The sequence below is a fragment of the Oncorhynchus kisutch genome, linkage group LG14 (genome assembly GCF_002021735.2).
Source record: "Oncorhynchus kisutch isolate 150728-3 linkage group LG14, Okis_V2, whole genome shotgun sequence".
NCBI classification, from domain to species: Eukaryota; Metazoa; Chordata; class Actinopteri; order Salmoniformes; family Salmonidae; genus Oncorhynchus; species Oncorhynchus kisutch.
In genome coordinates, this window is record NC_034187.2 from 46581137 (window position 1) to 46653225 (window position 72089).

General features: G+C 42.3%; 1 pseudogene; it reads left to right on the forward strand.

Moving 5' to 3' along the window:
• Positions 1-24520: 24520 nt before the first annotated feature.
• On the forward strand, positions 24521-45270 carry LOC109904490 (isovaleryl-CoA dehydrogenase, mitochondrial-like; annotated as a pseudogene).
• The last annotated feature ends 26819 nt before the right edge of the window (positions 45271-72089 follow it).

The following is a 72089-nucleotide window of genomic DNA, read 5'->3' on the forward strand; positions in this document are numbered from 1 at the left end:
TTTGGTCCCTACCTAGATAGTAAACCAACGTGAGTCAGTGAGTGAGTGTGTGAGTGTGTGTCAATCTGTGAATGCTGCCATGTCCTTATAACATCCACAACCCTCTTGTCAAATTCCTACCGTCCTTCTCAGAAATTACAACTTTTTGCAGTTCCGGTAAAGAAAATCTGAGGTTATCCTGTGAGGCCTATAAAACAAAAACACCCTTGCAGCCCGCTGCTCACTTTTCACCGCTTCTTGGCTGTAGGCAAAGCAACAGACGCACCAGAGCAGGATTGGGACGAGGGGCAGCAGCAGAGAGAGCCTGGTTAAACCTGACTGAACATTGCACTCACCATTGTTTCACTGAGCGCAGTGCTCATTCTGGTTTAAGCAGGCTACATGAGAGCAGAAAAATGGAACTCCTGAAGGACAGGGAGTTTGATTTTGGAGCTAAAAGCAAGCGGAGTGGAGATCGAATGACAGCCTTCCCCACAGAGGGAGTAATGAACAACTGAGCAGTGCCGCCATGTTTTTGTTTCTTGAACGTTCACCAAAAGGGATGGATGGATGAAAGAGAGGGAGAGTAAACAGAACATCTCCCGATGCCGCAATGATTGGAAGTTTGGGAACTACCCCACTTAGTATGTTTGACTTTCGTGGGTATGTAATATAACTTGTACAATCACGTGTAATATTGTTACAACACCACTAATAGTGTTTCAGGGGGGTTGTGTGTGTGGATTGAGTGCGATATACTGCAATATACCGAATGGTATGTTTTGATGGCGCTGAGAATCCAGTTTCTGGGGGGTCACGTGATGGGCATATCATTGCTCACACCTCTCCATGCAATTCAAAAACGCTATATTAGCAAGCATACAGCACTCAAATGAAAAAAAAGTACTTACTTAATGGTCTGGACTGTTTTGACTGATTATTGCACACCTAGCTATAATCCACCATTACTGAAAGTGTAGCAGTTCTTTACAAGCCAGTGTTCAAAGACAGGAGTTTGGTTGGCCATGAACCAGACACTAAGTATCGTTACACGAAAACACAGGGGAAAATCTGAGTTGTCCAATGAGAAGCACCCTCTGTGGAATCGAGAAGAGACAGGTCTCATTCTGATGGCAGTGGAAAACAAGCACATGGAGACAACACTGCCATTCAGAGAAGAGACAATGCTTCATTCATCCTCAGGTATGACACTGCCCTCCCACTGTGTATGTTCCTACAGGTCTAGGCTGGGGCTTCTAACCTGCCCAAGGCCCAGGCAGAAGTTCTTTACACACCTCTCTTCAGGTGCTGGTGTTACGACACGGGGAACTGAGAAAATTTGGGCTTTCGCAGCTGCAGCCTGTTGCTGCTTGACAAAAAAATCCCCCTCTCGATTCAAAGGAGAAGACATATCTCGGGTTAAACTGCTGTCTTGTTTCTGATGAGTAACTGATATCACTGTCGCTTTTCATTGACTCCGACTAATAAAATAAAGTAGGTGTGAATTTACAGGTTTGTATTGTTTTGTGTATTGGATTTAAATTCAGAAAACAATTGACAATAGACAAACCATAGCTCTACCTGTCATTCCGTTAATGTTATTGGGACCGCCCAAACATTCATATGAATGCCATAATACATGCAGACACAAAGGGAGAGGATTTGTTTTCGATAACGCAGCTGTAAATGTGTCATCAGCTGTTTGTATTCACTATGTTGCCCAGGGGGATGTGTGTATGTTCATGCTCATCTAAACTGGGTTGTTACGCAGTGCGTATACCAATCTGGTGGTTTCTCACAGCTTCTAAGTAAACAGTGGTGGTTGAACTACCAAACAGTGGATGAGTTCCAGATACAGATACACTGTGTACATTGACTTTGCTGGTCAGCTGCGCAGGTCTGAGGCACAAAGTATCAGATCTAAGAGAAGAAGTATGTAAGTGTCTAAAGACCAAATAAAGTTATGTAACCTGTGCAGATTTGCACAGAAAATGTAGATCTGGAATGCTACTCTGTGTGTGGGGGCATGTCACAGGTACAGTATGTGGGACACTGGTAGCACAGAGGCCCATTCTCTAGTAAAATTAATTCAGGGCTGACGTTCAATTCGATCACCCCTTTTCAGCTATGCACCTTTCAAAGGCAATGTTCCCGCATTCGCAGAGACTACATTCACAATAAACACTGCATATATCCCCTCAATTGGAAATTACCTTTCAATGTCAAGCGCGCTGTAATGCTAGTCTTCCGAGGTCCGGATTGAATCTAGGCCCTAATGAAAGATACCAGCAGTTGTCTTTTTAGGGGTATAGCTTACTGTTACGTCTTTGTTCAAATGGTGTTATCTTTTTGCTGTTGTTGTAATTCAAGCCTGAGCAAAATACGGCAGGCTGGATCCAGACCGCCAGTTAATTAAATGTGGCCCGCAGTAGATTTTATAAAACTATTTAATGGAGGTAATCTATCAACAAGTTACTGAATGTGCCGTGCAGTTCATAGAGCCTCCGTTTCATAAATAACATCTGATGTTTGCTATGTGCAGTTGGTACGAACAGAGAGGTTTCTGTTTAATTCCTACCAATTTGACTCTAGCTTTTGAACGGTTAGAGGTATTAGCTATTACGACCCCATTCCTGAAAGCTTCTGTTTGCCTCTACGACGCTCACAAGCCACGCAGGACACGTTAGAAGGGACTGTGACAAAACCGCAATATTGAAAGCAATGGAGATCTACTTTTCTGCACACAATTATTACCTGACGAGCTTCCCTGTGATTTCCTGCACTTCTACAATATACCTTTCTGATCAAATATTTTTATTTATTTAAACCTGTCCCACAATCAAGTTATTGAACATATTTCCTTATGAGCCTTATGAATTATTTTGGATGAAAAAAAACGACACCAGGCTACACTTGAACATCTAAAACCAGATAGAAAGTACAGTTAAATCGGAAGTTTATGGCTGCATCCCTTGTTCTCAATTTCCGCCTGAAGACATACCCTAATCTAACTGCCTGTAGCTCAGCCCCAGAGGCAAGGATATGCATATTCTTGGTATCATTTGAATGGAAACATTCTGAAGTTTCTGGAAATGTTAATTGAATGTAGGAGAATATAACACAGTAGATCTGGTGGAAGAAAAGAGAAAGAAAGAGCATACGTTTTCTGTTTTTTATTGTTGTAGCACAATCTTTCACATGTACTATAATAGGTTGCTGGAGATAATTTTGATGGATAACACAAGAGGGCAACTTTTCAGACTGATAACGTAAGGAATGGGTGAGCTACATGACATTTAGCATAAAGTCACCCAGGTGTCCCACACAAGTTGCCCAAATGTACCCAAGTGGCCGAATTGGTGAAATTACCTATAACTATATACAACAGTGCAAATAACTATATACAACATATCAAAAAGCAATTCTAACACACACACACAAAAAAATATGTTTAAAAAAATATTAGAAAATAAATATTTAAAAAAACATTACACCCTTTGGAATTCCTCCACACAATATTTTGCTGCCTGTGCCATGTCCCATAGCAGTCTCTTTCTGATGTAAAGCAGAGGCAAACTGAACAAGTGGTGCAGTACATAAGACACAGAACACAACAACGCCTCCATGCTGTGCCCTTTTGGCCCTGAGGCACAGTCATGCCTGCAGTAATGAACTGTGGCATATGAACACCACTGGAGGCAGGAGTAGAGGGGACCGAGGTAGAGCGGGAAGCTTTGCACCGGGGGCTCCCAGTCGGAGTCACTATTACTGTGAAACAATACAAATATTTTTGGGATGTTTTCTATGAGCCTTTTATCATCACATAAAATAAACAGATATGTATTGTATAGAGCAGAGGGAACAGTAACTAAGGTGAAGTGCTGTTCCATTCAACTTGGCCATTGTTGTGGGCCTGCCCTCCCCTGAACAGCACCCAATGGCTATTTCATATGGAAATGGAGAGGAGTAGCAGGCGCAGTATATATATGTACATATGTATGTATGTATATATATATATGTGTGTATATATATATATATGCATGCATACATACATACCTACATACCTACATATATATATATATATATATATATATATATATATATATACTGCTCAAAAAAATAAAGGGAACACTTAAACAACACAATGTAACTCCAAGTCAATCACACTTCTGTGAAATCAAACTGTCCACTTAGGAAGCAACACTGATTGACAATAAATTTCACATGCTGTTGTGCAAATGGAATAGACAACAACTGGAAATTATAGGCAATTAGCAAGACACCCCCAATAAAGGAGTGGTTCTCCAGGTGGTGACCACAGACCACTTCTCAGTTCCTATGCTTCCTGGCTGATGTTTTGGTCACTTTTGAATGCTGGCGGTGCTTTCACTCTACTGGTAGCATGAGACGGAGTCTACAACCCATACAAGTGGCTCAGGTAGTGCAGCTCATCCAGGATGGTACATAAATGCGAGCTGTGGCAAGAAGGTTTGCTGGGTCTGTCAGCGTAGTGTCCAGAGCATGGAGGCGCTACCAGGAGACAGGCCAGTACATCAGGAGACGTGGAGGAGGCCGTAGGAAGGCAACAACCCAGCAGCAGGACCGCTACCTCCCCCTTTGTGCAAGGAGGAGCAGGACGAGCACTGCCAGAGCCCTGCAAAATGACATCCAGCAGGCCACAATGTGCATGTGTCTGCTCAAACGGTCAGAAACAGACTCCATGAGGGTGGTATGAGGGCCCGACGTCCGCAAGTGGGGGTTGTGCTTACAGCCCAACACCGTGCAGGACGTTTAGCATTTACCAGAGAACACCAAGATTAAAGATCTTTAAAGCAGGTTCACACTGAGCACATGTGACAGACGTGACAGAGTCTGGAGACGCCGTGGAGAACGTTCTGCTACCTGCAACATCCTCCAGCATGACCGGTTTGGCGGTGGGTCAGTCATGGTGTGGGGTGCCATTTCTTTGGGGGGGCGCACAGCCCTCCATGTGCTCGCCAGAGGTAGCCTGACTGCCATGGTACCGAGATGAGATCCTCAGACCACTTGTGAGACCATATGCTGGTGCGGTTGGCCCTGGGTTCCTCCTAATGCAAGACAATGCTAGACCTCATGTGGCTGGAGTGTGTCAGCAGTTCCTGCAAGAGGAAGGTTTTGATGCTATGGACTGGCCCGCCCATTCCCCAGACCTGAATCCAATTGAGCACATCTGGGACATCATGTCTCACTCCATCCACCAACGCCACGTTGCACCACAGACTGTCCAGGAGTTGGCGGATGCTTTAGTCCAGGTCTGGGAGGAGATCCCTCAGGAGACCATCCGCCACCTCATCAGGAGCATGCCCAGGCATTGTAGGGAGGTCATACAGGCACGTGGAGGCCACACACACTACTGAGCCTCATTTTGACTTGTTTTAAGGACATTACATCAAAGTTGGATCAGCCTGTAGTGTGGTTTTCCACTTTAATTTTGAGTGTGACTCCAAAACCATACCTCCATGGGTTGATAAATTAGATTTCCATTGATCATTTTTGTGTGATTTTGTTGTCAGCACATTCAACTATCTAAAGAAAAAAGTATTTCATAAGAATATTTCATTCATTCAGATCTATGATGTGTTATTTTAGTGTTCCCTTTATTATTTTGAGCAGTGTATATATACACATATACACACACACACCCAAACAAACCAACACACACACACACACACACACACACAAACACACACACACACACACACACACACACACACACACACACACAAACAAACCACACATTTCATTGCAAATTGCAAAATATATATACTGTATATATTTTTGCAAATATATATATAAAACGGCTTCAGCACTTACCCGTCCAGAAGTACATCCTGTCCTTGCAGAAACAGCTCCTCAGTTCCTGTTTGAATCATAACACTCAAAGATTCCTCAATCAAAAAATCTGTCTCACTTTCATTTTTTCACTTTCACTTTTCCAAATGCCTGAAGGTACCACATTCATCTGTACAAACAATAGTATGCAAGTATAAACACCATGGGGCCACGCAACTTGTCATACCGCTCAGGAAGGAGACGTGGTCTGTCTCCTAGAGATGAACGTACTTTGGTACGAAAAGTGCAAATCAATCCCAGAACAACAGCAAAGGACATTGTGAAGATGCTGGAGGAAACCGGTACAAAAGTATCTCTATCCACAGTAAAAACGAGTCCTATATCGACATAACCTGAAAGGATGCTCAGCGTGGAAGAAGCCACTGCTCAAAAACCGCCATAAAAAAGCCAGACTACGGTTTGCACATGGGGACAAAGATCATACTCTTTGGAGAAATGTCCTCTGATCCGATGAAACACCATTTTAAAGATACACTTGTTGTAAATCCAGCCAAAGTGTCCGATTTCAAAAAGACAAAAGCAAACCAAACTATTATGTTAGGTGAGTACCAATTAACACAATTCACAAAAAGCCGAAATATAGAAAGAATGTATCACTAACCTTTGATGATATTCATCAGATGACACTCATAGGACTTCATGTTACACAATACATGTACGTTTTGTTCGGTAAAGTTCATATTTATATCCAGAAATCTGAGTTTACATTGGTGCGTTGTCTCAAACAAACATCCGTTGAAAGTGCAGAGAGCCACATAAAATGACAGAAATACTCATCATAAACATTTTTTTAACTAGGCAAGTCAGTTAAGAACAAATTCTTATTTTCAATGATGGCCTAGGAACAGTGGGTTTACTGCCTGTTCAGGGGCAGAACAACAGATTTGTACCTTGTCAGCTCAGGGATTTGAACTTGCAACCTTCCGGTTACTAGTCCAACGCTCTAACCACTAGGCTACCCTGCCTCCCCATTGATAAACTATACAAGTGTTCTCATGGAAATATAGATAAACTTCTCCTTAATGCAACCACTGTGTCAGATTTCAAAAACGCTTGACGGCGAAAGCACACTTTGCGATTATGTAAGCTAGCCACAGAAACGCATACAGCCATTTTCCAGCCAAGCAGTGTCACAAAAGTCAGAAATAGCATAAAAATAAATCACATACCTTTGATGATCTTAATCTGGTGGCACTCCCAGGTTGCCATGTTAGACAATAAATGTTTGTTTTGTTTGATAATGTCTCTTTTTATGAGCAAAAACCTCCTTTTTGTTTGCGTGTTTTGTCCAGTAATCCGAATGCAGAAGGCGCGTGCACTAATTCCAGGACAACGTTTTTTTTTAAGTACAATAAAAGTTAGTAGAAATATGCCAAACAATGTTTAAAATCAATCCTCTGGTTGTTTTGGTCATAAATAATCAATAATATTTCAACCGGACAAAAGCTTCATCAATAGGAAAGGAGAAACAAGAAAGGCGCATTCACGATCAGGGCGCATGGCTGATGAATGGACATTTTTCTGAGTTTCAGGCTTTTGGTCCAATGTCGAGTAAGGGAACACCCCCCTGAAATGTACAAAAATGAAGAGAAACCGGAGAAACCATGTACACGGTGTCCAATACCACTCAATTCGGCGTCGTTTCATTCAAAGTTGATTGCAAATGCCATATGGCAAATGCCAAGTGTAACACTTTAAAAATCCAACAGATGGTGTGTGCGCTCCACAGTGATTTTTCATATTGCAAATGTAACACAAGTCAACATCCAAAAGTAACATTTTGAAAAAATTTAAATAAATCTAAAACGTATCACTCCCTTAAAGTGCTTTTTGGACAGTTTTTTGAAATTCTTTAGATTTTTTTGTTGTCAATTACACATGTGTAAGAATTGTATGAATATACTTTTGTCCAATTTTATTCTCATAATTAAAAAATATTTTTTTTTTTTACTTGTGCACAAGGCATATGTTTTGTCCATTTGCAATATGATTTCATAGGAAGTCAAAATTCAAAAATAGCAAAAAAAGATAAACAACTTCTGGACCATTTTTTGAAATTCTTTCGATTTTGGGTCAATTACACATGTATAAGAACTGTATCAACATACTTTAGTCATATTTTATTATCATTTTTTAAAACTTGTGCATAAGGCATATGTTCTCCATTTCCAATATGATTTCATAGGAAGTCAAAAGTCAAAGTCAAAAGTTACTTTTTGGGGGGCCAAATGCCATAAGAAATGCCCAAATGCAATATGAAAGATTTGAAAATGCCAAATCAGGATGTTATGTCCATTTGCCATGTACCATCATGAATTTGACATGCTCAAAAATACTGCAGAAATGCAAAATTGACTGGCCTGATGAACACAGGATGGCCGGGCAGTGATAGTGGTTCCTCTCCATCGCTCGTTGTGTTGATTTCATCATGTCCATTTGGTGATGGTACCTCACTGTTGAAACATATTGCAAATGGACAAAAGTCACCAGCAAGTCACTGTCCATCAGTCAATTAGATATCATTCTGACACCAAACTGATACAAACTGACACCACACACACTTTTTCCAACTCGTTTAGAAGCCAACTATCACATACTTCAGAGCTGGCCCAAAATTCACAATGCCTTCTGTTCAAACCATAATAAAAATGTAAAATACTCATGGGAGGCTACATTATCATAACGCTGTTTATATAATAGCCTCAGATATGAGGCTTACATCTAATTGTTGTATAAGATGAATGAGTGATACTGTTTGAAATTGTGGAATGTGATTTTGGTCTGTTTAATGAAGGAAACTCCAATTCCCTTTGGAGTTGGACTAAATCAGAGGACCGCCCATAATCACAGTTATGGTCGGGCATCCTGGGACAGGACCTTTTCTGCTCTCCCGAATAAAACCCCCACTTTGAGAATTTCTCAACAGACCATGTTTCCCTCAATTACGAGAGGACAAAGGTTGCAGACCAGCTTACCTCGATAACTAGAGGGCCAAGGTTTGAGTAGATGGCTGAATCTTTTAACCATACCACGTGGTTAAACTCTTAGACTATCGATACCGACAGAATAAGAAAAAGTCTTTGATATTAATTACTAGTCTGCAGCTGGGAGCTCGGTATCATTGAACGCGAAGACCGACAACCACCGAAACACCTATTTTATAACGACAAGAATGAATGTCACTCTGAAATATCCATTCTAACCATGAGAGAGAGAGAGAGAGGACGGACACTCTCCAACAGAAAAAAACTTTCAACAGAGACCCCGACGACACACTGAGCGTTAATATATATATATATATATATATTGATTGCAATTGTTTCCGAATGAGTGAGCGTACATGTGCAAAGGATTAGCATTTCAATTGTTATAATGATCAACTCTGTAGTGACTTCTCAGTTGACCCCCCACTCCCCTTTTGTCTAACAAGCCACCATGCCGGATTAGCCCACTAGGGCACATTCCCCTATCATTTCTTGTAACCATATTTACTTTGTTTGTGTGTGAACGTCTGTGATTGTTTAGTTTAGTTAGTTAATAAATAAATGATTTAAGACAATTGATGTATGGATGACTCATAGTGAAGACTGGGTTCGCACAGATAACCAACAATTTACGACGTTTGGAATGAGACTCACGTGAGGTAAAGAAGAATTCATTAATGATGGGTAAGAATTGTCTGTTAACCTCTAGTGCCTCCCCATCCCGGGTCCGGGAGCGTAATCATCGACTGACACTGAACGCAACGGACATAAATATTACTAGAAAATATTCCTATTCATGAAAATCACAAGTGAAATATACTGAGACACAGTTTAGCCTTTTGTTAATAATCACCCTGTCATCTCAGATTTTCAACATTTACAGTCGATTTCTCAGTCAAACGTGAAGAACAAACGGAGCTATTTCGCCTACAAAAATAATATTTTTGGAAAAAAGGAACATTTGCTATCTAACTGGGAGTCTCGTGAGTGAAAACATCCGAAGCTCATCAAAGGTAAACAATTTAACTTGATTGCTTTTCTGATTTTCTTGACCAAGTTACCTGCTGCTAGCTGGACATAATGCTATGCTAGGCTATCGATAAACTTACACAAATGCTTGTCTTGCTTTGGCTGTAAAGCATATTTTGAAAGTCTGAGATGACAGGGTGATTAACAAAAGGCTAAGCTGTGTTTCAATATATTTGACTTGTGATTGTCATGAATAGGAATATTTTCTAGTAATATTTATGTCTGTTGCGTTATGCTAATTAGTGTCAGATGATGACAACGATCCCATTCACGGGATGTGAGTTACAACAAGTTAAGCCAGTACATGTCCAGGCCCGTCTGAAGTTTGCTATAGAGCATTTCCTTGATCCAGCAGTAGATTGGGAGAATGTCATATGGTCAGATGAAACCAAAATATAACTTTTGGGTAAAAACTCAACTCGTCGTGTTTGGAGGACAAAGAATGCTGAGTTGCATCCAAAGAACACCATACCTACTGTGAAGCATGGGGGTGGAAACATCATGCTTTGGGGGTGTTTTTATGCAAAGGGACCAGGACGACTGATCCGTGTAAAGGAAAGAATGAATGGGGCCATACATCGTGAGATTTTGAGTGAAAACCTCATTCCATCAGCAAGGGCATTGAAGACGAAACGTGGCTGGGTCTTTCAGCATGACAATGATCCCAAACACACCGCCCGGGCAACGAATGAGTGGCTTTGTAAGAAGCATTTCAAGGTCCTGGAGTGGCCTAGCCAGTCTCCAAATCTCAACCCCATAGAAAATCTTTGGAGGGAGTTGAAAGTCTGTGTTTCCCAGCAACAGCCCCAAAACATCAATTTTCTAGAGGAGATCTGCATGGAGGAATGGGCCAAAATACCAGTGTGTGAAAACCTTGTGAAGACTTAAAGAAAACGTTTGACCTCTGTCATTGCCGACAAAGGGTATATAACAAAGTATTGAGATTTTTTTGGGCTATTGACCAAATACTTATTTGCCACCATGATTTGCAAATAAATTCATAAAATATCCTACAATGTGATTTTCAGGATTTCTTTCTCCTTTTGTCTGTCATAGTTGAAGTGTACCTATGATGAAAATTGCAGGCCTCACCTTTCTTTTTAAGTGGGAGAACTTGCACAATTGTAGGCTGACTAAATACTTTTTAGCCCCACTGTAAGTCATAAAAAAGGCTACATACATTTTTATCCTGTATACAAAGTGTTAACTTTGGGGCACTCTCCATATTTTCAAGCTGCATCATGTTATGGGTATGCTTGTAATCGTTAAGGACTGTGGAGTTTTTCAGGATAAAAATAAATAAACGGAATGGATCTACACACAGGCAAAATCCTAGAGGGAAATTCATCTTTCAGCAGGACAATAACCTAAAACACAAGGCCAAATCTACAATGGAGTTGCTTATGCTGAGAGTTACCTATGCTGCAGAGGATAAGTTCATTAGAGTTAACTGCACCTCAGATTGCAGCCCAAATAAATGCTTCAGAGTTCAAGCAACAGACATCTCAACATCAACAGTTCAGAGGAGATGTGAATCAGGCCTTCATGTTTGAATTTCTGCAAAGAAACCACTAAAGGTCACCAATAAGAAGAATAGACTTGCTTGGGCTGAGAAATGGACATTCGACCGGTGGAAATCTGTCCTTTGGTATGATGAGTCCAAATTTTAGATTTTTGTTTCCAACCGCCGTGTCTTTGTGAGACGCAGAGTAGGTGAACGGATGATCTCCGCATGTGTGGTTTCCACCGAGAAGCATGGAGGAAGTGTCATGGTGTGGGGATACTTCGCTGTTGACACTGTCTGTGATTTATTTCAAATTCAAGGCACACTGTCCTAACATTGAAAGTCAATATATATAAAAAAATATTTAAATAAATAAAAAGAGTTCTTAACAGGGCGTGTTTTTTTTGGGCTACCACAGCATCCTGCAGCCATACACCATTCCATCTGGTTTGCATTCAGTGGGACTATCATTTGTTTTTCAACAGGACACTAACCCAACACACCTCCAGGCTGTGTAAGGGCTATTTGACCAAGAAGGAGAGTGATGGAGTGCTACATCAGATGACCTGGCCTCCACAATCACCAGACCTCATCCCAATTGAGATGGTTTTGGATGAGTTGGACTGCAGAGGGAAGGAAATGCTGCTAACACGTGCTCAGCATATGTGGGAACTACTTCAAGACTGTTGGAAAAGCATTCCAGGTGAAGCTGGTTGAGAGAATGTCAAGAGTGTACATAACTGTAATCAAGGCAAAGGGTGGCTACTTCGAAGAATCTAAAATCTAAAATTGTTACTAAATTATTCCATATGTGTTTTTTCATAGCTTTGATGTCTTCACTATTATTCAAAAATTTAGAAAATAGTCAAACACAAGGAAAGGTGTCCAAACTTTTGACTGGTACTGTATATATATATATATATATTTACACATATTTTGGGTAGGCACAAAACTACCTTCATACTACCATTCCTTTTTTTCAACCGGTACTGGCTACCTTCAGATGAGTCCCGTGACAATTCTGTTCATGAGAATCTACCCTTTCAACAGTTGGGTCACATTAGTATGTAGCCCAAACGGTTCGGACGCTACAAACAGAAGTTGGCACAGCGACGGTTCCATCGTATTCGTGATAGTCTCCCTTTTCCATAGTGGTCATAATAGGGTTGTCACGATACCAGTATCGCGATACTCTGAAGTATCGTGGCAAGGAAACAAAACACGAGGCGGATTTAATTTATTGAGGAAAACAGTCCTAATTTTAGAAACAAGCGGCAATTTGTTGTCACCTAGAGTCACAATTGTTTATTTTGCAACTTTAGCACCCACAATTTTACACAAAGTATGTTTTTATAGGACCATATAATTTAGTCAAATTTTTGTTTTCTTTTTTTGCCATTGAACATCTGGTATCGTAGTATCACGATACTGGTAGCGTGACAACCCTATGTCAAAATAGGTCAAATGTAAGTCAAACCGTTTGGATGCTACATATGTTTTCGGGATCTGATAAACACTGCTCTAGCTCTGCCACCTTTCACAGCAGATGCGGAAATGTGGCATAGGGGGATGCGGTGGATTGAGACGAATCCAATGCAAAAAAATACATCTCAAGTTTAAACTGACAGATTTTAAAGTTTTTTTTTATGCATCAATCGATTCTAGGCGTTTTTAAATAACTTGTAAACACTGCCATAAAGCATTATGACCATCCTGTGTCACTTTACATCGACTAAGAAAATGCCCTTAATGACACTGTCATGAAGCATTATGACCACCCTGTTTCACTTTACGTAGACTAAGAAAATGCACTTTATGACACTGCCATGAAGCATTATGACCATCCTTTGTCACTTGACTTGGACTAAGAAAATACACTCTGACACAATCAAGAAGCATTATGACCATCATAATAATATAATCCAGATAGGCCTATCAGGTACATGCCCTTTTGTCAGTCATCAGTCACAAAGAGGGTGTCTTGTCTTGCTCCTGAAATCTGCTCCTGCATTCATCCCAATCATCAGAAACAGAGCATTGGGGTAGGTGCATATCTGACATCAATGTGTGCACGATTACAATGATAATTTAATATTGTACATTCAGAAAATGTTATATAACATAAACATGCTGTTGACAAGTAGGCTATGGTGTAATGTAATGTTTTGCCTTGTGTGTTAGGTTTTGTGGGTTTTGATACTTATGTAGGTGTCATAACCAGCCTTAAAATAACTACCGTGGTAGGTATTGTGGATTTTGACACTTTTTGTCATAACCAGCAATAAAATAACGCAATGTCACAACAGGTCTAAATATGTGTGTCCTGACAGTATTATGACCATATTATGACAAGTTATGACAAGTTATGTCAGCTGTTATTACATATCATGACATGGTTATGACTGTGTCATAATATGTTATGACATTGGGTGTCAAGTAAAGCGTTATCATATTTTCAATACAGAAATATGATGGTTCACTGTTCAATGTTGTCATTTCACTTTTCAGTTTGTACACTTTACCTGTGAAATAGTCATTTAAATGACCCATCAACTTCAATGAACGATGGAGTTTAATTGGGTTTTCTGCCCATAATATCGTTTAACACTACATCCACCATAGGCCAACGGCGACTGAAAAATCACCCCCCCCAAAAAAAGCTATGTCCCGCTCCTTCCCTGACTTTTCCTAAATGTTTGTATTTTACATTGAAAAAATCTGAAAAATGGGCAATCACAAACAGAAAAGTATTTATAGCATTTTTACCTTTTTTTCATTTTTTTCTTATATCCTACAGTAAACTACTGAAAATAAAGACATTAGGAAACATTCGAAAACTAATTAACTACTTAAATGAAAATAGTTATTTGAAATATGTTTTTTTTTCTAATGTTACCTAAGACCTTTATAAACAACCAAATTATTATTATTTCGATAGCATATATTAAATATATTTATTAGACTGTTAAGTTAAGCCTATGGGTTCCCCTACAGGAACTACACCCCCCTGTTCAACGGTGGCGCAGGGAATGCAAAAATATTCTTAGAAATATTTAACCTCCACACATTAACAAGTCCAATACCTCAAATGAAAGATAAAACACCTTGTTCATCTACCCAGCATGTCAGATTTTTAAATGTTTTCCCGCGAAAACACAGCATATATTTATGTTAGACCACCACCAAAACAAAGAAAAAACGTTGCCATTTTGTACCACAAAAGTGAAAATGACAAAAGCAGGATTTAAAAAAATTATCTGTCTCTAACCTCTTGAAAATCTTCATCAGATGACAGTCATATGACATGTTACACAGTACATTTATATTTTGTTCGATAATATGCATTTTATATCCATAAATCTCGGTTTACATTGACGCCATGTTCAGAAAATTCTCCAAAATATCCGGAGGAATTATAGAAAGCTACGCCAGATAACAGAAATACTCATCATAAACTTTGACTAAAGATACATGTTCTACATATAATTAAAAAGATACACTGGTTCTTAATGCAACCGCTGTGTCACTTTTTTTTTTACGTTACGGAAAAAGCCTAACATTGCAATAATCTGAGACGGCGCTCAGACGTAACAATATTTCTCCGCTATGTTGGAGTCAACAGAAATACAAAATTACAACATAAATATTCCCTTACCTCTGATGATCTTCCATCAGAATGTAGTGCAAGGAGTCCTAGTTCAACAATAAATCTTTTGTTTCATAATGTTCAATTCTAGTGTCCATGTAGCAGCATTTGCTACCACTTTCAGCTCAAATGCCCAAAAAATTACTTCTTGTCCAGGATAATTTTGCATCAAAACTTCCAAATTACATATTACAGGTCGACGAAACTGGTCAATCTTCAAGATGTTATAATCATACAGATCGAATAGCATTCCAACCGGGCCATCCATGTTCATCTGGGGCTGATTGGAACAGACGAAGCACTCCAACGCATACGCGCCTTCAAGCACCTGAATCTTTTGCGACACTTTAGCACTTTCCTTCCCATTAGGTCAAAGTTCACAGCAAATGCTCCATTACACTTTCTACTGAATGAGGACATCTAGTGGAAGACATAGGAAGTGTTTCCAGATCCATAACTTGTTGGGAAGGGAGGGGGCGATGACGTCAAAGTTGCCTCAACTTTCAGGATTTCAAAACTAGTTTGCCTGCCCTGTGAGTTCTGTTATACTCACAGACATAATTCAAACGGTTTTAGAAACTTCAGAGTGTTTTCTATCCAATATTAATTATAATATATTTTGGAAAGATTTTCATGCAGTTCACTATGGGCACGCAATTCATCCAAAGGGGAAATACTGCCCCCTATCTCTAACAGGTTCTTAATGTTGATGTGTCATTGGCTTGAAGTATCAAATTGGATTTAGGCCTACATTTTTCACTAGGACTTTGAAGAATTATACTAAACATATCCCTGACTCTCTCTAAACAAATAATTATTGGTATTTTTTTACACGGATATATTGCCATGAATATTTCTTCATGCAATTCAAGCTTTGCAATTGTTTATGCACTATATATTAAGCCTAGGTGCTTATGTTTGCACACCTTGCGGGTTGATATGCACCTGATGCATATGCAAAATGGACGCCAGGCAACATTCAATGTTCTCTAGCAGGCTGAAAGGCCATGCTGTTCTAGAGTTAAGGTGCTCCAGAGTATTTTCTCATAGTTGTTTGTCTAATTTATCTTGTGTGAGTACCCGAGGGGTGTAGGGGTGGGAAATACCTGCTTTTGGCCCCACCTGGTGGCTAAAGCACTCATTACAATGTGTGGCATCTCCCCACAGAGACTTAATTGACTGCAGCTGCACATCTTGTACAGCTGGCTGCAATTAGTGCGGCAGAACATGGGGAGGCAGAAGCATTCAGAGAGAGAGAGACGTAAGGAGGACACGCCGAACCTCTGTTACAAACATTGGACCAGTAAGCACCAAATTCCAAAGGTTTGAAGCTCTGTCTGCCCTGGAGTAAAATATTATCCTCCCCAGTGATTTAAGTTTACGTTCAGTTACTGACATAAAGGGCCAGTTGTTGATTTTGTGTATTGGCCTTATTTCTTTGTGAGAATGTTGTGGAAATTCTACACAGGGACACTCAAGTTCAATCTTAAATGAATCATTCTTTATTATCAGCATGCTGGAGAGGTTCCAACCAACTCAATGCACCAAGAATGCATGTCGATCAGGAGCTCTCCCGGGCAGTCCCGTTAGTTCTCTTATATACAGACAAGTTATATTTGCATGATTTAGCTTATTCATAATTAATTCATCATTAATGTTTGCTTCCTTCATGTGATCGACCAATACTGGGTCATGCATGTGACAGACCAATACCATGGCTTCTTCTCTAAGCTGAGATCTTGAAACTGAGATATCCCATTCTCAAAACAAGGTTCTGGGCATACTGCCAATTTGCAGAAACTGATAGTGAGGATACGTTCAGTCAGTCACTTGCATGAACACAGCAATTTCTTATGAGAAAAGCACATGATTAGAACACAGACATTTGTTATTAGAAAAGCACACACATAAAAATGTTCATCACAATAACATTATTTTGGGACATGAAGATTCCCCAAGCTACCTATGGAAAACAAGTGTTTGGTTAATGAATCCCCTTTGCCTTGTCTGTCTCTTGGTTTTGCACTACCACACGTGACACACTCCACCTACGGAGTTGTTACAATTGTTTTGGTATGATTGGGGTGGCAGGGTAGCCTAGTGGTTAGAGCGTTGGACTAGTAACCGGAAGGTTGCAAGTTCAAATCCCCGAGCTGAAAAGGTACAAATCTGTTGTTCTGCCCCTGAACAGGCAGTTAACCCACTGTTCCTAGGGTGTCAGAAAATAAGAATTTGTTCTTACTTGACTTGACTAGTTAAATAAAGGTAAAATTGGCAAAAATAATTTACAAATATTCCACGTGCTGCATCTGGATTCTCCTCCTTATACATATCAGGCCAACATACATTTTCAACAAAAGAGTCCTGAGAACATTTTCTATGATTTCTTATAAATTACTTTAGGCCTGCCTTTGGTACTTTGGCTTTTCTTGTTATTGCCACACTGTTATGGTCACTGCAGACAATGGGAACTGACATTGCTTTGGATGCCACAGATCCCACACTATTGGTATACAGTACAGTATTTGACGTCCGGATGAAAAGCGTGTCCAAAGTAAACTGCCTGCTACTCAGGCCCAGAAGCTAAGATATGCATATTATTAGTAGATTTGGATAGACAACACACACATTTCTAAAACTGTTTGATTCATGTCTGTGATTATAACAGAACTTATTTGACAGGCGAAAACCCGAGGACAAACCATTCAGAATTGTAAAAAATTGAGGTCACTCTCTTTTCAATGAGGTTTCATTGGAAATCCAGATTTCTAAGTGACTTTCTTGCAGTTCCTGTCGCTTCCACTGGATGTCAACAGTCTTTAGAAATTGGTTGATGTTTTTCCTTTGAGGAATGAATAAGTAGCACTGTTCAGAACGAGGTTCGAGGGAAGTGTACCGTTTGATAGAGGCACATGACCTGAAAAGCACTCTCCACTTTGTTTTCCTCCGGTATTGAAAACAGTATGTCCCGTCTTAAATTGTATTGATTATTTACGTAAAAAAATACCTAAAGTTGTATTAGGAAAGTACCTTGAAATGTTTGGACGAAGCTTACAGGTAACTTACAGTGGGGCAAAAAAGTATTTAGTCAGCCACCAATTGTGCAAGTTCTCCCACTTAAGATGAGAGAGGCCTGTAATTGTCATCATATGTACACTTCAACTATGACAGACAAATCAGAAAAAAAATCCAGAAAATCACATTGTAGGATTTTTTATGAATTTATTTGTAATTTGTGGGCGAAAATAAGTATTTGGTCACCTACAAACAAGCATGATTTCTGGCTCTCACAGACCTGTAACTTCTTCTTTAAGAGCCTCCTCTGTCCTCCACTCGTATTAATGGCACTTGTTTGAACTTGTTATTAGTATAAAAGACACCTGTCCACAACCTCAAACAGTCACACTCCAAACTCCACTATTGCCAAGACCAAAGAGCTGTCAAAGGACACCAGAAAAAAATTTGTAGACCTGCACCAGGCTGGGAAGACTGAATCTGCAATAGTTAAGCAGCTTGGTTTGAAGAAATCAACTGTGGGAGCAATTATTAGGAAATGGAAGACATACAAGACCACTGATAATCTCCCTCGATCTGGGGCTCCACGCAAGATCTCACCCAGTGGGGTCAAAATGATCACAAGAACGGTGAGCAAAAATCCCAGAACCACAGGGGGGACCTAGTGAATGACCTGCAGAGAGCTGGGACCAAAGTAACAAAGCCTACCATCAGTAACACACTACGCCGCTAGGGACTCAAATCCTGCAGTGCCAGACGTGTCCCCCTGTTTAAGCCAGTATATATCTAGGCCTGTCTGAAGTTTGCTAGAGAGCATTTGGATGATCCAGAAGAAGATTGGGAGAATGTCACATGGTCAGATGAAACCAAAAATATAACTTTTTGGTAAAAACTCAACTCGTCATGTTTGGAGGACAAAGAATGCTGAGTTGCATCCAAAGAACACCATACCTACTGTGAAGCATGGGGGTGGAAACATCATGCTTTGGGGCTGTTTTTCTACAAAGGGACCAGGACGACTGATCTGTGTAAAGGAAAGAATGAATGGGGTCATGTATAGTGAGATTTTGAGTGAAAACCTCATTCCATCAGCAAGAGCATTGAAGATGAAACGTGGCTGGGTCTTTCAGCATGACAATAATCCCAAACACACCGCCCGGGCAACGGAGGAGTGACTTCGTAAGAAGCGTTTCAAGGTCCTGGAGTGGCCTAGCCAGTCTCCAGATCTCAACCCCATAGAAAATCTTTAGGGCAACAGCCCCAAAACATCACTGCTCTAGAGGAGATCTGCATGGAGGAATGGGCCAAAATACCAGCATCAGTGTGTAAAAACCTCGTGAAGACTTACAGAAAACGTTTGACCTCTGTCATTGCCAACAAAGGGTATATAACAAAGTATTGAGAAACTTTTGTTGTTGACCAAATACTTATTTTCCACCATAATTTGCAAATTAATTCATTAAAAATCCTACAATGTGATTTTCTGGATTTATTTTTCTCATTTTGTCTGTCATATTTTTCTCATTTTGTCTGTGTACCTATGATGAAAATTACAGGCCTCTCTCATCTTTTTAAGTGGGAGAACTTGCACAATTGGTGGCTGACTAAATACCTTTTTGCCCCACTGTATTGTACATAAGGTTCCAAGTGAGAAGTACTTGCTTATGAAAGTTAGCAAGCTTAATAGGGATTACCCATATCAAAGTTGCATTTGAGTAGGAATTCTAGACCACCAATCTGTTGGAAAACTAAATTAGGGATTATATACAAATGCAATCCTTATTTCTTTTAATAGTTTTGTATCCATTTGATATTAAAGATTTTATTATAGATTTTAAAATCCAGAGCATTCAACCCTCCCTAACTTTAATTTCATAGCAACCATTTTAGTTACTGACAGAGGAACATCCAAGGCAAGAGGGGTATAAACTAATCTAGACGACCTTTAGATTTTGGCAAAACTACACGTCCAAATAAAGAAAGATATCTTAGTAACAAGGAGTTAAATCTCTTTCCAATTTTCTCTACAACAGGAGAAATTTAAGTTGGCCCTTTCTTTCTGATCTTTGCTAACTTTAATACCAAGATATTTGATCACATCTTTATTTTCAACGCAAATAATTCTAATTTCCTAATATTCAGAGATAAAGCAGATACATGTGAGAAGGCATTAATATACTCAATAGCCATCCTGAATTCACTATATTTAAAAAAGATGGTGGTCTCGTTTTCTCTTTATCTTGTATCTGAATACCCCTTAAACTATCGTTATTGATATGAAGTGCCAGGAGAAATTGGGCAACCTAGTTTAATTCCACGTCTAATGTCTGTCACACCAGCCTTCGCTTTGGTTGCCCCTCCTGTCCAGCCGGCCTTCTTGATGCAGCCGAACGCCCTTCACTCATCAACCTCCACTTGTCTCGTCATCATTACACACACCTGGTTCCAATCCCCACTCTACCACTGTATATATACTCTCTCTGTCATTTGTCTTTGTCGTTCATTGTAAATGTTTCTTGTTTTCCTGAGAGGAATTACTCCTACTATTTCCTGAGTACTTTATTTTTTGCATTTTGGGTTCGCTCTGTGCCTTTCTGTTTATGAAGATATATTTTGAACACAACAGCCTTTGACATTCAACTCGCTTTGATCTATGGTGCTTAAATAAACTCAGTAGTTTTAAACCTGTGACTGCCTCCTGCCTACTCCTCTCTACATCAGTGACAGAACCAATTGCAAACATTTTGATATTTGATAAAAATTCACATAAATGGCTGATTTCAAGTGAATTAGGAATTTTTGTGCAGTCTATAACTGTCAATTTGACATGTGTTAAATTATAGAAAACTTTTGGAGCAAGTGTTATTTTGCAGGCGGGTGAGATAATAGCCCTGTCCATCGAGCAAGGCCATGAAGTGATCTGTGGGTCTGTCCGCTGCCCAAATACCAAGATGCTATATGTCCATAAATGTACGATTAGATGATTGTGCAAAGATTTTTCATAGAAGTACTGACCCTGTCCATAACATATAAGATAGCGCCAAAGAGGATGACTGACGTTTTACATGCTCCTAACCAACTGTGCTATTTGTGCGTTTTTTTGCATTGTTTGTAAATAATTGTTTTACTTATTTTGTACATAATGTTGCTGCTTCCGCCTCTTATGACTGAAAATAATTTCTTGATATCAGAGCAGTGATTACTCACCTCGAAGTGGAAGGAGCTTTTCCCTTCAACGAGTCTGATGAGAAGGATATAAAGCTTTCCCGGGAACATGCCCAAATCCCCGTCATTTACGTTTAGAAAATATGGAGGAAAAGGGGGTGCAGGTTGTCTTCTGAGAATCCGTAGGCGAGCGAGTAAACTCCCACTGCCATCCATTCTACTGGCTAACGTGCAATCATTGGAAAATAAAATTGATGACTTAAGATTATACTACCAATGGGACATTAAAAACTGTAATATCTTATGTTTCACAGAGTCGTGGCTGAACGACGACAAGGATAATATAGAGCTGGCAGGATCTTCCATGCACCGGTAGAACAGGGTGTGTGTCTATTTGTCAATAACAGCTGGTGCGCGATGTCTAATATTAAATAAGTCTTGAGGTATTGCTTGCCTGAGGTAGAGTACCTTATGATAAGCTGTAGACAACACTATCTACCAAGAGATTATTATTTGTAGCCGTCTATTTACCACCACAGACCGATCCTGGCACTAAGACTGCACACAGCCAACTCTATAAGGCCATAAGCAAACAAGAAAATGCTCATCCAGAAGTGACGGTCCTAGTGGCCGGGGACTTTAATGCAGGCAAACTTAAGTCAGTTTTACCAAATTTTTACCAGCATGTCACATGTGCAACCAGAGGGAAAAAAACTCTAGACCACCTTTACTCCACACACAGAAATGCATACAAAGCTCTCCCCACCCTCCATTTGGAAAATCCGACCATAATTCTATCCTCCTGATTCCTGCTTACAAGCAAAAACTAAAAAAAGAAGTACCAGGACTGTTTTGCTAGCACAGACTGGAATATGTTCCGGGATTCATCCAAAGGCATTGAGGAGTATACCACCTCAGTCACTGGTTTCATCAATATGTGCATCAACGACGTCATCCCCACAACAAGTGTACGTACATATCCCAACCAGAAGCCATGGATTACAGGCAACATCCACATTGAGCTAAAGGCTAGAGTTGCCGCTATCAAGGAGCAGGACACTAATCCGCACGCTTATAAGAAATACAGCTATGCCCTCAGACGAACCATCAAACAACGAAACCATCAATACAGGATTAAGATTTAATCCTACTACACCAGCTCTGACGCTCGTCGGATGTGGCAGGGCTTGAAAACTTTTACGGACTATTAAGGAAAACCCAAACATGTGCTGCCCAGTGACGCGAGCCTACCAGATTAGCTAAATGGCTTTGATGCTCGCTTCAAGGCAAGCAACACTGACGCATGCATGAGAGCACCAGGTGTTCTGGATGACCAGAAACAGGTCAACATTCACAATGCCTATTTTGCCAATTTTGCAGGTTTTCCCTACTTACAAAGCATGTAGAGGTCTGTATTTTTTTTAAATCAAAGGTACACTTCAACTGTGAGAGACAGAATCTAAAACAAAAATCCAGAAAATGTTTAAGTAATTCCGGAGTGCCAAGTCTAGGACCAAAAGGCTCATTGACAGCTTCTACTCCCAAGCCATAAAACTACTGAACAATTAATCAATTGGCCACTGAACTATTTACATTTACACCCTGCCACCATTTGTTTTGTACACTGTTGCAACTCGCTGTTTATTGTCTATGCATAGTCACTTCACCCCTACCTACCCCTTACCTCAGCTAACATGTACCCCACACACTGACTCGATACCTATACACCCTGTATATAGCCTCGTTATTGTTATTTTGTGTTACTTTTTATAATTTTTTTATTTAGTTTATTTGGTAAATATTTTCTTAACTCTTCTTGAACTGCACTGTTGGTTACCCCCTACTTTTTCGAACATTCTGTTAAAAATCGCGCAACATTTCGGTGTCCTGCTACTCATGCCAGGAATATAGTATATGCATATGATTAGTATGTGTGGATAGACAACACTCTGACGTTTCTAAAACTGGTTAAATCACGGCTGTGACTATAACAGAGCGTGTGTTTCATCGAAAAGCGCAAGAAAATCTGGTCACTGAAAACTGAAAAAAGTATCAATACGCCACTTGCATGTATTGTTGAATGGAAACTAAATTAGATGGGGCCGAGATTGCAATTCCTACAGCTTCCACACGATGTCGCCAGTCTCGTCATTTCCGGTGCCTTTGTTTCTTGGTCAAACATACTAGAGAGATCACTTTCCATCCGGTCTCCGACAGGAAGTTTTGGAAGAGAGATTTTGGAAGATGATTTGAAATCGTGGAGCTATTGAATACACATCGCCCCGTGATCAATTTGATAGATTATTAACGTTTACTGATAACTAAAGTTGGATTACAAAAGTATTTCGAAGTGTTTTGTGAAAAAATGACGTAGCGTTTTCAAACAGTTTTTTTTTCTGAATCACACAGTTTCCATAGATGGCTATTTTGGGTATATATGGACCGATTTAATCGAAAAAAAGACCCAATAGTGATGTTTATGGGACATATAGGAGTGCCAACAAAGAAGCTCATCAAAGGTAATGAAAGTTTTATATTTTATTTCTGCTATTTGTGTAGCGCCGGCTACGCGAAATCTTTTGTTTACGTCGCATTCAGGTATTTTGGGGTGTTGCATACTATCAGATAATAGCTTCTCATGCTTTCGCGGAAAAGCATTTTAATAATCTGACTTGTTGGCTAGATTCACAACGAGTGTAGCTTTAATTCACTACCCTGCATGTGTGTTTTAATGAACGTTTGAGTTTTAACGAGTGCTATTAGCATTTGGCGTAGCGCATTTGCATTTGCTGATGGCTAGATGAGACGATTGCGTCTCGGGTCGACGTAAGAGGTTAAGGGCTTTTAAGCACGCGTTTCAGGTCTACGCTTGTGGTATTCGAAGCATGTGACAAAGTTTGATTTTGTCACGGTCGTTAATAAGGACAGACCAAGGCGCAGTGTGATTTGAGTTCCACATCTTTGTTCAAAGTCAATCTTCCAAAAACAAATAACCAGAGGAAGGCTCCTGCCATGTAGCGGGGCTGGACGCCGTGCCTGGACCTGGCCCCGGGGCAGAGGAAGGCTCTGGCCTTGGAGCGGGACTGGACACCGTGCCTGGACTGGGCACCGGGGCAGAGGGAGGCTCCTGCCATGGAGCGGGATTGGACACCGTGCCTGATTTGGGCATCGGCACAGAGGAAGGCTCCGGCCATGGAGCGGGACTGGATGACGTGCCTGGACACCAGCGCAGAGGAAGGCTCCTGCCAGGGAGCGGGACTGGACACCGTGCCTGGACTGGGCATCGACGCAGGTTGCACCGGACTGATGACACGCTCCTCAGGTCGAGTGCGTGGAGCCGGCACAGGACACTCCAGGCTAGAGAGGCGCACTGGAGGCCTAGTGCGTGGAGCCGGTACAGGTGGAACCGGACTGTTGACACGCACTTCAGGGCGAGTGCAGGGAGCTGGCACAGGACGTACCGGACTGGGGTGGCGCACTGGAGGCCTGGTGCGTGGAGCCGGCACAGCTGGCACTGGACTGGTGACACACACTTCAGGGCAAGTGCAGGGAGCTGGCACAGGATGTACTGGACTGGGGAGGCGCACTGGAGGCCAGATGCGTGGAGCCAGCACAGACTTCAACAGACTGCTGACAGGCTCTTCAGGTCGAATTTTGAGCAGAAAACACTTGACCAACATCTCTCTCCTCTCTTTCCCAAAACTTCTCCATCCCATCCCTGATGGTCTCTGGCTCTTCAGAGCAAGTGCGGGGAACCGGCACAGGATATACCTGGCTGAGAAGGCGCACTGGAGATCTGGTGCGTGGAGCCGGCACAGATGGCATCAGACTGATGACACTCTCTTCAGCACGCCTGCGCTGCAGCCTACTCCTCGCCTCCACCTCTCTCCGGTATCCCTCATTGAATTCCTCCACTGTCTGCCATTCAGGCTCTGGCATTCCCCGCTGCTCAGTCAACCACCCCATGTGCCTCCCCCCTCCCAAACAAATCTTGGGGTTTCTGTGGCCGCAGCCCCCGGCGTCGTCGCTGTCCTTCCTGATCTTTCGGCGACTCCCGCCAAGGAAGGGTCTCACATCCACTCCTGATCTTCACCCAGGTCCAACTCACCTTTTCCTTGATTGGTGGGATATTCTGTCATGGAGCTTAACAAGGACGGACCAAGAAGCAGCGTGATTTGAGTTCCACATCTTTATTCTCAAAGTGAAACTACCAAAAAACAAATAACCAACAATGAAACCGTGACCTCAGTGGTGCTACATGCACAGACACAAAACAATATCCCACAAAGCAGGTGGGAGAAAGGCCTTCCTAAATATGATCCCCAATTAGAGGCAACGATTACCAGGGAGGGTAGATACTGATAATCTATTGTTGAGAAAAGAATAGTATTTGACTCACCGTCTTTGTACCATGTCTCCAAGAGTGGGCATTGAGCCAGGTGCCATGAGGCCAGCTCAGCACATCTGGTCTCCAGTGCGTCTCCTCGGGCCGGTGTACATGGCACCAGCCTTACGCATGGTGTCCCCGGTGTCCCCGGGCTATTCCACCTCGCCGCACTGGCCTGGCTACGGGGAGCATTCAACAAGGTAAGGTTGGGCAGGCTCGGTGCTCAAGAGCTCCAGTGCGCCTTCACGGTCTGGTCTATCCGGTGCCACCTCCATGCACCAGCCCTCCGGTCACAGCCCCCCACACCAGACTGTCTCTCCGTCTTCTCCCTACAGGTGCTCCCGCCTGTCCAGCGCTGCCAGAGCCTTCCTCCGGCCCAGCACTGCCAGAGTCTCCCGTCTGTCCTGAGCTGCCAGTGTCTCCCGTCTGTCCTGAGCTGCCAGAGTCTCCCGTCTGTCCTGAGCTGCCAGAGTCTCCCGTCTGTCCTGAGCTGCCAGAGTCTCCCGTCTGTCCTGAGCTGCCAGAGTCTCCCGTCTGTCCTGAGCTGCCAGAGTCTCCCGTCTGTCCTGAGCTGCCAGAGTCTCCCGTCTGTCCTGAGCTGCCAGAGTCTCCCGTCTGTCCTGAGCTGCCAGAGTCTCCCGTCTGTCCTGAGCTGCCAGAGTCTCCCGTCTGTCCTGAGCTGCCAGAGTCTCCCGTCTGTCCTGAGCTGCCAGAGTCTCCCGTCTGTCCTGAGCTGCCAGAGTCTCCCGTCTGTCCTGAGCTGCCAGAGTCTCCCGTCTGTCCTGAGCTGCCAGAGTCTCCCGTCTGTCCTGAGCTGCCAGAGTCTCCCGTCTGTCCTGAGCTGCCAGAGTCTCCCGTCTGTCCTGAGCTGCCAGAGTCTCCCGTCTGTCCTGAGCTGCCAGAGTCTCCCGTCTGTCCTGAGCTGCCAGAGTCTCCCGTCTGTCCTGAGCTGCCAGAGTCTCCCGTCTGTCCTGAGCTGCCAGAGTCTCCCGTCTGTCCTGAGCTGCCAGAGTCTCCCGTCTGTCCTGAGCTGCCAGAGTCTCCCGTCTGTCCTGAGCTGCCAGAGTCTCCCGTCTGGCCTGAGCTGCCAGAGTCTCCCGTCTGGCCTGAGCTGCCAGAGCCGCCAGTCTGTCCTGAGCCGTCAGTCAGCTAGGAGCTGCCAGAGCCGTCAGTCAGCTAGGAGCTGCCAGAGCCGTCAGTCAGCCAGGAGCTGCCAGAGCCGTCAGTCAGCCAGGAGCTGCCAGAGCCGTCAGTCAGCCAGGAGCTGCCAGAGCCGTCAGTCAGCCAGGAGCTGCCAGAGCCGTCCGTCAGCCAGGAGTCCCAGAGCCGTCAGTCAGCCAGGAGCTGCCAGAGCCGTCAGTCAGCCAGGAGCTACCAGAGCCGTCAGTCAGCCAGGAGCTGCCAGAGCCGTCAGTCAGCCAGGAGCTGCCAGAGCCGTCCGTCAGCCAGGAGTCCCAGAGCCGTCCGTCAGCCAGGAGTCCCAGAGCCGTCAGTCAGCCAGGAGCTGCCAGAGCCGTCAGTCAGCCAGGAGCTGCCAGAGCCGTCAGTCAGCCAGGAGCTGCCAGAGCCGTCAGTCAGCCAGGAGCTGCCAGAGCCGTCAGTCAGCAAGGAGCTGCCAGAGCCGCCTGTCACGCCGAAGATGCTGGAATCGCCCTTCTCCCCGGAGCTGCTGGATTCTCCCGCATGTCCAGCGCTGCCGGAGTCGTCCTTCACTCCGGCGCTGCCGGAAACTCCCGTCCCCAGTCCGAGGTCGGTGGCAAGGGTCGCCGCTCTTAAGAGGCCACGGAGGCGGTTAAACAACTTCTTGTGATTCCCAAACCCGCATGCGGGAGCGTAATCATCGCCTGAAACTAATTAGCATAACGCAACGGACATAAATATCCCTAGAAAATATTCCTATTCATGAAAATCACGAATGAAATATATTGAGACACAGCTTAGCCTTTTGTGTGAAAATCACCCTGTAATCTCAGATTTTCAAAATATGCTTTACAGCCAAAGCTAGACAAGCATATGTATAAATTTATCGATAGCCTAGCATAGCATTTTGTCCAGCTAGCAGCAGGTAACTTGGTCACGGATATCAGAAAGGGATGTTTTCACTCACGAGACTCCCAGGTAGATAGCCAAAGTTCATTTTTTCCCAAAATATTATTTTTGTAGGCGAAATAGCTCCGTTTGTTCTTCACGTTTGGCTGCTGTCACGTTCTGACCTTAGTTCCTTTGTTATGTCTTTTGTTTTAGTATGGTCAGGGAGTGAGTTGGGTGCGTTGTCTATGTTAGTTTGTCTATGATTTTCTATTTCTGTGTTTGGCCTGGTATGGTTCTCAATCAGAGGCAGCTGTCATTCGTTGTCACTGACTGAGAACCATATTTAGGTAGCCCGTTTTCCATTGTGTTTTGTGGGTGGTTATTTTCTGTTTAGTGTTGTGTTGCACCTTACAGGACTGTTCATTGGTTGTTTATTGTTTTGTTTTCAGTGTTCATAAAAAATATGGACCCTTGCCACGCTGCACCTTGGTCCTCCTCTCCTTCCCCAGAAGACAAGCGTTACACCTAGAGGTCTTAACCAAGGAGTTTGATATCAGACCATTTCCTACATGAATATGTCACTTACGATTTGTCTTGCCTTCCAAGTCACTTACTTGGTCATTTTGTAAATATATATTATTTTCTCTAAGTACTTGATGTGCCCATCTCATTGATATCAAATTATTAGAGATACACAAATTGATTTTGCACCCACCCACATTTTGGGATGTGATCACTCAGTTTGTTTGTTTGACCTGGCGAAGATCCGTTCCCGGATCGAAAAGTCAATAAAGAGGTGAATTGGGAGCTTTAACAGCGTGAGGGCCATCTTGTTCTTTATTTAATCTTCAGCATAACAATGGTTGCATGGAGTATACTGCATAGTTAAAGGTACACAGTGTAGTGCTGAAATAGACTGTCAACTTTTTAGCTGTGCACCTCTGATTATAATCAATATTAATTTCATCAGAACAATTGGATCTACCACTTACCATATCATAACAATTATCAGATCGGAGCTTAAGCTTGCCTTATATCTATCAGATTCAGTTACAACACCCCCCCAGACCCAACTCATCAGAATGCCCTCACCGCTTGACCCAACTAGCAATTCAGACCAGTCCGAATTCAGGTCCTAACTCCACAAGGTCTCCGTCTTATTAAGGTTAAATAACATTTTAATAAATCAGCTTCTTGTCTAACCCCTATGTCAAAGAGGACTATGGAGATCTTAAAGCAGCACCCCCCTACACACACCAAACACATATGCACACACACTCCCTCATTTTTACATGACCATCTGCCAGGGGAGCTGGACCTGATTTCTCAAAGGGAAACTGCAAGCACACACTGCTCTCAATTACGGCTTTTGATATGGACGTGAGCAATTTAACAAGTGCCCCATAAACATGTTATTTTCTTGCAAGGTTGTTTCTTATTCCATGTCTTAATTACTTGGATGGTAACGGTTACCAACACATGCTACCCAGCTGCACCAAATCAGCATTAATTCTCAACAAAGTCTTCTAACCTGGTAGCCTACCTACACACTAACACATTGATAAACTTCTTTTTTTTTACATAGCTACATGCTAAAAGACATGTTGTAATATAATGAGTTCCAGTACTCAGTAAATGTCATGAGAGTGTATCACATCATTCAAATAAAGTATGGTATGATGATAAACGTGTCTTTTATAGCAAATAAGGATGCATCTTATGTGTATACTTTTAAATGAACATGGTTGCTGATATAGGAAGATGGACTACAGATGGTGGTCTGCAGGTTCAAAATCATTGCACAATAAAGTAGGTTGAGGGGGAGAAAGGGTTGACCTTCACACCTCTTACCAGGGTTGTGTTTGAGAGAAAACATGTTGTTTTCCTACAGTGACATATTCCACGCATATGCTGGCACCAAATCATATGGTTCTAACCTTTGGAATATTTAGGAATCAGCTCTAGAGGTATTAATAGTCATTTTAATCACAAGCGTGGCACTGCTTTTCAAAACTCAGCCATTTGATCAAGCCAACATATGGTATTTCTAGTAGGAAGTAGGGATTAGCTGGAAAAAAATACCCCAACTCCGAATGTATCAAATAGCTTTGCATGTGTTTTCATTTAATATAACGGCATGATTTTCAAAAATCAATGTGATGGTTTCTGTTCCAAATGAAGTCCAAATATTTGAGGACCAGTCAGCTTTATAAACATCAAGAATCATTTTGAATTTAACCTTTGACGTACTCCAGGGAGTATTAATGCTTTGTGCAAAATACTGTTTATTATGATGAGGATGTGCAACTCTAGTGCTAAGGGCCTCTGCTATGGAACGCTCAGAGTGTATGAACAACCTTGGACACCCAGGTCAGGTTCTGGGTCACACTCTGTCTGCTGTAGTTCTTGAATTAGTCCATGGGTCAGAACCCCACATTTGGGATATCAGGGTGATGATGTCTGAGTGAGTTTCTTAAAGGTCTATGTCCCTAGAGATGGAAAATGTGTGATAGCAATGGCAGCTTTCTCTGTGTTTACCACCCTTTCTTTCATCTGTCATTTTCCCATAGGGATTTTACCCTATGACAAACAATGTCAGTATACAACAAGTTGCTCACATATACCTTTTAATCATATATCATTGGAAAGCTTAGATTCACAGCTATCCATCAGACACATTTTCAGGAATGTTCAGGTCAACAGAACTTTGACCTCTAGGGTACATATCAGAAATGCCTGTATAAATTGCTTAATGAAACCCTTATCTTATACATTTTGAACTTTGTTTGAAACGTGGTTCTGAAAGGACATGAAATTACCTTTTCAAATTATATATAATATAACCAACTTTGAAAGCACAACCTACAACTGTTGTTTAAAAATAGCCCATATTGTGCAATTTGACATTAGAATGTTGGAAGCTAAGCCATAGAAATCCATGTAGTGGAACAGCTATGTTTTTGAATCAAATTACACACAGACACCTAGAAAATAGTTGAAAACATATTTGTAGATATTTTTATCTACAAATATTCCGAGTGTAATAAGCGAGAATATTACTCGCTAATGTTCAGTCTCTGGATAATAAAGTTGACGAGCTCAGGGGAAGGATTTCTTTCCAGCGAGACATCAGGGATTGTAACATACTCTGTTTCACGAAAACACGGTTCTCTCAGGATGTACTGTCTGAGTCCGTCCAGCCAGTTGGGTTCTCAGTTCATCGCGCTGGCAGGAATAAATATCTCTCCGGGAAGATGAAGGGCGGGGGTGTATATTTCATGATTAATGACTTATGGTGTGATTGTGATAACATACAGGAACTCATGTCCTTTTGTTCATCTGACCTAGAATACCTCACAATCAAATGCAGACAGGATTGTCTTCCAAGAGAATTCTCTTGGCCCTGTATATCCCCCCTCAAGCCGATAACACGACGGACCTCGAAGAACTTCACTGGACTGTATGCAAACTGGAAACCACATATCCTGAGGCAGTATTTATTGTAGCTGGGGATTTTAACAAAGCAAATTTGAGGAAAAGGGTACCGAAGTAGCCAACATATTGACTGTAGTACTCACGCTGCTAAAACACTCGACCACTGCTACTCCAACTTCCGGGATCCCTACCAGGCCATCCCCCGCCCCCCTTTCGGCAAATCTGATCACAATTTTGGTCCTCCCTTCCTATAGGTAGAAACTTAAACAGGAAGTACCCATGCTAAGGACTATGCTTCAAGATTGTTTTGATCAAGCGGACTGGGATATTATAGCCTCCGAGAATAATATTGACGTATGCACTGATACAGTGACTGAGTTAGTCAGGAAGTGTATAGGAGATGTTGTACCCAATGTAACTATTAAAACCTACCCTAACCAGAAACCGTGGATAGATGGCAGCATTCGCGCAAAACTGAAAGTGCGAACCAACGCATTTAACCATGGCAAGGTGACTGGGAATATGACAGAATACAGTGTAGTTATTCCCTCCGTAAGGCAATCAAACAGGAAAAACGTCAGTAAAGAGACAAAGTGGAGTCGCAATTCAACGCCTCAGACACGAGACGTATGCGGCACGGTCTACAGACAATCAAAGGGAAAACCAGCCACGTCACGGACACCGACAAGCTAAACACCTTCTTCGTGGCGTTTGAGGATTTGACACAGTGCCACAGTGACGTGAGTAAGACATTTAAGCGTGTTAACCCTTGCAAGGCTGCCGGCCCAGACGGCATCCCTAGCCACGTCCTCAGAGTGTCATGCCCTGATCTGTGTCACCTGTCCTTGTGCTTGTCTCCACCCCCTTCCAGGTATCATCCCTCTTCCCAATTACCCCCTGTGTATTTATACCTGTGTTCTCTGTCTGTTTGTTGCCAGTTCGTCTTGTTCATTCAAGCTAACTAGCGGTTTCCTGTCAGCTCCTATTGTTTCCCAGCCTCTCTTTCCTCGTCCTCCTTGTTTTTGACCTCTGCTTGTCCTGACCCTGTACCCGCCCACCTGACCTCGCTGCCTGTCCCTGACCCTGAGTCCACCTGCCGTCCTGTATCTTTGCCTTACCCTGGATCTTCGACCCCTGCCCTCCTTGACCTGTCTTTGTCTGCCCCTGTTGCGACAATAAACATTGTTACCTTGACAGTCTGCACCTGGGTCTTACCTTGATTTCTGACACAGAGCATGCGCAGACCAGCTGGCTAGAGGGTTTTCAGACACATTCAATCTCTCCCTATCCCAGTCTATTGTCCCCACATGCTTCAAGATGTCCATTGTTCCTGTACCCAAGGAAGCAAAGGCAACTCAACTAAATGACTATCGCCTCGTACCACTCACTTCTATCATCATGAAGCGCTTTGAGAGACTAGTCAAGGATCATATCACCTCTACCTTACCTGGCACCCTAGACCCACTTCAATTTGCTTACCGCTCCAATAGATCCACAGACGATGCAATCGCCATCGCACTTCAAACTGCCCTATCCCATCTGGACAAGAGGAATACCTATGTAAGAATGCTGTCCATTGACTATAGCTCAGCATTCAACCCCATAGTACCAAGCTCATCATTAAGATTGAGGCCCTGGGTCTGAACCCCACCCTGTGCAACTGGGTCCTGGACTTTTGGACAGGCTGCCCCCAGATGATGAAGGTAGGAAAAAAACACATTCACTTCACGGCCCAACTAGGATGCGTGCTCAGGATGCATGCTCCCTGTTCACCCATGACTGCGTATCCTCACACGCCTCTAACTCAATCATCAAGTTTGCAGACGACACATCAGTAGTAGGCCTGATTACCAACAATGATGAGACAGCCTACAGGGAGGAGTTGAGGGCCCTGGGAGGGTGGTGCCAGGAAAATAACCTCTCACCGAACGTCAACAAAACAAAGGAGCTGATCGTGGACTTCAGGAAACAGCAGAGGGAGCACCCCTCTGTCCATATCGATGGGACTGCAGTGGAGAAGGTGGAAAGATCCAAGTTCCTCGGCATACATATCACTGACAAACTGAAATGGTCCACCCCACACGGACAGTGTGGTGAAGAAAGCGCCTGTCGGGCCGTATCAACACCTGGTACGCCAACTGCACCGCCCGCATCCGCAGTGCTCCCCAGAGGGTGGTGCGGCCTGCCCAACGCATCACCGGGGGCAAACTACCTGACCTCCAGGACACCTAGAGCACCCGATGTCACAGGAAGGCCAAAAAGATCCTCAAGGACAACAACCATCTGGGCCACTGCCTGTTCACCCCGCTATCATCCGGAAGGCGAGGTCAGTACAGGTGCATCAGGATATTTGTATAAATGGTTACAATGTGTATCACACTGATCGAGTTAAGAAAGGTGGGGGTGTGTCTATATAAGCTAAATTCCTTGTAAGTGTGGCAAAGTCAAACTATTTGTAAATAGTTAGAAATTCTTGCTTATAATCTTGAGGTTTCAAAGGGTCTCTCTATAACTGTGATTGGCTGGTATAGACCCCCATCTGCTCTCGGTGATGCATTTTCTTCTCTGATGCACCTTATGTCTAAACTTCTTTCCAGTGAAATGATGTTGATTGGTGAAATGGTGTTGGCTAAAGCCGGTGTCTGGTGATTTTAAGATGTATTTTAATTATATCAAATTTACCCAGTTGATTAACTCACCTACCCGCCCAAATCTTAAATGTCCAGAGAAATCTACCCAGATTGATTTGATATTGACAATGTTCCACATAAATATTCTGCGGTTTGTGTTTTCTGTAATGATTTAAGTGTTGCTGTTGGACCGTTGTCATCATCTGACAATAATTAGCATAACGCAACGGACATAAATCCTCCTAGAAAATATTCCTATTCATGAAAATCACAAGTGAAAAATATTGGAACACAGCTTAGCCTTTTGTTAATCACCTCAGTCATCTCAGATTTTCTAAATATGCTTTACAGCCAACGCTAGACAAGCTTTTGTGTAAGTCTATCATAGCCTAGCATAGCATTATGCCTTGCTAGCAGCAGGCAACCTTGTCACGGAAATCAGAAAAGCAATCAAATTAAATCGTTTACCTTTGATGAACTTCAGATGTTTTCACTCACGAGACTCCCAGGTAGACAGCCAAAGTTCATTTTTTCCCAAAATATTATTTTGTAGGCAAAATAGCTCAGTTTGTTCTTCACTTTTGGCTGAGAAATCGCCCGGAAATTGCGGTCACCACAACTCCGAAAAATTCCAAATTAGCTCCATAATATCGACAGAAACATGGCAAACGTTCTTTAGAATCAATCCTCAAGGTGTTTTTCTAATATCTATTCGATAATATATCTGTCGGGACAATTCGTTCTTCACTTGGAGTAATGGCTACCTCTGTATTTTACGCGAGAATCTCTCTTGGAGCCACCATGTGACCACTTACGCAATGTGGCCACCTACGGCTATTCTTCAACATAAATGCATAAAACTACGTCACAATGCTGTAGACACCTTGGGGACTACGTAGAAAGTGTAAGCTCATTGATGGTACATTCACAGCTGAATAGGGAGTCATTGGAACGCAGCGCTTTCAAAACCTGGGGCACTTCCGGATTGGATTTTTCTCAGGTTCTGTTATACTCACAGACAATATCTTTACAGTTTTGGAAACGTTAGAGTGTTTTCTATCCAAAGCTGTCAATTATATGCATATTCTAGCATCTTTTCCTGGCAAAATATATTTTTCCAAAAATGATAACACTGCCCCTAACACCAAGAGGTTTTAAAGGGCAGGATAATCCATGGTTTTCCTCTGAGCTGTTTTGTATTATTCACTAACATAATCTAGCCTGGGTTAAGGCAAGGAAATAAGTTTTCTGATGCTGATTGGCTTCTTTTTAGGCAGCTACAAAACAAGTGTTCTTCTCTTCTCGGGAAAGCCAAGTCTGAATATTTTAAGTATGTTACCACAGATGACCCTAGAATGTTTTGGAAGGCTATTAAGTTTATGTCTGGTAACAGTAATGTTAATGAATTACCGTCATGTGAATTGAAGGACTCTTTTGCTGTATATGACAACTGAAATGCTGAATTGTTTCAATGAGCACTTCGCATCATCTGATAGGCTGTTTGATTCAGTATTCTCTGGCTCTGTACACTACTGTGTGGATGAACTGGTGAGAGCTGGTCAAACCTATAGCTGTTTGCCATTCTCAGTGCAGGAAATCCTTAGATCAGAGAAAGCCTGCAGGTCCTGATCTTCTTGATCCATGATTTTTAAAACTGGCCGCTGATTTCATAGCTGAAATTCCAAGGATCTGGAAATCAGCACTTGTCCTACCACTTTTAAAAGGGGGAGATCCAACTATTTTAATCATTTATAGGCCAATCTCAAAGCTGTCAACCCTGGCGAAAATACTTGAAGCCCTTGTTAGTGAACAGCTAAAAGAGTATATGACAGCTTCTCTTGCATATTGCATATTGCATATTCAACAATTTACAAAATAAATATGAGCTGAAGTTGGGATTCTATTTTAGAAATAAGGCCTCTCATAGAAATTATGCCTCTTCTAGTGAATGCTTCCGCTCAGAGATCAATTGACACCCATAGGTATACTCCCGTGATTTCTATGGTTTTTACTAGATTACTTGTAGTTTTTCATGTATTCTGTCTGTAGTTGTGTAATGACTTGGTGCTGCTTACCTTGGCCAGGATGCTCTTGAAAAAGATATTTCAAATCTCAAAGTGCCCTTCCTGCTTAAATAAAGGTTAAATAAAATCAAATAAGGGGCTATTAAATTTGAACAAAATTTGAGAATGAATGCAACTCATTTACTAGCTATGCGACTGGTGAATATTCTGTGAATCAAAACATTTACCGATGTCGAATCTGTGCGCTCAGAGGTTTGGCACTAATTTAGCGACAATCCTCTGCCAAAAGTTTTGTAGTTGTAAAAGATTCTGCAAGCAAACATTCGTGAACGTTTCACGGGATGTAAACATGCTTTCCATTGTGCTAAATATGGATAACTACAGTTGAATTCTGAAGTTTACATACACCTTAACCAATTACATTTAAACTCAGTTTTTCACAATTCTTGACATTTATTCCTAGTAAAAATTCCCCGTCTTAGGTCAGTTAGGATCACCACTTTATTTTAAGAATGTGACATGTCAGAATAATAGTAGAGAGAATTATTTATTTCAGCTGTTATTTTTTTCATCACATTCCCAGCGGGTCAGAAGTTTACAAACACTCAATTAGTATTTGGTAGCATTGCCTTTACATTGTGTCACTTGGGTCAAACGTTTTGGGTAGCCATCCACAAGCTTCCCACAATAAGTTGGGTGAATTTTGACCTATTCCTCTTGACAGGGCTGGTGTAACTTAGTCAGGTTTGTAGGCCTCCTTGCTTGCACACACGCTTTTTCAGTTCTGCCCACAAATGTTATATAGGATTGAGGGCAGGGCTATGTGATGGCCACTCCAAAACCTTGACTTTGTTGTCCTTAGGCCATTTTGCCACAACTTTGGAAGTATGCTTGGGGTCATTGTCCATTTGGAAGACCCATTTGTGACCAAGCTTTAACTTCCTGACTGATGACTTGAGATGTTGCTTCAATATATCCACATCATATTCCAACCTCATGATGCCAGTGCTTCACGGTTGTGATGGTGTTCTTCGGCTTGCAAGCCTCCCCCTTTTTCCTCCAAACATAACGATGGTCATTATGGCCAAACCATTCTATTTTTGTTTCATCAGACCAGAGGACATTTCTCCAAAAAGTACGATCTTTGTCCCCATGTGCAGTTGCAAACCGTAGTCTGGCTTTTTTTATGGCGGTTTTCGAGCAGTGGCTTCTTCCTTGCTGAGCGTCCTTTCAGGTTATGTCGATATAGGACTTGTTTTACTGTGGATATAGATACTTTTGTACCCGTTTCCTCCAGCATCTTCACAAGGTCCTTTGCTGTTGTCCTGGGATTGATTTGTGCTTTTTGCACCAAAGTACGTTCATTTCTAGGAAGGCGTCTCCTTCCTGAGCGGTATGACGGATGCGTGGTCCCATGGTGTTTATACTTGTTTGTGCAGATGAATGTGGTACCTTCAGGCGTTTGGAAATTGCTCACAAGGATGAGCCAGACGTGTGGAGGTCTACAATTCTTTTTCTGAGGTCTTGGCTGATATATTTTGATTTTCCCATGATGTCAAGCAAAGAGGCACTGAGTTTGAAGGTAGGCCTTGAAATACATCCACAGTTAAACCTCTCAAATGATGTCAATTCGCCTATCAGAAGCTTCTAAAAAAAAACATGACATAATTTTCTGGAATTTTCCAAGCTGTTTAAAGGCACAGTCAACTTAGTGTATGTTAACTTCTGACCCACTGGAGTTGTGATACAGTGAATTATAAGTGAAATAGTCTGTCTGTAAACAATTGTTGTAAATATTACTTGTGTCATGCACAAAGTAGATGTCCTAACCGACTTGCCAAATCTATAGTTTGTTAATTAACAAGAAATGTGTGGACTGGTTGAAAAATGTATTCTAACGACTCCAACCTAAGTGTATGTAAAAGTCCAACTGTGTGTGACTTGTTATGCAAATGTTTACTCCAGAACTTATTTAGTCTTGCCATAACAAAGGGGTTGAATACTTATTGACTCAAGACATTTTAGCTTTTCATTTGTATTTACTTTGTAAACATTAATAAAACAACTCTACTTTGACATTATGGGGTATTGTGTCTAGGCTAGTGACACAATCTCAATTGAATCCATTTAAAATTCTGGCTGTAACACAACAAAATGTGGAAAAAGTCAAGGGGGTGGGAATACTTTCTGCAGTATGGATTTTCTTTTTGCAGTATGGATCAGATGACCACTAAATGCATTAAAAGGACCATTTTAGGTGTGCCGCAGAATTTCATATCCCATCAAGCTGTGCCATGGTTCAAAAAGGTTGGAAACCACTGCTCTACTGAACTCTACTGTACTGCTATAATTAAGCAATCAGGGCTCGAACCACCCAGTTGATAATGTAATTTATAAAACAGGTTTTTTTGGATGCTGATTGGTTGATATGCGGGAGTCTAGGACAACAACTCCTGCAAAATACCATGATTTTTGAACTTCACAATTCCACGGTCCCGCAGCCCAGGCAGGAAATTCATCAACTTCAACTACAAGGGGTGGCGGTCTATGTATTCTTTTAAACAACAGCTGGTGCACGATATCTAAGGAAGTCTCGAGATATTGCTCACCTGAGGTAGAGTTTCTCATGATAAGCTACAGACCACATTACCTACCAAGAGAGTTTTGATCTATATTCCTTGTAGCTGTTTACATACTACCACAGTCAGAGGCTGGCACTAATATAGCATTGAATGAGCTGTATTCTGCCAACAAGAAAACACTCACCCAGAAGCGGCGCTCCTAGTAGCCAGGGAATTGAATGCAGAGAAAGTTAAATCAGTTTTACCAACTTTCTAACAGCATGTTAAATGTGCAAGCAGAGGGGAAAGTACTCTGGACCACCTATACTCCACACACAGAGGTGCATACAAAGCTCTCCCTCACCCTCCATTTGGCAAATCTGACCATAATTCCATCCTCCCCTCTTACAAGAAAAAATTAAAGCAGGAAGCACCAGTGACTAGATCAAGAAAAAGTGATCAGATGAAGCAGTTGCTAAGCTACAGGACTGTTTTGCTATCACAGGGATTCCTCCAATGGCATTGAGGAGTACACTACATCTGTCATTGGCTTCCTCAATAAGTGCATCAATGACGTCGTCCCTACAGTGACCATACGTACATACCCCAAACAGAAGCCATGGATTACAAGGCAGCATCCGCACGGAGCTTAAGGCTAGAGCTGCCGCTTTCAAGGAGAGGGACATCAAACAGGCAAAGCGTCAATACAGGACGAAGATTGAGTCGTACTACACCAGCTCTGATGCTTGTTGGATGTGGCAGGGCCTGCAAACCATTACAGACTACAAAGGGAAGAACAGCCGAGATCTGCCCAGTGACAGGAGCCTACCAGACGAGCTAAACTACTTCTATGCTAGCTTCGAGGCAAATAACACTGAAACAGGCATGAGAGCACCAGCTGTACCGGAAGACTGTGATCACGCTCTCCGCAGCCGATGTGAGTAAGACCTTTAGAAAGGTCAACATTCACAAGGCCGCAGGGCTAGACGGATTACCAGGACGTGTACTGCGAACTAACAAGTGTCTTCACTGACATTTTCAACCTCTCCCTGCCCGAGTCTGTAATACCAACATGTTTTAAGCAGACCACCATAGTGCCTGTGCCCAAGAACATGAAGGTTACCTGCCTAAATGACTACCGTCCCGTAGCACTCACGTCTGTAGCCAAAAAGTGCTTTGAAAGGCTGGTCATGGCTCACATCAATACCATCATCCCAGAAACCCTGGACCCACTCCAATTTGCATACCGCCCCAACAGATTCACAGATGATGCAATCTCTATTGCACTCCACACTGCCCTTTCACACCTGGACAAAGGGAACACCTATGTGAGAATGCTATTCATTGACTACAGCTCAGCGTTCAACACCATACTGCCCTCAAAGCTCATCAATAAGCTAAGAACCCTGGGACTAAACAGCTCCCTCTGCAACTGGATCCTGGACTTCCTGATGGGCTGCCCCCAAGTGGTAAGGGTAGGTAACAACACATCCGCCACGCTGATCCTCAACACGGGCCCCTCAGGGGTGCGTGCTCAGCCCCCTCCTGTACTCACTGTTCACTCCATGACTGCATGGCCAGGCACGACTCCAACACCATCATTAAATTTGCCAATGACACAACAGTGGTAGGCTTGATCACCGACAACAACGAGACAGCCTATAGGGAGGAGGTCAGAGAGCTGGCCGTGTGGTGCCAGGACAACAACCTCTCCTTCAACGTGATCAAGACAAAGGAAATGATTGTGGACTACAGGAAAAAGAGGACCAAGCACGCCCCCGTTCTCATCGACGGGGCTGCAGTGGGGGCAGGTTGAGACCTTCAAATTCCTTGGTGTCCACATCACCAACAAAATAACATGGTCCAAGCACACCATGACAATAGTGAAGCGGACACGACAAAGCCTATTCCCCCTCAGGAGACTGAAAAGATTTGCCATGGGTCCTCAGATCCTGAAAAGGTTCTACAGCTGCACCATCGAGCGCATCCTGACCGGTTGCATCACTGCCCGGTATGGCAACTGCTTGGACTCCGACCTTAAGGCATGACAGAGGGTAGTGCAAATGGCCCAGTACATCACTGGGGCCAAGCTTCCTGCCACCCAGGACCTCTATACCAATTGGTGTCAGAGGAAGGCCCTAAAAATTGTCAATTGACTCCAGCCACCCTAGTCATAGACTGTTCTCCCTGCTACCACACGGCAAGCGGTACCGGAGCGCCACGTCTTGGTCCAACAGGCTTCTAAACAGCTTCTACCCCCAAGCCACAAGACTCCTGAACATCTAGTCAAATGGCTACCCAGACAATTCGCATTGCCCCCCTCCCCTCCTCTCTCCACACCACTGCCACTCTCTGTTGTCATCTATTCATAGTCACTTTAATTAACTCTACCTACATGTGCATACTACCTCAACTAACCAGTGACCCCGCACTTTGACTCTGTACCGGCACCACCCTGTATATATACTTTTTTACTTCTGCTCTTTAATTACTTGTTACTTTTATCTATTATTCTTATCTGTGTTTTTTGAAACTGCACTGTCGGTTAGGGGCTCGTAAGTAAGCATTTCACTGTAAGGTCTACACATGTTGTATTCGGCGCATGTGACTACATTTTTTAAATTTGATTTGCTGATATTGCTGTCCATCTCTCTCTGTTTTATTTTGTTGAAGGTGACCACTACATTCTTAACTGCGGCAAGTTCTGGATTAACAACGGGCCGGATGCTGACGTTCTCATTGTGTACGCTAAGACGGACCCAGAGGCTCACCAAAAGGGTATCTCAGCTTTCATTGTGGAGAAGGCAAGTATTTATTTATTTATTTATTCATCATAAGGAACTCAAACACTTTCCATATTTTGCTTACAAAAGCTTCACCAATTATGGACCTGTGATCGTTTCATGCTTCTTTTTTATTATGAACAATAATGGAAATGGTTCTGTCAAAATCCTCAACCTCTACATGGTCTGAGCTTATTAGTAAATTGTGTCCCACTTTTACTCCTACAGGATACGCCAGGGCTTAGCATGGCACAGAAGCAGGATAAACTGAGCATGAGGGGCTCCAACATCTGTGAACATATCTTTGAGGACTGCAAAATTCCAGGTGTGTGCCGGTGGATGGGTGAATATGTACAGTATGTGCCTGCCTGAGTATATGTATGTGCCTGACATGTGCATATCTACGTATGAGTATTTGAAATTCAAATTCAATCTTTTTTTCGATTACAGAGGAAAATATCTTGGGCCCTCTCAACAAGGGTGTTTATGTAATGATGAGAGGACTGGACCTGGTGAGACTTGAGCACGCATCAGGACCTATCAGGTAAATTCTTTCTACTTCTCAGCTTTTCAGTTAAGAAAATACTCTCCTCTCATTATGCAAGCTGTGATTGATTTTGCCGTTCCCTACCTGCACATAAGAGAATCTTTTGGACAGAAGATTGAACACTTCCAGGTGGGACATCAACCAAAACCAAATGATTCTCAGGCGGTTACCCTTTCTAGCGCAGGCGTTTCGCTAGCGGAACCCCTCGCCAACATTCCGCTGAAAAGGCAGCGTGCGAATTTCAAAAATATTTTTGGGAAATATGTAACTTTCACACATTAACTTACAAACATCCGGTGATTTTGCAGAAATACTCATAATAAACATTAATAAAAGATACAAATGTTATTCACAGAATTAAAGATAGACTTCTCCTTAATGCAACCGCTGTGTCAGATAAAAAAAAAACGGAAAAAGCATAATCTGAGAACCGCGCTCAGAGCCCTATCCAGCCAGAGAAATATCTGACATTTTGGAGTCAACAGAAGTTAGAAATAACACTATAAATATTCACTTACCTTTGATGATCTTCATCAGAAGGCACTCCCAGGAATCCCAGTTCGACAATAAATGACTGATTTGTTCCATAAAGTTCAATAAAGTCCATCATTTATGTCCAAATAGCCACTTGTTGTTAGCGTGATCAGCCCAGTAATCCATCTTCATGAGGCGCGAGCACTTCGTCCAGACAAAAACAAAAAAAGTTCCATTACAGGTCAAAGAAACAAGTCAAACGATGTATGGAATCAACAATAATGTTCCAACCGGAGAATTCCTATGTCTGAAGAAAAGCACTGGAACGAGAGCTAACTCTGTCGGGAGCGCACGTCACGAGCCAGACCACAGACTCAAACAGGTCTCATGAGCCCCTCCTTTATAGTAGAATCCTCAAACCAGTTTCTAAAGATGGTTGACCTCTAGTGGAAGCCGTAGGAAGTGCAACTTGACTCCATAGACACTGTGTATTTGGTAGACCAAGCTTTGAAAAACTACAAACCTCAGACGTCCCACTTCCTGGTTGGATTTTTCTCAGGTTTTCGCCTGCCATATGGGTTCTGTTATACTCACAGACATCATTCAAACTGTTTTCGAAACTTCAGAGTGTTTTCTATCAAATACTAATAATAATATGCATATATTTGCATCTGGGACATAGTAGGAGGCATTTCACTCTGGGCACGCTATTCATCCAAAAGTGAAAATGCTGCCCCCTATCCCCAAAAAGTTAATTAAATTTAACCGTATTATAACCTACATGTTTTTTCTCCTGTTTCTCTTGCATATACCACTTCCTTAAACGTTTTGAAATGACTCATTTGATGTAGGATAATTTTTTATTTTTTTATTTTTTTTTATTTTACCTTTATTTAACCAGGTAGGCAAGTTGAGAACAAGTTCTCATTTACAATTGCGACCTGGCCAAGATAAAGCAAAGCAGTTCGACAGATAAAACGACACAGAGTTACACATGGAGTAAAAACAAACATACAGTCAATAATGCAGTATAAACAAGTCTATATACAATGTGAGCAAATGAGGTGAGAAGGGAGGTAAAGGCAAAAAAGGCCAAGATGGCAAAGTAAATACAATATAGCAAGTAAAATACTGGAATGGTAGTTTTGCAATGGAAGAATGTGCAAAGTAGAAATAAAAAAATAATGGGGTGCAAAGGAGCAAAATAAATAAATAAATTAAAATTAAATACAGTTGGGAAAGAGGTAGTTGTTTGGGCTAAATTATAGGTGGGCTATGTACAGGTGCAGTAATCTGTGAGCTGCTCTGACAGTTGGTGCTTAAAGCTAGTGAGGGAGATAAGTGTTTCCAGTTTCAGAGATTTTTGTAGTTCGTTCCAGTCATTGGCAGCAGAGAACTGGAAGGAGAGGCGGCCAAAGAAAGAATTGGTTTTGGGGGTGACTAGAGAGATATACCTGCTGGAGCGTGTGCTACAGGTGGGAGATGCTATGGTGACCAGCGAGCTGAGATAAGGGGGGACTTTACCTAGCAGGGTCTTGTAGATGACATGGAGCCAGTGGGTTTGGCGACGAGTATGAAGCGAGGGCCAGCCAACGAGAGCGTACAGGTCGCAATGGTGGGTAGTATATGGGGCTTTGGTGATAAAACGGATTGCACTGTGATAGACTGCATCCAATTTGTTGAGTAGGGTATTGGAGGCTATTTTGTAAATGACATCGCCAAAGTCGAGGATTGGTAGGATGGTCAGTTTTACAAGGGTATGTTTGGCAGCATGAGTGAAGGATGCTTTGTTGCGAAATAGGAAGCCAATTCTAGATTTAACTTTGGATTGGAGATGTTTGATATGGGTCTGGAAGGAGAGTTTACAATCTAACCAGACACCTAAGTATTTGTAGTTGTCCACGTATTCTAAGTCAGAGCCGTCCAGAGTAGTGATGTTGGACAGGCGGGTAGGTGCAGGTAGCGATCGGTTGAAGAGCATGCATTTAGTTTTACTTGTATTTAAGAGCAATTGGAGGCCACGGAAGGAGAGTTGTATGGCATTGAAGCTTGCCTGGAGGGTTGTTAACACAGTGTCCAGAGAAGGGCCGGAAGTATACAGAATGGTGTCGTCTGCGTAGAGGTGGATCAGGGACTCACCAGCAGCAAGAGCGACCTCATTGATGTATACAGAGAAGAGAGTCGGTCCAAGAATTGAACCCTGTGGCACCCCCATAGAGACTGCCAGAGGTCCGCACAGCAGACCCTCCGATTTGACACACTGAACTCTATCAGAGAAGTAGTTGGTGAACCAGGCGAGGCAATCATTTGAGAAACCAAGGCTGTCGAGTCTGCCAATGAGGATATGGTGATTGACAGAGTCGAAAGCCTTGGCCAGATCAATGAATACGGCTGCACAGTAATGTTTCTTATCGATGGCGGTTAAGATATCGTTTAGGACCTTGAGCGTGGCTGAGGTGCACCCATGACCAGCTCTGAAACCAGATTGCATAGCAGAGAAGGTATGGTGAGATTCGAAATGGTCGGTAATCTGTTTGTTGACTTGGAATGAATGATGCTCTAGCACTCCAGAGGTATGATGATAAAGAGGTATAAACCCATAACCTTGATGCAAGCAAAGATGGCTGACATGTATACACGCCTGGGCGCCTGTCAACCATATTTGTATAACGTGGCAAGAGCCTGTGACAAGGGACACTTCAGTTCCATGGTGAGAAGTTTCGACAATTGCTATTATTTTTCCAGTATGGTTGAAATGTAATGTGAAATTCAAAGATGTAATGTGATAGAAAAATATCTTGGATAGCATATTATTGACTTGGGGTGTCATTGCAGGACTGTGCTGGGGTCATCCTTTATTGTGCTGAGAATGCAACTCAAGTCGCTCTGGATGGAATTCAGTGCCTGGGTAAGACCCATGCAAACCATGCACTTCATTGAAAATGTTTGATCTTCGTAGCTAATGTAATCAATCACTTGCTAAACTGTTTTACTCTTGCGTTCACCCTAACTACAATCTCTCTGGGGTAGAGGGCTTGTTTTGTAAATTGATTTATGTCAAGTAATTTCACATTCCTTTACCCGCAGGTGGAAATGGCTACATTAATGATTACCCCATGGAGCAGGCACCAGCGAGGTGCACAGGTTCATCATTGGTCGAGCATTTAACGCCATGTACAAGTAGACTTCGAAGGCTGAAGTACAGTACATAAACAGATGGACTTGATCACTACACACCCTTACACAGGCCTTGCATGAAAAAAACTTTGAGAAAGTAATGTCCTATTGTTTCAGTGTATGATAATTAGAGCTTCATTGGGCTGCTGCCAAACGTAGAGACCACTCCCGGACTCGGGAGAGGCAAAGGGCGAGAGCCGTGCGTCCTGCAAAACACGACCCAACCAAGCCGCACTGCTTCTTGATGCAATGCCCGCTTAACCCGGAAGCCAGCCACACCAATGTGCCGCCACAGGAGTCGCTAGTGTGCGATGGGACAAGGACATCTCTGCCGGCCAAACCCTCCCTAACCAGGACGACCCTGGGCCAATTGTGCGCCACCCCATGGGTCTCCCAGTCTCGGCCGGCTGCGACAGAGCCTGGACCCAAACCAGGATCTCTAGTGGCACAGCTAGCACTGCGATGCAGTGCCTTAGACCACTGCGCCACTCATGAGGTCCCAGTTTTAATAGCGTTCAATCAGTTTATGATAATTTTTTTGTCTTAATTATAATAACGTTTATTACCTCAGACCAAATCCCTGTTTGGAATAGGGGGCAGCACTTTCACATTCGGATGAAAAGCGTGCCCAGAGTAATCTTCCTGCTACTCAGGCCCAGAAGCTTTTCAAAGCTTGGCCTACCGAATACACAGTGTCTATGGAGTCAAGTTGCACTTCCTAAGGCTTCCACTAGAAGTCAACAGTCTTTAGAACCGTGTTTGAGGCTTCTACTGTGAAGTGGGGGCGAATGATAGCTGATTCAACCAGAGGTCTGCCAGAGTGCCATGAGCTGATCACGCGTGCACACGTGAGTGACCTGCGTTCCATTGCAATTCTAAAGACAAAGGAATTCTCCGGTTGGAACATTATTGAAGATGTATGTAAAAAAACATCTGAAAGATTGATTCTATACATCGTTTGACATGTTTCTACGAACTGTAATATAACTTTTCGACTGAACTTTTGCCTGGACTTGCCCGTGCCTCGTGAGTTTGGATTTGTTTACCAAACGCGCTAACAAAATGAGGTATTTGGACATAAATGATGGACTTAATTGAACAAATCAAACATTTATTGTCGAACTGGGATTTCTGGGAGTACATTCTGATGAAGATCATCAAAGGTAAGTGAATATTTATAACGCTATTTCTGACTTTTACTGACTCCACAACATGGCGGGTATCTGTATGGCTTGTTTTTGTGTCTGAGCGCCGTACTCAGATTATTGCATGGTGTGCTTTTTTGAAATATGACACAGCAGTTGCATTAAGGAGAAGTATATCTATAATTCTGTGCATAATATTTGTATCTTTTATCAAAGTTTATTATGAGTATTTCTGTAAATTGATGTGGCTCTCTGAAAATTCGCCGGATGTTTTCGAGGCACAACATTCCTGACCATAAAACGCCAATGTAAACTGAGATTTTTGGATATAAATATGAACTTTATTGAACAAAACAGACATGTATTGTGTAACATTAAGTCCTATGAGTGCCCTCTGATGAAGATCATCAAAGGTTAGTGATTCATTTTATCTCTATTTCTACTTTTTGTGACTCCTCTCTTTGGCTGGAAAATGGCTGTATGTGTTTTTGTGACTAGGCTCTGACCTAACATAATCATATGGTGTGCTTTCGCTGTAAGGCCTTTTTGAAATCGGACACGATGGGTAGATTAACAAGAAGTTAAGCTTTAATTTGGTGTTTTGCACTTGTGAATGTATGAAAGTTACATATTTCTATGTATGTTGTCGAGTTCCGCTAGCGAACTCCTAGCCGTAAGATTAGCTGAGTGCCTTTTCAGCGCCAGGCGCTATCTGTTTGGGGTTTTAGGCTGGGTTTCTGTACAGCACTTTGATACAGCACTGAGATATCAGGTGCTGTAAGGGCTTTATAAATACATTTGATTTGATTATACATCTCACAGGAAAAAGTCAATAAAAGATAAATCTGAAGACAAACCCATAAAATGTAATGTTCCACTTTCAGTATTCTTCCTCGGCAGTTACATGCTTCATGATCAACACCTATTTATACATTTCTTCCTGAAACAAACGTAGATAGTTGTTGTTTGAGGTCTGTTTCGTGTAAACAGTTTGATAAGTGAATGTAAATACAATGCATTTGGAAAGTATTCAGACCCCTTGATTTTGACCACATTTTGTTATGTTACAGCCTTATTCTAAAATGGATAAAATAAAACATTTTCCTCATCAATCTACACACAATACCCCGTAATTACAAAGCGAAAACCGATTTTTAGAAATATATGCACATTTATTACAAATAAAAAACAGAATTACCTTTTATTTACATAAGTATTCAGACCCTTGCTATGAGACTTGAAATTGTGCTCAGGTGTATCCTGTTTCCATTGATCATTTGAGTATCTGCAGAGAAGAATGGGAGATACTACCCAAATACAGGTGTGTGACGCTTGTAGCGTCATACCCAATTAGGCTCGAGGCTGTAATCGCTGCCAAAGTTGCTTCAACAAAGTACTGAGTAAAGGGTCTGAATATCTAGGTAAAAGTTATATAAATATATATATTTTTATATATATATATATACACATTTCCAAAAATGTCTAAACCTTTTTTTGCTTTGTCATTATGGGATATTTTGTGTAGATTGATCAGGGAAAAAAAATATTTGATCAATGTTAGAATAAGGCTGTAACGTAAAAAAATGTGAAAAATGTCAAGGGATCTGAATACTTTGAGTGCACTGTACAGTACATTGCTTTTTATTTTCTTAATGGCACTCGCCTCCTTTTCACCTCATGTAACACTTGATTTACTTAACGAGGCACATCTCAATCGGTGGTCCAGGTAAGTCATGACAATAGCAGAAGTGGGGCTTTCCTCTTTTGTTTACTATTGTTCCTCAAGCAAGATGACATCAGATTCCCATCAGATTCCCATCAGACTAACACCTTGAAAGCCTAAAAAGTTGTGTAAAAAACACTTTTGTTAAATGTATTTTCTTTACTTAAGTGTGTGTACTTTACTGTATTTATAGTTGGGATATTCCTTTTCAAAAAGTACAAGTTCAGAAATCGCTGCCTTTGGAGGATGTTGCATTTGCCATTTTAATGGATAATAAGACAATATTTAAAAAACCAACAGAAGATTGCTTTACGTTGAGGTTAATGAAATCAAAGGCATATGAGTTAGAACACAATTGAAATGCATGCATCTTATACATAAATACAACATTAAATCAACTCAGAGAAGATTACTTTGAGATTTACTTAAATGAAATCAAAGCCATATTTATGATAGCATTGGAGCACAATCCTTTGTACAACAAACTTATTCACACACTAACTATAGAAATGGATTAATAATACAAGACATATTCACCGCAATTAGAATAAAATGGTCTTTCTGCAACATTTACACAAAATAGCAATGAACAATGTGATATACAACAATGTATGTACAATGATTTAAAAGTATGGACAGTATCTGAAATAAATATAAATCAAACAAGAGTCCAAACCACATCCATCACTGGAAATAGATTTTCAGCTCCTGTGTGTGTGTCTTTAGTCACTCCCCCTTCTCCACCATCCATCTTGACTTTTCAGTCTCATAAAATGCAGACTGTTGGAGCTCTCGCCAATGCCAGGTACAGGGAAAACACTTTGGCTAGGCAGTAGATATTTTCCTGCCACTCAAGGAAAGCCGGTATGTGTGTGAGGGCTCTTGTGGCCTTGTTGCAGCGGCTGGTGGCAGAATCTGTAGACGGCCGGAGGGTTGCTGCTCTGAGGATTTTCTCTTTCCTTCCTAACTGTCTCCCTCTTCATTGAGGCCTCCAGCTCCCATTGAAAGAAGCAAAATCCTCAAATGGCATCCATGAATTGGTGAGGCTTTCTGCTGTGTAAGTGGAGGTGGCAGGGAACGTGACTGGGACACTAACTGTTTCACTCTCTGCAGTAACATAATGCCATAGCTGTGTGTCTCTAGAAGCATCTCTGGGCTCATGTTAAGAGCAAAACAGATCCACCCACTTCGGGATCTCTTCCTCCATGTGATGCATGGCCAGTAGGACAGCACTGGCAGCTCTAATGGGCTCTGTCCATCGGAGTTGGTCAAAGATGAAGGGCCGAGTGGAGAAGTTGTCAAGGGCAGTGGTGGTGTGCTTGGCAGATCTGAAAAAGAGGCACAATATTATTTTAATGACAAAGCCTTTCCTATACACTAACCTAAATTGTGTGTGTGTGACATGCAAATAATCTGGGTAGCCAATTGATTAGATGTTCAGGAGTCGTATGGCTTGAGGGTAGAAGCTGTTTGACACCGCCTGGTATAGAGGTCCAGGATGCCAGGAAGCTTTGCCCCAGTTATGTACTGAACCGTTAGCACTACTCTCTGTAGTGCCTTGCAGTCGGAGGCAGAGCAATTGCCATACCATGCAGTGATGCAACCCGTCAGGATGCACTCGATAGTGCAGTTGTAGATCCCTTTGAGGATCTGAGGACCCATGCCAAATCTTTTCAGTCTACTGAGGGGGAATAGGTTTTGTCGTGCTCTCTTCACGACTGTCATGGTGTGCTTGGACCATGTTAGTTTGTGGACACCAAGGAACTTGAAGCTCTCAACCTGCTCCACTACAGCCCTGTCGATGAGAATGGTGGCGTACTCGGTCCTCCTTTTCTTGATCACGTTGAGGGAGAGGTTGTTGTCCTGGCACCACATGGCCAGGTCTCTGACCTCCTCCCAATAGGCTGTCCCGTCGTTGTCGGTGGTCAGGCCTATCACTGTTGTGTCATCAGCAAACTTAATGGTGGTGTTGGAGTCGTGCCTGGCCCTGCAGTCATGTTTGAACAGGGAGTACAGGAGGGGACTGAGCACGCACCCCTGAGGTGATCAGCGTGATCACCTTTACCACCTGGGGGCGGCCCGTCAGGAAGTCCAGGATCCAGTTGCAGAGGGAGCTGTTTAGTCCCAGGGTACTCATTTCAGTGATGAGCTTCGAGGGCACTACGGTGTTGAACGCTGAGCTGTAGTCAATGAATAGCATTCTCATAAAGGTGTTCCTTTTGTCCAGGTGTGAACGGGCAGTGTGGAGTGCAATAGAGACTGCATCATCTGTGGATCTGTTGGGGTGGTATGCAAAGTGGGTGGGTCTAAGGTTTCTGGGATAATGGTGTTGATGTGAACCATGACCAGCCTTTTAAAGCACTTCATGCCTACAGACGTGAGTGCTACGGGTCAGTAGTCATTTAGGCAGGTTACCTTAGTATTCTTGGGCACAGGGACTATGGTTGCCTACTTGAAACATGTTGGTATTACATACTTGGTCAGGATTTCTTATAAGCTTCCGGGTTAGAGTCCCGCTCCTTGAAATTGCTAATTGGCAATCAATCCCTTATGGCATTACTTGACACATAAACAAACATTAATAATTCACTATTATTAATAATTCACTTTGGTAATTCAATTATATTCTTCTTCCGGCGTTCTCTACATTGCGGGTAGAGTGAAAAAATAAAAAGTAAATCAATACATAATAGTAATAAGGTTATACAAACAATAATTACATCGCAAGAGCAGTAAAATAACATACATACATACCAATAAAAACATATATATATTTTTAACAGAAGTCACTTGAACCCAGTCTGACACAGAGAAGATTCATATGGGAGATGTTTTAACTTACTTTTATTAAAACTAGGCAAGTCAGTTATTAAGAACAAATTCTTATTTTCAATGACAGCCTAGGAACAGTGGGTTAACTGCCTTGTTCAGGGGCAGAACAACAGATATTTATCTTGTCAGCTCGGAGATTTGATCTTGCAACCTTTCGGTTACTAGTCCAACGCTCTAACCACTAGGCTACCTTTTGCCCCAGATAAGCAGATTTGCAAAGAAAAAGCCATGTCTCAGACTGGCTAATAAAATAAAGATTAAGATGGGCAAAAGAACACAGACACTGGACAGAAGGCCAGCATCCCGGAGTCGCCTCTTCACTGTTGACGTTGAGACTGGTGTTTTGCGGGTACTATTTAATGAGGCTGCCAGTTGAGGACTTGTGAGGCGTCTGTTTCTCAAACTAGACACTCTAATGTACTTGTCCTCTTGCTCAGTTGTGCACCGGGGCCTCCCAATCCTCTTTCTATTCTGGTTAGAGACAGTTTGTGGTCTTCTGTACAGCGTTGTACGAGATCTTCAGTTTCTTGGCAATTTCTCGTATGGAATAGCCTTCATGTACCTTATATGTTTTGAAGTATATGTTTAGCTTTCATCTTCAGTTGCTGCCAAGTACGTTTTGTGCCTGTTGGATTGCACCTGCATAAATGGTAAACACGCACGCACGCACGCACGCTCACACACACACATTATATAAATATTGAGTAAGTGGAACACTTGAGAGAACTTTTTTACTCACTTTTTTACTCACGCATTGACTCGTCTGCAATATTCTGCCACGCCAGCTCACATTCTTTTGCTGCTGCTGCTGCTACCGTATTGATTTTTTTCTTAAATATTTACTCATTCTGCATAAGCATTCATTAATATTTCTAACTCCACTGGGGATAAGTAGGAGGTTTGAGCCCTTTTTTCTCCTGTTGCCATTATGAATCATGTAATTTGCGTTCCATTGATGAGGGCTTTTTGTCTCCTCATGCATGTGCTTTACTCAGGGTTAACTTAATGCAGAGTTGATTGAACTAATTGTTATCACCTGTTCTGAAACCGAAAACTGAGCTTGCAGGCTCAGAGTTAGTCATCCCAGAGTTCAGGTTTAAACTCAGAGTTTGTTAAACCTGCTTTCTGAAACTGGGCCCGGGTGTCTCATCTGATTGAGAATTGCTGATACTATCTATGTCTATTTTCTTCAGGAATTCTGCCACTGAATCACACACATTTAATCAGGGCAAGGTGACCGGACACATGACAAAATACAAACAGTGTAGCTATTCCCTCCGCACGGCAATCAAACAAGCTAAGCGTCAGGATAGAGACAAAGTACAATCGCAATTCAACGGCTCAGACACGAGAGGTATGTGGCAGGGTCTACAGTCAATCACGGACTACAAAAAGAAAGCCAGCCCCGTCGCGGACCCTGATGTCTTGCTCCCAGACAAACTAAACAACTGACACGGCCCGCTACCAAAACCAGCGGACTCTCCTTCACCGCAGCCAACGTGAGTAAAACATTTAAAAGTGTTAACCCTCACAAGGCTGCCTGTCCCAGACTGCATCCCTAGCCACGTCCACAGAGCATGCACAGACCAGCTGGCAGGTGTGTTTACGGACATATTCAATCAATCAAGCCAGTTAAGAATCAACATGTAATAGTGCCAGACATGCACACAAACATATACAGTTGGCATTGCTGTTATGATTTAGGTTGTCCTTGATGTCCTTTGTTTTAAATGTATTTGCTGTTTTCCTCTGTCATTTCCTTTTTTCTCTTTAGTTCATTCTCTTGGTTGTTGGTGCTTTTTGGGGGTTCTTGGGGGTGGGGAATGGGACTTAATTGTATTGTTATTATTATTTTTATTCTGGGGGGGGGACTGTGGGAGGGGTCTCGAATGGTTGAGAGACAGCTATTGGGGAACTGTGGGGGATCTTGGAGGGTTCGGGTTTCACAAGATTGTGATCATGAAAAAGGAAACTATGACATATATTTTATATCACTATCATGCACACGCACCCTCACACATAAGGATGGCTCTGTTGTGGAAAGACTGATACATGTTTGATAGTGTCTTGATGCTGTATTGTTTGTCCTTCATGTTCTAATACTTTAATGTTACCCCTTCCTTGTATGTTTTTTTGTAATAAATTAAAAGTTTTTAAAAAAACATACGTTTTTCATGGGAGACCTGCTGGTATGGATAAAGGCTTGAGTATGTTCACTCTTTAATTAATGCAAGTGAATAGCTAAACAAGTGACACTGCCACAGCTGCATGAATTTGTGATATCTCCATATGTTCATTTAACAATGACAATTTCTAAGTCCAACTAGATAGACAGACAGTGTTCCTGCTACATTGTTGTCTTTCAGTAAAAGGGTAGCTAGCTGCTTTTACTGTACTAGCCTACAACCAAACTAAATAACGTTATAGTTAACACACTTTTGTACATCGCGCTGTAACATAGAATTTACCTTATTTTAGCGCCCAAAAAATGTAATACTTCCAGGTCAACTGTAATATGAATACCATTGTAAAGCACAACTTCATGCTGTCCATCTCTGCATGATTGATGAAGGCAATGAGCTCCGTTGGGTCTTTTTTTTTAAATGACGGGTGGATAAGTGAAACCTGCTGCGTGATAGAGAAAGGGGGAGATAAGCCGTGTGGGGAAACAACTTTTTCACCCAATCTGTCCAACTTATCACCTCTGAAATGTATATAAAACACTACAAAGAGTTTACATAATGTGTCATTACATACCTATTTGATGACTATAAAGTTCTAAAAGCAAAAGTGACCTATCTGTCTTTTTGGCGACTGCTGATCTGCTGGCAAACTGGATCTAGAGCCAGCAAAAGTTAGCTATCTTGGACATAAAACAGAGGAATTAATTTCAGTTGTGTTGTAAGAAGTAATTTACAGATGGAGAAATGCCAGACCGATCTGTAATAACTAACAAAAATCTGAGTCTACAGTGATGGTTGTTCACTCCTTTTTTTTATCCTTTATTTAACTAGGCAAGCCAGTTAAGAACAAATACTTATTTACAATGACGGCCTAAGAACAGTGGGTTAGCTGCCTTGTTCAGGGGTAGAACAACAGATTTTTACCTTGTCAGGGATGATCTAGCAACCTTTCAGTTACTGGCCCAACACTCTAGCCACTAGGCTACCTGCCACGTCCTTCTTCCTCTTCTTTTTCGATGAGGTTTAATGGTGGTTGGCATCAAATATATGTTGCATTACTGCCACCTACTAGACTGGAGTATAACTCCCTTATACTTTGCTTTAAACAATAAATAAATAAAATACAACTAATACCCTACCATCCAACACTACACTCACAAAAATCGCCAAATAAAATGTAAATAAACCTACTTGACTATTTGAATTTATTTAGTCCTACTTCAGGACAACAGCCTGAAAGGATGGGACATCACCACTTAATACACCCTGTAACTCTTCTGATGTCAAGTCTCACACACCCAAATACCTCTCTGCAGCTGCCACCACAACCTCTATTTTCTGTGACTTATGTTCCATCCCTGCAGTAGAGTTGATAACCATTATTATAAATGCTAAAAATCCAATCTATAACACTTGTTATAACACTTGTTGGTTTATCCCTCTGTACTGGTACAGATCTACTACTCACTCCACTTCTCTAAGGATCCCTCCCCCTATCTTCCTCTACTTTTTTCACTGCCTCAGCATATGACAACTTCTGCACTACTCTAACCCTGAAACCTCAACCTGCCTCTCTCATACAGCACATTTCTTATCCCCAGCCCCATGGGCGCCCCTATAGTTTACACATACCACTACTTTCCCCAATGCTACACATTCCTTTGTCTCATGCCCTTCTGCACACTTCTCACACCTAGGAACCTCCCCCCTACACACTGCTGGCACAAGCCCATAAGCTTGACAGCTGTAACAACGTAATGTATTTAGCACAAAAGCTCATACAGGATAGCTTATATATCCTAACATCTCTTTGCTGGTCAAACATCAAAACTCAAAAGAACAGACAATGACACTTCTGTTTCTCCACATACGCCACCCTGTCTGTCACCTAAAAAACAAGCATCACAAACACTGGGAATCTTCCCCTTCATTTGGTCAGCTTTCACATTTCCCACTACCCCAGTAATCACTCCTTTCAATGGGACCCTTTTCTTGAGAGCAAAACAATCCACATCTCTTGACCCCATTCGTTTAACACGGAACGCCTGCTTCTTCTGACCAGCAGAAACACAAACAATTATCGCAAAACCACTTCTGGTTACCCTCACCGATTCCACAGCACCCAACTATGTTTTCACCCACCCTGAAACCACAAATGGATCAGCCAAAAAGCAAGGGTCCACTTTTGCTCCTTGCTCCGTGAGTTACCTAATGTTTTAGTATAGACAGACTGAAAGTGTCCTTTCTACAGTGGCCTATGGAGTGTGGAACATTGTCACAAAACCAACCAGTGGCCAGAAATATATTACACCCATAGTGATAAGACACCTTAGAGAATGAATAGGAACAATTTAGGAAAGTTAAGCTTTACTATATCACACACACGAACCGACCATTCCAACATTATACCCTTGTCACCTCTGTATCCCCTGTTACTTATAATCTGATTCAGCAGATTTAGTGCCGGGAAGGCAGTGTTCCCATTTTGAACCATTTCATGTGTCTGAAGGTAGATCTCCACCTACCCGGAAGGCCCAGAGAGCAAATCTGACCCCTCCTGTCTCAGCCTCCAGTATTTATGCTGCAGTAGTTTATGTGTCGGGGGGCTGGGGTCAGTTTGTTATATCTGGAGTACTTCTCCTGTCCTATTCGGTGTCCTGTGTGAATCTAAGTGTGCGTTCTCTAATTCTCTCCTTCTCTCTTTCTTTCTCTCTCTCGGAGGACCTGAGCCCTAGGACCATGCCCCAGGACTACCTGACATGATGACTCCTTGCTGTCCCCAGTCCACCTGGCCATGCTGCTGTTCCAGTTTCAACTGACCTGAGCCCTAGGACCATGCCCCAGGACTACCTGACATGATGACTCCTTGCTGTCCCCAGTCTACCTGGCCATGCTGCTGCTCCAGTTTCAACTTCCACCTGACTGTGCTGCTGCTCTAGTTTCAACTGTTCTGCCTTATTATTATTCGACCATGCTGGTCATTTATGAACATTGAACATCTTGACCATGTTCTGTTATAATCTCCACCCGGCACAGCCAGAAGAGGACTGGCCACCCCACATAGCCTGGTTCCTCTCTAGGTTTCTTCCTAGGTATTGGCCTTTCTAGGGAGTTTTTCCTAGCCACCGTGCTTCTACACCTGCATTGCTTGCTGTTTGGGGTTTTAGGCTGGGTTTCTGTACAGCACTTTGAGATATCAGCTGATGTACGAAGGGCTATATAAATACATTTGATTTGATTTGATTTGAAATCAAGTGCACCTATTGGCCTACCACTGGCCAATCAGATGGCAGCAAAACCTTAAAAAAAAAATCATGGCTAGAGACTCAACGAATACAGCAAAGAGCTGCTGTTTTTATGAGTAAGTTCATGTTTGTTGTTATTCAGCACTTTCAACAGTTTTATAAGCCATAAAATGCCCGTTCCTCCTACTTCCACTCACACTACAACCAGCACTGCAGCTGCAATGAATGAGTATCACAGAGTGTTCCAATAAGTTTGGGTTGGTAATATTAGCGGCTTGTGTCTTTTTATATTGAGGAATATTTCACATTCTCTGTTCAAAGGAGTAACAACATTCATTGGTACATGAGGCAGAAATAACGCAGTTTCGCCATCAGTTGGAAGACTGTGTCCGTTTTTCTTAGCGGAGGGAGAGCAGAGGAAGGGTGAGTAGGGTGAGAGGCCTCCCTGCTGCTCCCTCCCCTCAGACTGACCGTCAGATGAAGGCCATCGGTCCAGTAAAAAAAAAATAGCTAATTATCTAAAAAATGGTCTGAGAAGAACACATTGGCAGGGCAATTCAAGCACAGCCAATACTGTATGCAGTGATAATGTATTGAGCCTATAGCCTACTGCACAAACCTTATTGCAACATAACTGTTTTTAATTGGTTAATGTTGCATAGGTTTACGTTTTTAAGTATTTAAAAAAAATCTTAGTGGTAGATCTCGACTTGCATTTTGACTCAAAGTGATCTTGACTCAGAAAAGGTGGGTGACCACTGAATTAGGCTATTAATTTTGAATCCACAGGTGGCACCTTGTGTGGCCATACATCTCTAGAATCAAATTACTATTGTGGTGCATAAATGCCATGGTTTGCTATTGTGATGCATAATTGATAGTAATTTGGAATGTTTAGTCATTGAGCAATATGGGAAATGTAGTCATTCTAAAATAATAGTTTTAAACATGGAAATTTAACACCACTAATACATCTTTAATTTCTTGTTATTTCTTTACAATATACAGTCGGGTCCAAAATTATTGGCACCTGTGATAAAGATAGGAGAAAAAAAGACAAAATAAATAATACAAATACTGAGCGATATTGTATGCTCACAAAATGGGAAAACTACTCAAACCCTTAGAAGAGCTGCTGCATATACGATTGCCATGCCTATAGTGTCACGTTCTGACCTTTATTTCCTGTGTTCTGTATTTAGTTAGTATGGTCAGGGCGTGAGTTGGGTGGGCAGTCTATGTTTGATTTTCTATGATTTGGGGTTTTCTATGTTTCGGCCTAGTATGGTTCTCAATCAGAGGCAGGTGTCATTAGTTGTCTCTGATTGAGAATCATACTTAGGTAGCCTGGGTGTCACTGTGTGTTTGTGGGTGATTGTTCCTGTCTTTGTGTTTGCACCAGATGGGACTGTTTTAGGTTTTCTCACATTTGTTGTTTTTGTTAGTTATCTCATGTGTAGTTTCTTTATAAATTAAAGAATATGAATAACCACCACGCTGCGCTTTGGTCCGCCTCTCCTTCAGATGAAGAAAACCATTACATATAGCATAAACTGAACAATTGTTTTAAGTGTTTGTACATTGTCTTTTGGGTCGATATGTGATACAAAGCAAATTCATTACATTTTCACAACCAAAATGCAATTAATCCCATTTATAAATCGCAGGAAAGTGTGTAAGCTTATATCAATGTCATGGAGTATAGTAAACCTACGTTTTATTTCCATATGAAAATGTATATTTCCCATGCCTGCATGCATCCATATTTTTGTCAGGCACAGCCCCCCAGATAGGTTTGATGTGAGTGACATGTACTGTATGCCCATGGCCCTTTAAGAAACTCCATACCTGTGTTCGAATACTCATACTAACCGCAATACATACTATTTGTGACGTAAATAGTATGATTATTGGTCATAGTATGGATACAGTTAGTATGCCAAAAGTTCCCAGATGTTGAACTACATTCGGCAAAATAGGAAGTGTACAAGCAGTGGACACTATTTCTGTGCTTTTAGGGCCTGTCGTGCAATTCTTCAGAAAATGGCCGTGGTCACAATTGAAGAAAATGGTGGAAAATATGCAGCTGTATTCCGTTGAGACCAGAAACAAATTCATTGCTTTAACTAATTATGACAAATGTTAAGAAAATGTTGAGCAATGTAATAAAGTAATGACTTTTCAAAGAAGTTATACGTTATGTTGGATGACAATTTGTTAGCTACTCTATCCTTACGATCTGCATAGCATATCATTGCAGCAGTATGTAACAGTATGTTAGCTAGCTACCTAACGTTAGTTGACAACTAGTACATCGAACTTGCCAGTATATTAACTATATGCTGTCTAATTAACTACCCAGCTGTGTGTTTGTAAATTTCGTTTTGCTCTTGGAGCGTTCAGAGCGCACAGTGGATGCTCTGGTTGATCCGAGAGTTCTAACCTCACAATGGCAGTCAAGCACCCAGGCTAACTGGCTAACGTTGGCTGGCTTGCTAACTACTTCCAGATACAAATGAGAGAACACCTCACTCTGACCGTTTTACTTACCCTGGCAGTGCTGGTAAAGCTGTTTTCATGTTATCCAGTTGGTGACTGTAACTGTGCTGCTGGCCAAAAATGTTTTTTTTTTGTTATGTGCTTTTTTGCCATTGTTAACTGACACCGGTTGTATTAAAAGGGTTTTGAGCATTCGTAAATTTGTCAACTCAAAGTTCGTCAACAAAAAGGATATAGTATGTACAGTGTCTTGCGAAAATATTCAAACTCGATTTTCAACCACTCCACACATTTCTTGTTAACAAACTATCGTTTTGGCAAGTCGATTAGGACATCCACTTTGTGCATGCATTTTTTCAAAATTAGTTTATAGACAGATTATTTCACTTATAATTCACTGTATCACAATTCCAGTGGGTTAGAAGGGTACATACACTAAGTTGATTGTGCCTTTAAACAGCTTGGAAAATTCTAGAAAAATGTCAAGGCTTTAGAAGCTTCTGACATCATTTGAGTCAATTGGTGGTGTATCTGTGGATGTATTTCAAGGCTTACCTTCAAACTCAGTGCCTCTTTGCTTGATATCATGGGGAAATCAAAAGAAATCAGCCAAGACCTCAGAAAGAAAATTGTAGACCTTCACAAGTCTGGTTCATCCTTGGGAGAAATTTCCAAACGGCTGAAGGTACTACGCTCATCTGTACAAACAATAGTACGCAAGTATAAACACCATGGGACCACGCAGCCGTCATAAAGCTCAGAAAGGAGACGTGTTCTGTCTCCTAGAGATGAACATACTTTTTGGAGAAATGTCCTCTGGTCTGATGAAAAAAAAATAGAACTGCATGTTGTTACAATTGCACCAAAAGTCGTTAATCGTGAAACATACACCCTCGCCCTTCTTCCTGGAGAGATGTATACTTCTGTCGGTGCGATGCACAAAGAATCCAGGTGGCTGTATCGACTGCGACAGTATATCCCGAGAGAGCCATGTTTCCGTGAAACAGAGTATGTTACAATCCCTGATGTCTCTCTGGAAAGCAACCCTTGCCCTAATTTCGTCTACCTTGTTATCTAGAGACTGGACATTAGTAAGTAATATACTCGGAAGCGGTGGGTGGTGGACGCACCTCCGAAGTCTGATCAGAAGACCGCTCCGTCTACCTCTTCTCCGGCGGCGTTGTTTTGGGTCAGCATCTAGAATCAGTTCAAATGACCTGGGTGGTTAAAGGCATATTAAAGGCATGCTCACATCAGGGAGATACCTATTTTGGCAATCCCATAGCTGATGGGTTGCTAAATCCTGGCCCTGGAGGTCTGCTGTACTGTTGCTTGTCACTCTGACCTTGGCCTAACACACCTGAAACCAATACTGAATGTTTCACTAAGATCCTAAAGCTGAGTGGGGTGTGTTGGGGGTGTGTTGGGGGGGGGGGGTTGAGATCTGACAATAGGTTGTCCATGTTCGATAAAGCCATTGGGTGGAAACCTTACAATGTATCTTTAGTAGTCTAAGTGTTTTCCCAAGCCTTCATTGGTAAAGTGGCTCTTAAAAACCTTCACACATCTACGAGTGATCCAGACCACTTGTAGAGCTGCATCGTAAGACGTGCATCGTAAGATGCTTTTTTCCCCTTCCGTGTCACTTTATTTACAGAAGATCTCCGCTAAATATAGAATGAAGTAGATGAGGCTATATGGCTGACTGTGACTGCTGATAACTTCAGAATGAAGTTGACTACAAATACAAAGTTGCCAAAGAATTTGCAAGTGTTACAAACAAGTGAAGTGAACAATGATGCTTCAAATTAAAACTTAGATGACCTCATTAAAAAGTACATAGGCTACAAGGGCCTATATTGGCTATTTCAAAATATTGAAATCAAATTCATATTCAATTTAGTTATATTTTACGACTAGGCTTCTGTCTGTAGTTTTTGCCTCAATGTGTTTCATGATGTGTAGCAACGTGTGCAATGATGTGACCAATCTGTGATTTAGTGCATTATTATTGGGTAAGTACAATAAGCTGCCTCAATAGCCTATTTGCGGCCATAGGTTGTAATATCTCTCTAGGAGCTGATCCGTTGTCTGTATTGTGGAATAGTTATAATGTTAAGGTAAGATTTGACTGTAAAAGCTGATCAGAGAGCAGCGCTGCTTTTCTTTCAATCCTATCAGTATTGACACATGGTCTAACAATGAACTAAGAAAAAAGATAGACAGGCTTTTTTGGGAAACACTTAAGTTTTCCTGTAAATAAAAATGCATCTGGTACGATCATCGGAATGCTTAAGTTTGATCGCAACTGGAAACCGAGTCCTGTGTCCTACACTGTCCAGACCGCAGAAGATGTCATTTGGAAAAGGCTGGGTGACATCCTAAGCCAGCAGTCATCACCTAGGGGCTTACAAGTCACGTTCTCAGGACACTGACTCAGCCGCACCCACACAAGTGTGTGACGAGACGGTGACACAGGCTACTCACATGCCTACGCCTGTGTCAATGCCACAGTCTAAAGACGTTGTTGAGAGTCAGGTTGACCGCCGTTACCCTACGAGAGATAGGCAGGCACCAAGATGCTTGGACTTGTAGAACAAGCTCTCCCAACAGTTAATGTAGAAGGGGCAGATTTGTTGTGTATTGGGGTTGTGCCGCAGAGCACAGTCTCCCCCCAGGATTATTTTTTAACGTTGAAGCTCATTTAAAGCATTTCTATTAATTAAAATAAACTTAAAATACTATTTGGAGAACAGAAAATACTATAAAAATGACCACAGCCATTATTCACCTCAGTCGATCTACAAACAAATAGCCTATTAACTATACAATTGTAATGTTATACCCCTGAAAGGCGGGAAATATGAGAAATTATTAATACTGACACGTAGCGTCAGCGACTGTTCAGTCAGTTGTAATGATGAATTGCATAAAATCGTCAACTCATCAACTGCCGTTCACATTTGTATTCCTAGGCATTACTAATCAAGCTCCGCACAAACAGACATCATTGGAGCACACAGATGATCATATTATCACATTCACATCAGTGGAGGCTGCTGATTGGATGACGGTTCACAATAATGGCTGGAACAGAGCGAATGGAATGGCATCAAACACATGGAAACTATGTGTTTGTTGTATTTGATACCATTCCACCAATTCCGCTCCAGCCATTACCACCATCCCGTCCTCCCCAATTAAGGTGCTACCAACCTCTTCCACATGAACTATTAGAATAGTACTTATGAGTCTTTATTCATATCAGTGATGTAGTGGTGAAAATCTCCAGTAGGTGATCGAGATAAGATCAACAACCACCGATATAAACTAAAACATATTACATTTTTAGAGCTGTATTGGTTGCATTTTGATTGCATTTTAATGTAGGGCTATAGGGAAGATAGGCCATGTGAAGATGTTCATATTGAAACATATCTTCATTTTTGAAAGTTCCTAACTTGTTTGATAAGATAAGTATCGATTTTCTCAGAGGAAACCACACGGGGCCACTATGCTAACGTCTCTCTTTGCTTGCTTCCTCTCTCTCGCTGTCTCCTCTGCTTCCTCCTGCATGCATTGCAACCTGCCTCAGCATCACCATCGAGCACCACATCACTGTCTGTCTCAGTAGCCTACTCTCTGTTAAGCAAAGTTATTATGATTATTATGATTATGAACTTAGTATCATATTGTTTGATCCTGCTGGTGTAGGCTCCATTTAACTTTAGCTTCTTACTTCATCCTTCTAGCTGGCTAAGTAATACTAGCCAGAGCCCTTTAATGTTACTGCAGTAGCTGGGATCAATATTTACTGTAGATTTTGAGCCATAATTGATTTGCTGTATACAAAATATATAAACATTTTTCAAATTCAACCTCTGTGTCCTCATATGTAGTTATGGCCCAGCTGGTTGCCCGTGTCTGGGACAACATTTAGAATTACACATGAGAATGGAAATTTAATTTTAAATTTTTTAAATTTTACCTTTATTTAACCAGGCAAGTCAGTTAAGAACACATTCTTATTTTCAATGATGGCCTGGGAACAGTGGGTTAACTGCCTGTTCAGGGGCAGAACGACAGATTTGTACCTTGTCAGCTCGGGGGTTTGAACTCACAACCTTCCGGTTACTAGTCCAACACTCTAACCACTATGCTACCCTGCCGCCCCAAATGCAGCCCTGTCGGTTGCCATTGAGTGGCCATGACTAATACCTGTTCCTTCTCTTTCCATGGAAGCAGGAGTCTGTTATAATGAGAGAACTAGTGAAAGCTGACTGGGGTAGAAGGGACTTGACACAGAGCACTAGAAAATAAATCCATACCCATTTGTAATAGTCACACAAACACAGGAGGTTGGTGACACCTTCACTTGGGAGGATGGGCTCCTGGTAATGGTTCGAGCGGAAAGAAAAATAATCCATTGTCTTTGTCTTGACCCATCTTTTTCTTTGCGTTCTTAATATTTTTCCTAAACCTCAACCTCAACCTCAAATACTCTCCTGCAAAACGTCTCACCCAATGTGGTGTGGATCTGTTTTTTTCCTAAAGTATTTCTATTTACCTCCGAACTGGAATGCCTCAACTGAAGCTAGCTAGCTAACTAGCTACCAGCTATCAGTCAGATACCCACTGCTAGCGGTCATCAGCTAACCTTTAGCTCGGAAAGCTCTCGCCAGTTCGTACAACACATTTCAAACCAGAGCATACCGGACCTATTTTTCTCTCCATATTTCCGAATTCCTACCACAAACTCTGAACCTTTTCATCTGGATCATCACAGCTAGCTAACCGCAACCCGGGTTGACTACTCCTGGCTAACGTTTCTGTCCCGAAGCTAGCACCAACTAGCCTGGGGCTAGCCCATGCTAGACCCATCTCCCGGCTCACTCCTGGGCTACAATATCCGGATCCCTTCTACTGCCGGTACGGGGCACGGAACCCCACCGATACTCTACGACTGGGATACCGACATAATCTGCCCGAGGATTGCAACAGGCACCTCAGGCACGACGTCCGCTGAAGGCCCATTCTGCTAACCCTGCTAGGCCTGCTATAGCTACCTAGAGCTACCTGGAACCCTACTAACTCCACGACTGGTCTATCGACCTCACCGCACGAAGAGGCAAAAACAGACTTACCCCCATCACGATGTCCCCCAAAGGCAAACTTGCTAGCCCTGGTCTACTAACTGCTAGCATGCCTGCCCTGGTCTGCTAACTGCTAGCTTGTTTAGCCCCGGCCTGCTAACTGTCTGAATCGCCGTGTTCCCAGTCAGCCCAACCACTCACTGGACCCATATGTTCACTTGGCTACGCATGCCTCTCTTTAATATCAATATTCATTGTCCATTACTGTCCTGGTTAGTGATTACTGTCTTATTTCACTGTAGAGCCTCTATCCCTGCTCAATATGCCTTAACCAACCATGTTGTTCCACCTCCTACATATGCGATGACATCACCTGGTTTAAACGTCTCTAGAGACTATATCTCTCTCATCATTACTCAATGCCTAGGTTTACCTCCAATGTACTCACATCCTACCTTACCTTTGTCTGTACACTATGACTTGAATCTATGCTATCGTGCCCAGAAACCTGCTCCTTTTACTCTCTGTTCCGTACGTGCTAGACGGCCAGTTCGTATAGCATTTAGCCGTACCCTTGTCCAACTTCTCCTCTGTTCCTCTGGTGATGTAGAGGTTAATCCAGGTCATGCAGTGCCTAGCTCCACTACCCAGGTGCTCTCATTTGTTGACTTCTGTAACCATAAAAGCCTTGGTTTCATGCATGTTAACATTAGAAGACTACTCCCTAAGTTTGTTTTACTCACTGCTTTAGCACACTCTGCCAACCCAGATGTCTGAATCCTGGCTTAGGAAAACCACCAAAAACCTTGAAATCTCCATCGCTAACTATAACATTTTCCGCCAAGAGAGAACTGCCAACGGGGGCGGTGTTGCAATCTACTGCAAAGAAAGCCTGCAGAGTTCTGTATTACTATTCAAGTCTGTACCCAAACAATTAAATCTTCTACTTCTAAAAATTCACCTTTCCAGAAACAAGTCTCTCACTGTTGCTGCTTGCTATAGAATCCCCTCTGTCCCCAGCTGTGCCCTCGATACCGTATGTGAATTGATTGTCCCCCCATCTATCTTCTGAGCTCGTGCTACTAGGTGACCTAAACTGGGATATGCTTAAAGACCTCTCTGGGATATGTTGGACTCTAGCGTCCCAGCTGGCCAAAAGCTAGAGAAAATGCAGAGCACCAAATTCAAATTAATTACTTTAAAAATCAAACTTTCATGAAATCACAAAAGCTACACGTGTTGTGAATCCAGCTAACATGTCAGATTTCAAAAAGGCTTTTTGGTGAAAGCAAACGATGTTATTAACTGAGGATAGCACCATAGAAACAAAGAGAGAAAACATATTTCAACCCTGCAGGCACGACACAAAACGCAGAAATAAAAATATTAATCATGCCTTACCTTTGATGAACTTCTTCTGTTGGCACTCCGATATGTCACCTAAATATCACCAATGGTCCTTTTGTTCAATTAATTCCGTCGACATATATCCAAAATGTCCATTTATTTGGCGTGTTTGATCCAGAAAAACACCAGTTCCAACTTGTGAAACTTGACTACAAAATATCTCAAAAGTTACCTGTAAACTTTGCCAAAACATTTCAAACTACTTTTGTAATACAACTTTAGGTATTTTTCAAAAGTAAATCATCTATAAAATTGAAGACAGGATGATCTGTGTTCAATACAGGAAGAAAACAAACTGACGCTACCTTTCTGGTCACGCGCGTATAACAAACAGTACACTTGAAGTGACCCTCGTTTTGAACAGGGCTACTTCTTCATTACAAAAAAGGAAAAACATCAACCAATTTCTAAAGACTGGTGACATCCGGGTGTAAGCGGTAGGAACTGCAAGACGGTCCCTTAGAAATCTGGATTCCCAATGAAAATCCATTGAAGAGAGAGTGACCAAAATAAAAAAGTGTTTTTCCTCTGGGTTTGGCCTGCTACATTAATTATGTTATATTCAGACATTATTCAAACAGTTTAGAAACTTGAGAGTGTTTTCTATCCAAATCTACTAATAATATTCATATCTCATCTTCCGGGGATGAGTAGCAGGCAGTTGAATTTGGGCATGCATTTCAGCCAGACGTGAAAATACTGCCCCCTGTCACCAAGAAGTTATTAAACACCCTGGCCATCCTACAATCCAAGCTTGATGCCCTCAATCTCACACAAATTATCAATGAACCTACCAGGTACAACTCCAAATCCGTAAACACGGCACACTCATAGATGTCATCCTAACTAATTCGCCCTCCAAATACACCTCTGCTGTTTTCAATCAAGATCTCAGCATTCACTGCCTCACTGCCTCACTGCCTGCATCCGTAATGGGTCTGCGACCAAACGACCACCCCTAATCACTGTCAAACGCTCCCTAAAACACTTCTGCGAGCAGGCTTTTCTAATTGACCTGGCCAGGGCATCCTGGAATGACATTGACCTCATCCCGTCAGTAGATGATGCCTGGATATTCTTTAAAAGTGCCTTCCTCACCATCTTAAAACCTCTTCATCCTACCCCTCACTTTTTCGAACATTCTGTTAAAAATCGCGCAACATTTCAGCGCCCTGCTACTCATGCCAGGAATATAGTATATGCATATGATTAGTATGTGTGGATAGAAAACACTCAGACGTTTATAAAACTGGTTAAATCACGGCTGTGACTATAACAGAACTTGCGTTTCATCGAAAAGCGCAAGAAAATCTGATCACTGAAAATGGGAAAATATATCCATGCGCCACTTGAACCCATTGTTAAACGGGAACCACATTAAATGGAGCCGAGGTTGCAGTACCTACAGCTTCCACACGATGTCAACAGTCTTGTCATTTGCCTACGAATTGTTTCTTTGTCAAACGGACACGAGGCATCACATTTCTTCCGGTCTCCGACCGGATATTTTGGTGGAGATTTATCCGGACATCATTTCCAGAGGTACAGCTATAGAATATACATCGCCTTGTGATCAATTGGATCGCTTATTAACGTTTACTAATACCTAAAGTTGCATTACAAAGGTATTTCGAAGTGTTTTGTGAAAGTTTATCGTCAACTTTTTTAATTAAAAAAAATGACGTTACGTTATAAAACGCTATTTTTTCCTGGATCACACAGTCTTCATAGATCGATATCTAGGCTATATATGGACCGATTTAATCTAAAAAAATACCCAATAGTGATGTTTATGGGACATCTAGGAGTGCCAACAAAGAAGATGGTCAAAGGTAATGAATGTTTTATATTTTATTTGTGCGTTTTGTGTAGCGCCGACTATGCTAATTATTTTGTTTACGTCCCCTGTGGGTCTTTTGGGGTGTTACATGCTATCAGATAATATCTTCTAATGCTTTCGCCAAAAAGCATTTAAAAAATCTGACTTGTGGACTGGATTCACAACGAGTGTAGCTTTAATTCGATACCCTGCATGTGTATTTTTATGAACGTTTGAGTTTTAACGAGTGCTATTAGCATGTAGCGTAGCACATTTGCATTTCCTGATGTCTAGATGGGACGTCTGCGTCTCAGGTAGGAGCAAGAGGTTTTAAATAAGCATGTCCCATTCAAAAAATGTAGAACTAGGAATAGATATAGTCCTTGTTTCACTCCAGACCTGTCTGCCCTTGACCAGCACAAAAACATCCTGTGGTGTTCTGCATTAGCATCGAATAGCCCCCGTGATATGCAACTTTTCAGGGAAGTTAGGAACAAATATACACAGGCAGTTAGGAAAGCTAAGGCTAGCTTTTTCAAACAGAAATTTGCATCCTGTACTACTAACTCAAAAAAGTTCTGGGGCACGGTAAAGTCCATTGAGAATAAGCACACCTCCTTCCAGCTGCCTACTGCTCTGAGGCTAGGAAACACTGTCACCACCGATAAATCCACTATAATTGAGAATTTCAATCAGCATTTATCTACAGCTGGCCATACTGTCCACCTGGCTACCCCTACCCCGGTCAACTGCCCGGCACCCTCCACAGCAACCCGCCAAAGCATCCACCATTTCTCCTTTACCCAAATCCAGATAGCTGATGTTCTGAAAGAGCTGCAAAATGTGGACCCCTACAAATCAGCGGGGCCAGACAATCTGGACCCTCTCTTTCTAAAATTATCTGCAGAAATTGTTGCAACCCCTATTACTAGCCTGTTCAACCTCTCTTTCGTATTTTCTGAGATTCCCAAAGACTGGAAAGCTGCCGCGGTCATCCCCCTCTTCAAAGGGGTGACACTCTAAACCCAAACTGCCACAGACCTATATCTATCCTCCCCCAGTCTTTCTAAGGTCTTCGAAAGCCAAGTCAACAAACAGATTACCGACCATTTCGAATCCCACCGTACCTTCTCCGCTATGCAATCTGGTTTCAGAGTTGGTCATGGGTGCACCTCAGCCACGCTCAAGGTCCTAAACGATATCATAACCACCATCGATAAGAGACAATACTGTGCAGCCGTATTCATCAACCTGGCCAAGGCTTTCGACTCTGTCAATCACCACATTCATATTGGCAGACTCGACAGCCTTGGTTTCTCAAATGATTAACTCGCCTGGTTTACCAACTACTTCTCTGATAGAGTTCAGTGTGTCAAATCGGAGGGCCTGTTGCCCGGACCTCTGGCAGTCTCTATGGGGGTGCCACAGGGTTCAAGCCTCGGGCCGACTCTCTTTTCTGTATACATTAATGATGTTGCTCTTGCTGCTGGTGATTCTCTGGTAAACCTCTACAGAGGACGAAACCATTCTGTATACTTCTGGCCCCTCGTTGGACACTGTGTTAACTAACCTCCAGACGAGCTTCAATGCCATACAACTCTCCTTCCGTGGCCTCCAACTGCTCTTAAACGCAAGTAAAACTAAATGCATGCTATTCAACCGATCACTGCCCGCACCTGCTCACCCATCCAGCATCACTACTCTGGACGGCTCTGACTTGAATACGTGGACAACTACAAATACCTAGCTGTCTGGCTAGACAGTAAACTCTCCTTCCAGACTCACATTAAGCATCTCCAATCCAAAATTCTATCTAGAATTGGCTTCCTCCATCGCAACAAAGCATCCTTCACTCATGCTGCCAAACATACCCTCGTAAAACTGACCATCCTACCGATCCTCGACTTCGGTGATGTCATCTATAAAATAGCCTCCCACACTCTACTCAACAAATTGGATGCAGTCTATGACAGTGCCCTCCATTTTGTCACCAAATCCCCATACACTACCCACCATTGCGACCAGTACGCTCTCGTTGGTTGGTCCTCGCTTCATACTCGTCGCCAAACCCACTGGCTACAGGTTATCTACAAGTCTCTGCTCACTGGTCACCATAGCAGCACCCACTCGTAGCACGCGCTCCAGCAAGTATATCTCACTGGTCACCCCCAAAGCCAATTCATCCTTTGGTTGTCTTTCCTTCCAGTTCTCTGCTGGCAATGACTGGAACGAACTGCAAAAAATCTCTGAAGCTGGAGACTCATATCTCCTTCACTAGCTATAAGCACCAGCTGTCAGAGCAGCTCACAGATCACTGCACCTGTACATAGCCCATCTGTAAACAGCCCATCTATCTACCTACCTCATCCCCATACAGCATTTATTTATTTATCTTGCTCCTTTGCACCCCAGTATCTCTACTTGCACATTCATCTTCTACACATCTTCCATTCCAGTGTTTCATTGCTTCGCCACCATGGCCTATTTATTGCCTGAACTCCCTTAACTTACCCATTTGCACTCACTGTATACAGACTTTTGTTTTCTTTTGTTCTACTATTGACTATATTTTGTTTATTCCATGTGTAACTCTGTGTTGTTGCATGTGTCGAATTGCTATGCTTTATCTTGGCCAGGTCACAGTTGCAAATGAGAACTTGTTCTCAACTAGCCTACCTGGTTAAATAAAGGTTAAATAAAAAATAAATAAAAAATGAGTGGAATAGTATCAAAAACGTTAAATGCATGGTTTCCATGTGTTTGATGCCATTCCATTTGCGCCATGTCAGCCATTATTATGAGCCGTCCTCCCCTCAGCAGCCTCCTGTGTTACACAAAGTGCTCACGGGGGAAAACATTTTCAGTCAATCCATTTGAACTGTGTTGGACACACAGAGGCAATTTACCTGACAGAATATGATGATATTGACAGCTTTTGTCTGGCTTTCACAAGGGGGCACAAATAAAATAAAATTGTATTTGTCACATGCTTCGTAAACAACAGGTGTAGAATAACACGGGGGTACCAGAACCGAGTCGTGCAGGGGTACGAGGTAATTGAAGTAGATATGTACACATAACTAGGAATAAAGTGACTTGTAAACAGGACAGAAAAATAAACAGGAGCAGCGGCGTATGTGATGAGTCAAAAAAGTTTGTGAAAAACGGGGCTCATGCAGAAAGTCCAAGTAGCTATTTAGTGAACTATTTACCTGACTATTTAGCAGTCTTGTGGCTCAGGAGGAGAAGCAGTACAGGGTTCTGTTGGTTCAAGACTTGGTGCATCAGTACTGCTTGCAGTGCAGTAGCAGAGAGAACAGTCTATGCCTTGGTTGGCTGTAGTCTTTGACAATTTGTAGGGTCTTCCTCTGACACCGCCTGGTATAGAGGTCCTGGATGGCAGGGAGCTCGGCCTCAGTGATATACTGGGCCATATGCACGACCAGCCTTTCAAAGCATTTAATGGCAACCAATGTGAGTGCAACGGGGCAATAGTCATCTAGACAGGTTACCTTGGCATTATTGAACACATGGACTATGGTTTCGGTATTACAGACTGGCTCAGGATGAAGTTGAAAATGTCAGTGAAGACACATGCCAGCAGGTCAATACATGCTCTGAGAATGGGTCCTGGTAATCTGTCTGGCCCGGTGACCTTGTGAATGTTAACCTGTTTTAAAGGTTGTTTTACTCCCATTGGCTACGGAGAGCGTGATCACACAGTTGTCTAGAACAGCTGGTGCTCTCCTGTATGGTTCAGTGTTGCTTGCCTCGAAATGAGCATGGAAAGAATTTAGCTTGTCTGGTAGACTCGGGTCACTGGGCAGTTCGCGGCTGAGTTTCCTTTTATATTCTGTGATAGTTTGCAAGCCCTGCCACATCTGATAAGCGTCAGAGCAGGTGGAGTAGGATTTGATCTTAATCCTGTATTGACAATTTGCCTGTTGGATGGTTTGTCGGAGGTCATAGCGGGATTATTATTTATTTGTTTAAAACATTTTGGTATATTTTACCCCATTTTTTTCTCTTCCCACTTTTGTGATATCCAATTACGATCTTGTCTCATCGCTGCAACTCCCCAACAGGTTCGGGAGAAGCGAAGGTTGAGTCATGCATCCTCTGAAACATGACCTATTGCAGGATTTCTTATAAGGGTCCGGATTAATGTCCTGCTCCTTGAAAGCAGCAGCTCTAGCCTTTAGCTCAGTGCGGATGATGCCTGTAATCCATGGCTTCTGGTTGGGATATTCGTACGTACGGTCACATATGTACGTACGGTGCGGACGACGTCGTCGATACACTTATTAATGAAGCTGGTGACTGTGGTAAAATCTACAATGCCATTGGATGAATGGCACATATTCCTGGAACATATTCCAGTCTGTGCTAATGAAACAGTCCTGTACCTTAGCATCAGCTTCATCGGACCACTTCCGTATTGAGTGCATCACTGGTACTTCCTGAGTTTTTGCTTATTAGGAGGATAGAGTTATGGTCAGATTTGCCAAATGGAGGGTGAGGGAGAGCTTTGTATGCATTTCTGTGTGTGGAGCAACTCTTCGAACACACCGATAGCGTCATTGCGCAAAATAGTATGCAGCCTCATCTGGATATGTATGCAACAAAAGTTCAACATTCACCTTCTGCCAAGCCGTCTATGTATACAGTTTGACACTTATGTTCGATAAATTCAACGTATGCACCACACCGAACGCACTGCAACTGCCTCTGCAATGCAATGCTGCAAGGCAAACTCAGTGTTTCATTGGAAATTAATGTAATTCTGGTGTACCAAAATGCAATGACGCTGTCGGTGTGTTCGAAGCGTCAAGGTGATCTAGAGTTTTTTCTCCTCTACTAGCTACACAGGTGACATGCTG